This window comes from Lycium ferocissimum, chromosome 1 (assembly GCF_029784015.1).
Source record: "Lycium ferocissimum isolate CSIRO_LF1 chromosome 1, AGI_CSIRO_Lferr_CH_V1, whole genome shotgun sequence".
Classification (NCBI taxonomy): Eukaryota; Viridiplantae; Streptophyta; class Magnoliopsida; order Solanales; family Solanaceae; genus Lycium; species Lycium ferocissimum.
The window spans coordinates 24,660,219-24,732,307 of NC_081342.1; the positions used below are offsets into that span (position 1 = coordinate 24,660,219).

The window sequence follows — 72,089 nt, forward strand, 5'->3', positions numbered from 1 at the left end:
TTGCTGATAGATTGAGGGTGAGCTTTTATCCATGCCAGGTCGCCCGAAGATCTTCTTTTTCTAATGTCTATTTCCATTTTATACATTGATGGTTATTCATTTCAGACAGTATACATTCCTTAGACATGTTTTGGATTAGAGTCCATGTATGGTGACTTTCGGATTTTGGGATTGTAATGGGTAGGACTTCCGTATTTACATTATTATTTTATAGCATAACTATTATGAATTGGTTAAATAAAAATGGACTTGAATGAGTAGACAGTTAGTCGTGTTGGTTCGCCCACTAGGAGTTAGCGTGGGTGTTAGTCGTAGCAGGTTGGGTCGTGACCCCAACAATATACAGCGGTATCCACCCAAATGCTCATTGCAATCACTAAGGTAGGACCCCCATCACGCCCAATACCTCTTGAAAATTTATAGACAAAATATGCACTCCAAACGGAGTCTAAAGAAGTAAACCGTAACCTACCTCGAGAGCCGAGCGGGTGCGCCTTCCGAAGTACCTCCGAACAACCAAAGTCTATCAAATACAAATTCTACATTAACACATGAATCTAAGGATATCCTGTCACACCCCGAACCACGGCCACGTAACACCCGCTCTCTAAGTGCCTTGTCGCATGTGATCGAGCGAACCACTCGGCTTGTCGAGTCAACATGGAACATGAACTAACACAGAATACACTTTAAAACATGGATAGTCAGAATAAAATGAGCCATCATAATACTAATGAAAATACTGTTTAAACGTGATGCGGAAATAGTCTGAAAATATAATAAGTATTGAGCTAATACTGGCTATACGACTCTGAACATCAGACATGACATAACTGACTAGTCTATGAAACCTCTGACATGAGTCTGACTGCTAAACTGTTTACTGCGACAAGTTCCTTGGCATACCTTAGTGCATAACTGACATGAAGTAAATAAAGATAACACCCCGAATGAGATGGGGCTCACTAAGAGCTGATACGAGCAATGTCCTAACGAGCTCATCCGTTGTCCTTAAATCAATACCTGCATCATGAAATGCAGGCTCCCCAGGCCATAAAAGGGGACGTCAGTACATTTGAATTGTACTAGTATGTAAAACAACTCAATGAAATAAACATGACATGTGAAATAATAAGAACTAAAACTGAAACTGTAAGCTGAACATGAACATGAGCACCATCTCGACATATATAATATATATATATATATATATATATATATATATATATATATATATCATAAGTAAAACATTTTAAGTGGGAGAGCCTTAGTATAACCGACATAACTACCGCGATGGAGTTACACTATGCCGAGGTGTTCATCCGAACCCCGCCGCAAAAAAAAAAAACTGTTTTTATAAGGTTAAAATATATATATATATATATATATTAGATGTTGAACCCCCTTAGGCTTCTTCGTATGTTTACAATTTATAATTTAAACCCTCTCGGCGGAAATCCTGGCTCCGCCACTGGTAACCACTATGTGAATACGTGGCGTTTGATCTCTACCCGATCAGCTAAGCCATCTCATACCTTGCCGGGGTACGAGACATGAACATGACATAAATGGATCCAATAACCCGCAATCGTAAACATGAAGGAATCATCCTAACTGGGCGGTGCGATCCTTATCCTATGTTGGCATACATAGTTTTAGGCTGTCTGAGCCTTCTCTATAATCTAAGCGACTCCCAAAACATGAATATGGATAAAAGTGGCTTAGAAGTCCATGGATTACATAGACATGGTTGTAAACATGATTCGTGAGTGTAATATAACATGAATATAGATATATAACATGAATTTAGATAATGTAATCCGAATTTATTTTATGGTTAAAATATAATTCAGATTTATATTTATATTATTGGATAACTATAAATATAAATAACATTTATCTAAAGACTGAAATATTTAATCAAGCAAGTACTCCTAATTAGTTAGGATCTTAATTAATTAGATTTTTTAATCAGCTAGGACTCCACATGAGCTAGGGTTCGTATTATTAGGATGAATGTATCACTATTAATAGTGAGAGACATCAATATTTCAGACTCCAGAAAAAGAAAAAAGAAAAACCTTTAGCATAGTTATTTTTGAAATAACTATGACCTAAATTCTGGTAGCCAGCTTAAGCTCTGCAGCCCGAAATTATACCCCAAACTCGAAGCTAGCACTTCGTGTCTGTTTGTGATCATTCGTATGTGGATACTGGTAGAGGATGGTTGTTCATTTTCGAGCAGCACCTACAGTTCGTTTTTGGCAGAAAGTATATCGAGGAATCACGCATCAAAAGGTCAATTATCTGATCGTTTTGTTGAATTGATTAAAACACAAGGATCTTGTATAGGGATTAAGCAATAAATTTTATATTCCACTGTTATTCTATACTTAAGACTGCACGAATTCCCTTCAAGCCTAACTTGTATGAACACATGGAAGCATGTAGAATTTCATGAAATTAAGCATAATAATTCATATCTTGCATTTAAGAATCCATAAAATGCAAAGCATGGGTGTTCATGGATTACGGACGGATTTCCAATAACCAAAAGTGGAATATCAAGAATACAATAACGAACTAGTAATTCAAACATGGTATGGCATGATACATGTAACTTAGGGTTATCACAAATTGAAATAGAAACCCTATGTTTATGGAACTTTGTGTTTTCATGGATGAACGTGGCGTGGGGAAGAACAATGATGTTCCCACCCATGGATAGAAACCCTACATACCTTAATCACTCCAAAACTCATAATAGAACTTGTATCTTGAAGAAGAATTTCAAAGCCTGAACCTTGAGATGGATTTTCTTGAAAACCCTAGGTTAGAAATAATGAATTTCTATTTAGAAATCATGTGCATATGTTAGAATTCACTTGAGAGGCTTAGAATAGGCTTATCTTGGTGTGTTGGATTGATGGGAGGAGAGAACTTCGTTCTAGGGCTTGAGAGAATGAAAATAACATAAAAAGACTGAACATCGCGTATTTATACTTCTCAGTGCATCGGTACTTATACGGTCGTGTTATACGGCTCGTACATAATTGTACGGTCCGTATAAGTCGACCATACTTCGGTTGTCACATTCCAGAAGCTGAGATTTTTCCCATGTGAGATACTAGTTGAAAGTACGGCCCGTATAAATTTATACCGTCCGTATCTCCTACCATACTTCCTAAACAGGGAGTTCGATTTTATGGGGAAATGTACGGGCATTTCTACTCGTATAACATTATATGATCCGTATAACTAGGTGAAAATTGAGAATTCACTGAACTAGAACTAATTTAATTCTAACACTCCCCGTCTCGTTTTTTAGGTCCTGAATCATGAACATAGAAGAGTTTGAAGGTATGAGGTGTTACATGCCCATATTGATATACTTCCAATCAGAACCCAAAACGAACCCAAAAATAGTCAAACCCGAGCCCCAAGGATAAAATTGAAATTTTATATTTCTAATTAGTTTACCCGTAGTCTAAATCTGGAAAATCATGCAAGACTAACCATGGATTGACTTTCAATTAACAAGAAAACCTCAAATTCAACCTAGGGATAAAACCCCCAATTTTCCCACCTCAAATCATGATTTAACTACAAATTAATGGTAGGAACTAAGAGATAACAACAAGATAAAGGTTAGATTCCTACCCCCAAGCCTAGATGAGCACATCCCACTAGAAATCGCTCTAATTTGAACTATAGAACTGAAATTTGGGAATGGGGAAAAGTTTTCAAAGTTGGGGATTTTATTTCACTACTTAGCCAACTCTTCATAATAGGCTCAGTGTTATCTGTACCCGGCCATAATAGGCTCGGTGTAATCCGTACCCAACTACAGTGGTGTGCACAATAGGTGTCATACCCGGCCAACTATAGCGCGGCTCAGTGTCAGAAAAGAGCTATATATATATATAAAGCATGCATGAGAGCTCAAAGAAACGTTACAACTCTATCGGAGTGACGTAAGGTCGGTATACCTCTGATTACCATTATGGAGCTAACATCGTCAACATATCTCACCTTGAAGGAATCAATGACCATAAGATGAGATCAACAACCATAAACGAGTTCAATAATCATGAGACAAGATCAATAACATCATAAGAAGATCAAGAAGATAAACTTCCAATATTTCTAGGAATGGAGTCATTATGAAGGACATTTGTATATATTCGTATCATTATGATCATGCCAAAAGAAAGAGAGGGATAGCCTTAACAACATATACAACAACCCAAAATAACAACAAGAAGCTTACAAAAGTCCTTAAATACTCCTTTCACTGTCCATACAAAGAATATGCACCAAACAACCCAAAGTATACCAATATAAAATAACAATATACACTTATTTTCCTTCCCAATCAAGGAGCATAATCTCATCAACACATCATCAACATTAGATACTACTCATATAAATGGAAATTGGCTCAACAACACAGCCACAACATGCTCAAAACAGTCCATGAACTCAACAACAACAACACAACACAACACTTTATGACCTTTCCTCTATAACTATTTTCACTTTTAAGACTTGCTAAACCTTCAAATCCACTTTACATAAGTAATAGGGTGAAGAACATACCTTATAGATTGAAGAACTTCAACCCGCACAACTTACTCCAAAACTTAGTCACAACAACTCTAACTAGAAGCAAGAACCAAAACCTTCCATGAACTAGTTGAGGATTTTTAGAGCTTGATCTTCTCTTGAAATGATTTGGGATGTTTATGGATGATGGAGAGAGCTTAGGGAGTCACTAGCCTTATTTTTTCGTGGGAAATCTATTTATAGGCCAAGGAAACTTTTCACCCGACATAAAGTACGCCCAAAATGTATAGGTTGTACTTCAATGTATGTCCCGTACATTCATCCCGTACCTGGAATGTCAATATTCCAACTTTCTGGAAAATTCTGGAAAATGAGGTACGGGACGTAAAATTTTGTACGGGTTGTACTTTATCCCGTACTTCTCAGATATGTGACCTATCAATTGAATTGGAAAGAAGACTCGCTGAATTTGAATTTACATAGTTTATTCATTCCATAACTCCTCATATTCTAGGAGATGTACCTCTCTCAATTTGGACCAAAAATCCTGTCCAAAATTCTGCCAAGTTTTCCCAATGTTTCGACAAACTTAATTCCTTCGATTCGCTTGATCTTGGAACCTATAGATACTTGTTTAGCACTTGTTAAAAGTCTTCCTTAACCTTATAAGGGTTTCATGACCTCTCCGGCTTATGATAGTTTACTTACGACGCGAAAATTTTTGAGGTGTAACTAATTCAAAGATCAATTTTTAGTTCTAGAGATCGAAATTCGATTTTAAGACTGTCGAGAGTTTGAGAATGATTTTTAGGACTGATCTGGAAGGTTTGATCTAATTCTGATAAGTCTTCGTTGAGTTTTTATCACGAAACGTGAAATTAAATTTTTAACAAGCGAAAATGATACTGCATTGAGCAAACGAGCTTGGAATTGTGTTTTGACTTAACAACTAGATTTGTATCGTGATTTTGGATCACAGGAACAAGAAACGTCGAATTCGAAGGTCGTATGAGGGAGTTAGTGTCATTTTAGTCAAACAATAAAGATATTGGTGCAAAAAAAAGCATTTATGGTGCACACTTTTAGCGACTAGATCTGGTACTTTTAGCGACCAAATCTGACACTTTTAGCGATCTGATTTTGATTTATATTGGGCAGTGTTTTACTTTAAGCTCATTTCACAATTTTGGAAGCTATAGAACTAGAATTGAGGCGATTTTCACGATTCAACTAGTGGGTAAGAATCTAACCTCAATTTTATATTTTTCACTTGATTTCCCTTATTTATTAATGATCTAATACATTATTTGGTTGAGAAATTGGAGGGGTTTTACCCTAAACTTAATAGGATGAAAACGAGGATTTGGAGGTCGATTAGTAATTAGAATCGGATAAAATTTTGGATTTGAAACCCTGAGGGTATGGGTAAGCCCGAATTTGACTTTTTATTGAATTTTTTTACCCAATTCTTTATATGTCAAAATGTATCTTGTTGACTTCATTTGATCGTATAGATTCATTTGATCGTATAGAACTCAATTTTAAATAGATTGGAGCATTCAGAGGCTTTGAGGAAGGGTGAAGTTGTATGTTGAGTTTGCGGCACTTTAGATCGAGGTAAGTTAAGACTTGAACTTAATTGAGGGATGTTTTCTTGAATAAATTGTGATGAATGAGTTAGGATAAGGGGTGATATATAGGCAATGTTATGTGAATTCCATGAATAATGTGCTTTTATTTCTTCATATTGATTAATTAACTAGTTTCATGAAAGTACTCACGTGGTGGAGGATATGATAATACTAATATTGTCATGGTGTACTTTAAGTTAAATACATAAAGAACGATATGATATGATTAACATTGTCACGATGGGCTTCATTAAAATTTAATGCATAAAGAATAATATGATATGATTAATATTGTTGTGATGAGTTTCATTTAGAATTAAATACATATCGAACGACATGTTTAGCTGATGCTCATTTTATTTGATAATGATATGTCATACGTGTTTTTATAGTTCTTTGCTATGATTGGTCATTTCCATTATTTTCTTTTTCGGTCTACTTTGATATGCTTTCCCTTGAGCCTAAGGTCTATCGGAAACAACCTCTCTACATCCCAAAGTAGGGGTAAGGTCTGTGTACACTCTACCCTCCCAGATCCTACTTGTGGTATTACACTGGATATGTTGTTGTTGTTGTAATGATATGCCATACATTGACATGTGATGCATATGAATTAAGAAAGATTATGAGATGAGCATGTCAAGACCGTCCATGCAGAGATTGAGTTATTGATTATCAGTTCGAGCACGTTGAGACCGTCCGTTCAGAGATTGAGCTAAGAGTTTGGTAGTATGTTGAGATCGTCCGCACTTGCACTTGGATATCGTCTGTGTGGCGCATGGACAACGCAGTTGTCCCCAATTGTTACTCTTCTGGACACCCTAGTTGGAGTTAGTGTGTGTGCAGAGTTATGAGATGACCATTGCATTGCATTATCATATTATCATGTTGATTTTGATTTGAGCATCACACCGCGTTATTGAGATGAACTTGTGTATAATTTCCCTGATATGATGATTTTGTGATTTTATTGATTTAGTTGAGTACTTATCCTTTCTACTTGATTATTTACTTATAACTGTTGAAGGTGTAGACCACAAGTATTTCAAAGATCAACCCTCGCCACTACCTTATCAACCCTCGTCACTACCTTATTAGGGTCAGTCGATGATACTTGCTGAGTACGCGTTGATTTTGTACTCATGCTACACTTGTTACACTTTTGTGTGCTAGTGATTTGTTGCAGATTCGTGAAAGAGTTTCAAAGATTATACCTACGGTCTACAGTTAAGCTGCCATTTAGTTCTTGGTAGTCGGAGTCTATGATATTAATTTTCTTCTTGGCAAATGTTGCACTTTCATAGCTGAGTTATATATTCCATTCCTAGTAGCTCATGACTTGTGATACCATCTCTTGGTGTTGTAGAGATTAGTTTTGCATTGTATGCATTTTGGGAAATGATTCATTTAAATTAATTGTTGTACTTATTTTTCCACTGTAATGCCTTGAATTTTGTGGTTACTTTTAAATTGATTCGCCTGCCCGATAGATTAGGTGTCATCACGACCATGTGAGATTTTGGATCGTAACACGTTAAATACATATTTATATTGAAAATTGTCTTTAACCATAATTTGAAGTTTCTAATTATGTGGTTTTATTAAGGTTTTTTTTTTTTTTTTTTTGTGTCTTGAAGTCATGTGATGGACTTATTTAAAAAAGTAACGAGGAAAACCCACTTGCGGTAATTATAGGTTCACTTATTTTGTTTTAGTTATTTACACAAAATTTTATTTTAATAATATTAGAATTACTTTATAAAAGCATGTAGTATATGACTCGGCATACACGTGTCAAAAAACTAGTAAAATTAGAAAACTGAAGAAGCCATCATATTCTTTTAGTAGAAAGTTATTAAGAGAACCATTTAATAAAAAGTTATTAAGAGAACCATTAAGTAGCCGGGTCAGGGAGAGTCAAGTTTAGGGTGGGTTGAGTCCTAAATAAATTCAAGTAACCGATTTTAATTTTTTAAAATATTTCTTCCTAAGAACTTACATTTCCATCTCATTAAATCGGTATCGAAAGTTTTATTTAGGCTAAATGACTACGAAGGTTAATTAGAAAAAATTAAATGACTTTTGAAAAACAAAATAAAAATAAACACCTCTAATGACGACTTATTATAAATTGAGTGGCCATTCAAGCTATTGACTCCGTCATTCAAAGAATGGGTGAAAATGATTTTCACCCCCTAACTTTTCTTTAAAAATCAAATCTCCCCCACCCCCCCACCCCCCAACAAACTTTGAACAATAGACATTCTCCCCCCTTTATCCTATACAATGACTGTTTCACCCCTATTTTTTTTCAATCCTCCATTTATGTAATACATTTTTATATTATATATAATAATTATTTTTTTAATCTAGGTATCTATAGATTCTTATTTAAGTTCATTAACACTATAAGTAGAATAATAATTTTATGAATTTGTAACAAAATCTAATGTTATTTCTTACAATTGTTATTTCAATATTATATGTAGTAAATATGTATATATGTATGTATGTACATGCGTGTGCGTATATTTAAGTTTCACTTCTTTCTTATTCTCTATTACTTATATAAATAAACAAGTTTTGGTTGTCACTAATGGAATATTTTCTAAAATTATAATAAAATTCATTTACAATATAAATAAATCATTTTTAAAATTTGCCTCTATTTTTTACTTGTTTTTGCATAACCTGCATAGAAATATATTTATAAAGTTATTATGACCTGTTATTTTTCACTTGTATAAAAAAATATTAAAGTTTTGATTATTTTAATCAAATTAAATTTTTTTTGTTCTGCTAATTTATTTTATTATAGAACATCATTAACTTATATACATAATTAGTATTTCTCATTTTTTTCTTCGCCTAGAATATAATATTTATTTTTTATAACAAATTTGTTACATAAATTAAGAAAATGGAAAATATCATGATTTTAAAGAAATAAAAAAAAAGATAAAAATTGATAATGTAAGAATAAAATAGACACTTAAAAAAATTAATTAAGATAAACACAGAAGTTTGACTTTTAAAGTATAATTGGAGGGCTAAAGATTTTCGCCCTTCATCAACTGCCAAAAAAGCATTCAGTGTCCGAAACGTGCCCTTTAGCCAAAAAAGGGTTACCCAAACATAGATGGCCACACAAACTAGTTAACACACCTCGTCAACAATTATATTATACACAAACTAGTTAACACACCTCGTCAACAATTATATTATAAGGTTAATATGATTAAAGTACGGTGAGATTTAGAATTTGAAGTTCATAGTTTTTTATAACAATTAAATTAACATATACTCCCTCCATCTCAAAAAGATTATTCTCTTTTAACTTGACATAAAGTTTAAGAAATAAAGGAAGACTTTTGAAATGTGCTTAATTAAAATAAGCCTTAATTATTTGTGTGGCTGTAAATCATCTCATAAAGTTAAATTATTTCTAAATATAGAAATGGGACAATCTTTTTAGAACAGAGGGAGTAATAATAACTGAATTTAGAGTTAAACATTTAATAATTTTTTTAATATATTTAAAGAATAAACAAAGACTACTATACTTACGTGAATCCACATTTATACTGTAGGTCTATCCTTTAGTATGATAAAAAGCCATCAACAAGGATTGTGGTGGCATGATTGGGACTCTCCCCCATTAATCGAGCCGATCAGCCTCTCGAGAATGGAAAAAATCAAGGCATGAAAACGTTTCAAGATGGGTCCTGCAATGCCCGAATCGAATTTAATCAAATTCTAATGTGAATATGGGACGACGAATGAAAAAAAAAAATATGATAAAAAGCCAATGGCCCCTATTGTCAGTATGGCTTACGACACGAAGTAGGTATACACGTGTTGGTTTTCGACGATACTCCCATAGTCCCATCCATTATGAATTACTATTTGATTGGCTACAAAGTCCTATCCTATTTTCACTTTCTTCCACTATCTTCTTAGAAATAATTCGACACATTTGTCGTCTTCGGTCGTCCCAAGGCAGCATGTATGGCAGGCCTTCCTTTTAGTGTTATATATTGTTCTTGGTTCGTTTGACATGAAGTTCGTGCATAAATTTCTTTGATGGCTTTACTGATGAAAATAGTAAACTCTTTAGTGATGAAAAATCAAAGAAAATAATAAAAACATATCACCTACGTGTTGGTGGCTTTTTCGTCAATAACATTTTCTTTTCTTTCTATTTTTGGAATAATTGGTAAATGTTGGTTTGTTGTTTCTTCAGATGTAATAATTAATCTACAATTAAGATCCACCAATTTTTTAATTCATCAATTACATTCCATGCATTTCTTGTAAAAAGAGTTCTAAGTAATTTCAGTTTACCGTTTGGCTGATTTTTGAGTTAAAGAACCGTCACTTAAAAATGTATATTTTAAATTAAATTGATGATAAAATTAAGTATACAAAATTGTCTTCTTTTTAATAGTTTAAACTTTTAAATAAAATAATATGCACAAAATTTATTAGTATATATATGACGGTAGACGTAAGTTAATATATATAATACCGTTGTCATATTATTCTGAAACTTCAACAGCATTGTAACTATAACCAAAGAAAGAGAGAAATATACTGAACCAGGATGCAAGAGAGACTCCTACAGATAGACGCTCAAAAGTCGAAAATAAAAAGACTGTCTCGCATAACTAGTATCAGTGTTATGTGTGAGACCCATAATGAGTTATTCTACACACTCACATATATATAAAGGTAAATATCTGTACATATAAGTATGCAAATGTAAAATTCATTTTTCCTTCATTATAGTAACTTAGTAAGTATTAATTAAAGGTTGTGGAACGCCTACCACAATTTTATTAGTATTAGGTAAAGAATTTGCAGTTAATAGTTTTACCCGGCAGAAAAACATATACACCATTTAAGATCCCTGCTTTATCGTTCTCCTATAATACTCATATAAAGTAACATTAATTTACCACTAAGTAATTCAGTAATTATATATCTTGAGGAGCAAAACTAAAATAAAATGTATATCGTTGATTGTAAACTTCTAGAGCAAAGACTCATAAGATTTTTTGTTTGAGATAATATTTTTGGGACGGATTGTTTGAAACAACATTATAGCAGAAATTAGCTTCTTCCGTTTGGTCATAGATTTTGGAAGTTTTTTTTTATTTTATTTTTTATTATTTTTTTATTTATTTTTTTAAAACATTGTTTGTCTATGGAATTTGATCAGTTCTTGAAAAAAAATTGAAGATTTATTTTCAAGTGTCGTGACCGATTTACGGATGGAAATTTTCACCCACTCACAAAACTTTAATCTTTTTTCAAGTAAAATGCATGTCCAAACATAAGTTTCAGTTCCAAAAATTATTTTTAACACAACTTCAAAAACTCTTATTTTCAAATTTCATAAAATCTATAGCCAAACGCTAGCTTAATCTCTGTCAACTTTTCTATTGAGGAAAAGAACATAAAAAGCTGGGAAAAAAAAAAAAAAAAGAACATAAAAAGAAGAAAGGAGCTTACAAGGCTAACAATGGAAGGGCAATAAAAATGGTCCATCATCTGTTAGTGCAGTTCCTTGTACATGTCCAATTTTCCGTTGCCATCATGCGTCTACATGCATGCACTTGCTTGCGTCGACAATATTGGAGATATTATTTCCTCTTTCATAAGGTATTTTAACAAAATGAGGCATCTATATATAAATTGTTTTTTTTTCAGTGGAAACACACATTTTTCTAAAACTGCCTACTTCTCTTAAAAGGAAATACCAGCTGTGAGAGGACCAAAAAAGAGATACAACAACAAAAACGTACCCAAAGATAATCCCACTAGGTAGGGTATGGTAGAGTAGAGTGTATGCAAACGTTATTCCTACCTTTACAAGGTAGGGAGACTGGTTCCGATAGACCCTCGACTTAAGAAGAGATATGAGCCTGAATTAATTAGAATATATTTCGGTAGTTCAATTGAATTTATTATTTTATGCTCGACTTATTTATATATATGATAAAATTTCACTCATCATGGATTCTTCAATTTTTTTACGTCAAACTCATTATGAATTCATTAACTCTAGATCATGAATAATCCTTCTTTGTTGAGATTTTTTTTTTTTTTTGGGGGGGAATTCATCACAACCTGTCTCAATTTCCGTTTCAAGGCCTTGGCGAAACGGAAAATACTCCCTCCATTTTATATTACTTGTCACATTTCTCTTTTACACGCCGTTCAAGAAATTATAAGTAAGACATGCTTTTAACTAATTTACTCTTAACTCTTTTTAATAAATATATAGTGTATTATGTGTCTTATCCATATTGTTTTACTTTCAAGAACAATGTTAAGGGCAGTAAAACTTAGTTAATTCTATTTTGTTTTTGTAAATTAATAAGTATTTTGAAATGAATGTTTTTATTGATGTTGAACGGAAAGAGTACCACTTAGTTTGTCCTGCCCAATGATTTCCCCAAAAAAGAAAAATGCTCAATGATGGCATCAAACTGTCGGCATTCTCTTATCCCATTCCGCCAATTAGTAATATCCGCTCTTAATTTTTAGCACAATATTAAGATCCAAATTTTTAGTACTTCTATCAACTTTAGCCTTGGAGGATTTGATTGATATCCGTTTAGGTCTTAAAAAGAATATCAAAGACGTGTGATTACGGCATTTATACTATTTTAATTGAAGCAAAAGTCTTAATCAAGAGATGCCCACTGTATATTTAACAGCTTAATTATTTCACTGTCAGGGGTTTATTATATTTTTACTTTAATCATTCTAGTCTAACTACGATAGCGGATGAGGAAGGGGACTTCCTAGTTCCTTATTAGTTACGATAGTAATTATTAGTCACATGAGATGTCAAAATCAGTCCATCAGATCGTGAGATGGTTCGAATTTCTTTCATTTTGAGAATTTCGGCAAAAAGTACTTTGCTTTCTTTAATTGGATTATTATTATATCTTGCATAAATTCAAATCAATCAAGCCCTCTAAATTTAGAACATGGAACAGTACAAAAAACATTTTTTTGCGCGGATTGCCCTTCTTTTGGGGTGTGTTAGCCCACATGAAGGCGAGGCCCGCTTTTGCCACCGCCCACTACTTCATTTAATTGATATGTAAATATATATCCTTTGTAATAGACTAAGACACGGTTGGTGAAAACAGATTTAATTTTCATTCTTTCTCATTCTCTCTCTTCTCTCTCACCCTTCACTAGGGCTTCGTTTATCTTTTATTTTCCGCATCTCTCTGCAAATTGATCGAATTAACATGGTATCAGAGCGAGGATTTACAATCTCCTCGTTATTACCTTTCTTCCGATGGTACCCGTGAGCCATATTTTGAAGTGTGTGTTCTGATTGTTCGATTTGGGGATTTGTTCGATTTGTGCGATTTAGGGTTGGAATCACTTGATTTTGAGGCCTTTACTTCTTCAGGTTATAGAAGAAGCCTGGTAATATCGTTTATTTCGATTATGTTCGCTCTCATATTGTGTATTTTCCATACATTGTCCTGTAAGTGTTGGTTTAGCTGGTCTTTCGTGGTTGAATGTTCGTATAACTGGATTTAGTCGTCTTAGTGTTGGTTTAGCTGGATTTTGGTTATAACTGGATTTAGTCGTTTCATTGTTGGTTTAGCTGGTTTTGGTTTGGTTTTGGTATTTGCACAATCATATTTCTGGTTCTAAGTGATTCTCTGTGAATATTACTGCTGATTTGGTACTTGCGCAACAATGACCGGTAACAACCAACAAATCCCCAACACTAGTACAAATACAGCCAATGCGAGTGTTTCTGGTGCTGAAGGATTTTCCCCTTTTTCTATTGATCATTCACATGTTTTCTATATTCACCCATCAGACAACCCTGGAAGCCAACTCGTGGTCACCTTTTTCTGGTACTGGATTTGCTCTTTGGAGAAGCAGTATGCTCACTTCCCTCTCAGCTAAGAACAAATTAGGTCTTCTAGATGGTAGGAATCCTAAGCCCTCTAGTGAATCACCTTATTACACATATTGGGAAAGATGCAATGACATGGTCAAAGCATGGATCACAAACTCTGTGTCTAGGGATATAGCGATTAGTGTTATGTGCCTCAAGACTGCTAAGGAGGTTTGGGAGGACATAAATGATAGATTTGGACAGTCAAATGGTTCAAAATACATCCAAATCCAGAGGGAAATAAGTTCCACTGCTCAGGGTTCATCAAGCATTGCAGCCTATTTCACTAAGCTCAGGAGTCTCTGGGATGAGCTCAACTGTGCTTATGTTGGTCCAGAATGTTCTTGTGGTGCCCTACCAAAATTTATAGAGGACCAACAGCTTTTCCAGTTCCTCAATGGCCTAAATGACTCTTATTCCACCATCAAAAGCAACATCTTAATGCTGAAACCACTTCCCTCAATTAGTAAAGTGTACTCATTGCTACAGCAAGATGAAAGTCAAAAGGAAAGCCAATCATCTGTCCCTAATTTTTCTGGTGATTCCTCAGCTTTCATAGCTTCTACATACAACAATAGAAATTCTTCTCAGGCTCAAACTTTAGGCTCACCTACACCTTTCAATAGGAGTTTTTCTCAGAAAATTGCTTTTGATCCCAAAAGAGGAACAAATCCTTCATCAGGATCATCTTCCCTATTTTGCAAGTACTGTAAAAGGCCAGGACACTTGATGGAAAAGTGCCACAGACTCCATGGATACCCTGCAGATTTCAAATTCACAAAGAATAAGAGCTCTGCTTCATGTGTGCAAACAAATATTCCTCCCATGTCACAACCATTTTCTTCTGCTTCCATATCTGCTGATCCTTCTATTCATGGATTTAGCAAGGAACAATACCAAAGATCTACAGACTTTATTCCAACAGTCTCATCTCTCACCTGGTTACCCTGGATACCCAAATGAGGAATCTGCTTCTGATAACTCAGGTTTTGCACACTTTGCAGGTCTGTTTACTGCATATGCTGTAGATTCTGTTTGCACTCATGCATGTGTTACTTCACAATTAGGTGTAAATCCTTGGATTTTAGACTCAGGAGCTACTAATCACATGACACCACACAAACATTTACTCCACAATGTTTCTCCTCTTCCTAAACCCTTTCTTGTCACTCTTCCAAATGGTTATAAGGTCAAGGTCTTGTCTACTGGTTCACTAATTCTTAGACACGATATAACTTTATCACATGTCTTGCTAGTACCCTCTTTTCAATTCAATTTAATTTCTATACACCAGCTCATTACTCAATTAGACTGTGATGCTCTTCTCACAAAAACTCATTGCCATTTACAGGGCCCTTCTCTGAAGAGGCCATTGGTAATTGGTAAGGCTGCTGGCAGGCTTTATTATCTCCATCCAGATGCTGATCTATTTCCTACTGCATCATGCCATTCTTCTGTCTCAGTTCCAGCTTCTATTAGTTGTATTAGTTGTAATAAGTCAGTTCCTATGGTCATTTCAAATTTTTAAGCAGGTCCTCGATCAACACGTGAATATGTTCGATTTAGCTTTCTTCGTTTTTCCCACATGTAATAAAAAGCGATGATTTTAATAAAGTTGACTTGTTTTGGCACCAACGAATGGGCCACATGCCTTTCAATAGAATGCAGTCCATTCCTTTCTTATCTACCATAGTCTCTTCCAAGCAGTCCTTCATTTGTCCTATTTGCCCCATGGCCAGACAACAAAGACTACCCTTCCATGATAGTAGTATCCATACTTCTTCTCCCTTTCAACTAGTCCATATTGATATTTGGGGACCCTACAATACTCAAACTTATAATGGATTTAAATATTTTTTAACACTTGTAGATGATTTCACCAGAGTCACTTGGACTCATCTCATGTCTAATAAGAGCAATGCTCTTTCCATTCTGAAAGCTTTTATTACAATGGTCAAGGTTCATTTTAAGTCATCTGTTCAAACCTTTAGGTCTGATAATGCCTTTGAGTTAGGCAGTAGCTCTGAAGCCTCTGCCTTCTTTGGTAGTCAAGGCATTCTACATCAAACTACCATCCCTCATACCCCACAACAAAATGGGGTGGTTGAGCGGAAACACAAACATCTATTAGAGGTTTCTAGAGCTCTTCTATTTCAATCTAAACTACCACTCAAGTACTGGGGTGAATGTGTCTTAACTGCCACCTATCTTATCAATAGGATACCCTCAGCTATTTTGCATAATGTATCTCCTTATGAGAAATTGCATGCACACCCTCCTTCCTATGACCATCTCAAATCTTTTGGGTGCTTATGTTTTGCTACTTCACCTCAGCCTGGCAGGGATAAATTTCAGCCTCGAGCTATTACTTGTGTTTTTTTAGGTTATCCTTGTGGAAAAAAGGGATACAAATTACTCTCTCTGTCCAACTTTTCTGTCTTCTGCTCCAGAGATGTGGTATTTCATGAACACATTTTTCCCTATCACTCATCTTTCACCTCAATATATATACTTCATCACCATCTATCCCTTCTCCTACTCCTTTGTCACCTACAGATTCCTCTTCAACACATTCCTCTTCCACACCTAGCCCTACCTCTGCACCTCCTATCCCTCCTATACCCACAAGACAATCATCCAGAATTTCTTCTAGACCTGCCTACTTAGATGATTTCATCTGTACTTCTGTGCAACCCTCCTGCTCTCAGTCTACTGCCACCAAGGTTTCCTCTAGTGACATCCATATACATGAGCCTCAGTCCTACCGTGCCTCCATCTCCGATCATAGCGAGAGCAATACTAAGGAATTTCAAGCTCTTGATGCAAATCACACTTGGGACATTGTTCCACTTCCTCCCCATAAGAAAGCCATCCCTTGCAAATGGGTATACAAAATTAAGCAAAAGGCTGATGGTTCAGTTGAGAGGTATAAGGCAAGATTAGTTATTAGAGGTGACACACAAAGAGAAGGCATTGACTTCACTGAAACCTTTTCCCCAGTTGTCAAACTCACTACCATCAAATGCCTTCTCACCCTTGCTGTCAAAAGAAACTGGACTGTTTACCAGCTGGATGTTAACAATGCATTCCTTCATGGTGATCTCCATGAGGAGGTCTACATGAAAATTCCTCTGGGACTTGAAGTCAGTTCTTCCTCTCATTCTCCTTTGGTTTGCAAGCTCAAAAAGTCCTTATATGGCCTCAGGCAGGCTTCTAGGCAATGGTTTTCCAAGCTGTCTACAGCCCTGCTCTCTCGAGGCTACATATCCAGCAAAAATGACTACTCATTATTCACAAAAACCACATCTGGTTCTCTTGTTGTGTTGGCTGTCTATGTCGATGATATCCTTTTAGCTGGTGATGACATCTCTGAGATGAGTTCTTTAAAGTCCTTCCTTGATTCTCAGTTCAAAATCAAAGATTTAGGTTCAATTCACTATTTCTTGGGCCTGGAGGTTTCTTCTCAGCCTCACGGTTATGTGATCAGCCAACACAAGTATACTACTGACCTCTTAGCTGAGTTCCATTGCAATCATTATACGCCAGTCACCACACCATTGGATCCCAACATCAAGCTTCAGGTGGACATGGGTGCTCCTCCTTCTTCTCCTGGTTTATATAGACGACTCGTTGGCAAACTTAATTTTTTACAACATACCAGGCCAGACATTGCATTTTCTGTCCAACACCTAAGCCAATTTCTCCAGCACCCTCAAGAACCTCATATGTTGTGGCCATCCATGTTCTGAGGTACTTGTTGATCGGCCTGATACTACTTTCTAAGACAGATTTTTCCTTATAGGCGTATTCGACTCGATTGGGGTTGTCCCAATTCTCATAAATCCGTCCTTTGGGTACTACATCATTTGGTACTGTCTCTCTTGGAAAAGTAAGAAACAACCCACTATTTCTTTATCCTCCGCTGAAGCTGAATATCGAGCCTTGCGAAAGGTGGTGGCTGAAATTTCTTGGTTGGTTCGGCTGCTTGGTGACCTTGGTTTGTCTATCATGGATCCTGTTCCTGTTTTTTGTGATAGTCAAGCAGCTCTACACATAGCAAAGAATCCGGTTTTTCACGAGCGCACCAAACATATCGAGGTGGATTGTCATTATGTTCGTGATTGCTTAAATGTTGGCCTAATCTCTCTTCATTTTGTTCCCCGGTCATCGGCGGCTTGCGCATATCAAAAGGCCTTAGGGGGCTTTTCATCAACATTTTCTTCCCAAGCTTGGCGTTTACTCACCCTCAAGCTTGAGGGGGGGTGTTAGCCCACATGAAACTGAGGCCCAGCTGCCACCGACCCGGCCCACTACTTCATTTAATTGATATGTAAATATATATCCTTTGTAATAGACTAAGACACGGTTGGTGAAAACAGATTTAATTTTCATTCTTTCTCATTCTCTCTCTTCTCTCTCACCCTTCACTAGGGCTTCGTTTATCTTTTATTTTCCGCATCTCTCTGCAAATTGATCGAATTAACAGGGTGGTCTTTAAATTTTGCCCCTCATATTTGTGTGTCTTTAAATTATGCCTCTCATATTGCTGGTCTTTAATTTTTGCCCTTCACATTGCAACTCTAAGCGTTCACGCAGAAATCATGAGGTTCTGAGTTCGAATCCCCGCTCAAGCATAAATTAAAAAAAAAATTACAAGGCCAGGTTTGGGTTGCGTGTATGCCGGACCCGGTATATACTTGTTAAGGAATTACCAAATTTATGCGGACCAGAATACTCATGCCTTATAGGCAGACTTGGCATAAGTATGCGGTCCCAGATAACTTTGGTAATTCCTTAACAAGTTTATGCCGGTGGGGGCATACTTTTAATGGGCAAACTTTTATCTGCGGACCGGCATAAACTTTGAAGGAATTACCAAAGTTATGCGTCCCAGATCTTATTAAGTTAAGATGCGGGTCAAAGTAAGTTTAGTAATTCCTTAACAAGTTTATGCCGGGGGGATACTTTTAATAGGCAAACTTTTATGCGGACTAGCATAAACTTGTGAAGGAATTACCAAAGTTATGTCGGACCCAACATACTTATGCCAAGTGCACGTAAGGCAATAAGTATGTCGGGTCATAATTAATTCTTCTGATAATAATTCTTGATGAGACATAGCGAAATTTAAACTACCTAATTTTTTAAAAAATTTGACAAACACAAACCCACGGATTTAATGCGGAAGGCGAAAATTTAAAGATTATAGGGCAAAATTTAAAAACCACCCCAAAAGAATGGCCCTACAAAAAAGCCAATCCATTAAGTGCAGTAGTTATCTTTAATAGTCATCATTTATATTATGACACAGAATAAGATACCATATATGACACTCCCGTACGTCGTGCCAAATGCCGATGCCCTATTTGTTAGTATTAGTATTATATATGAAATGAAATATATATATTAATAATAAGGTGACCAAAAGGGTGTCAAAATCTGACAGCACATTATATATACAAGTCTCCCCCAATACATTACTGCAACCTGATTTAATTAGGACCCTCAAAACCACTTGCTATAATACTGTGTCTCCAAAGAAAGGTGCATGAAAAGCCAAAAATGAAGACTACTGCTTTTCTAGTCTCCCTTCTTCTCCTTCTTCTTTCTCTTCTTTCTCCTAATTTGTTAAATAGCTTTTCTTCATTATTGGTGTTAATTCTAGTGCTTATTGGTCTTGGGGGATTTTATATCTTTAATACTCTGTGGCTAAAGTCAGCTCAGAGACTTCGATTTAAGCTTCAGAAGCAAGGCATCTACGGGCCTAAACCATCTTTTTTATATGGAAATGTCGCTGAAATGCAAAAGATTCAAGCTGCATCAATCAAGTCTCACAGCAACTATGGTGAATTTGTAGCTCATGATTATACTTCCTCACTCTTTCCGTACTTTGAACAATGGCGAAAACTCTACGGTAATTTATCTTTTTCATATATCATTCTTTTAAAAGGGTGCTTTGAAACAAAGTTATCTCCATGTGATTTATATATAGGAGCCGTAAAAATAGCCACTAATGCTTGCATTAGTTCAAGCTGTCTAAATCAAACTCTTCGGGATGTGGTCCTTCCCCGATCCTTGCTACCACGGGTAGGGGTGGGCATGGTATGGTATATCTTAGTTTATCATATCGAAATCGAAATTTTTTATACCGCAATTTTATATTATGGTATTTGACACGGTATTTGGTATGTATTTTTAAAAAATTTGATATTCGATATTTATAAAGAAAATATCGAAATATTACCATGCAGAAGATATAATTACATATACAATTCATATATATTAGTATATATTATAATACTAACAAATATTTAAATTAGTATTAGTACAAAATCAACTATTTAGACGTTTGCACTTTGACTACTCTTTCGTGATTGAAATGTTTTTGTTGTGTAATTGATTTGCGAAGGGGATTGCTTTTAGTTTTTTTTTTTTTTTTTTTGAATTTTTCATATGTGAGGTGTTAGTACGATATAATTAAGTTGTTTCTTGAATAGGCGAAGTAATTCTCTACGATATGATTATATGTTCGACAAAGTCGAACAAACTTTGGTTATCAATTTACCGTACTATAAAATACCGAAATCGAACTTAAAAATACCAAACTAATTTGGTATGATAATGGTATAATATTTTTAAAAATCGAAATTATCATACCAAAATTTTAAATATCGTATCATGCTCATCCCTAAACACGGGATGCATGGCACTGCATTTTTTTTTTTTTAATCATCCTTTTATCCTTTGGATATATCTAGGCAACTTCTTCTTCCTTTGTTTGGGGGGTTTATTTTTTTGTTTTCTTGTTCTACTTGGCTTGATTGATGGAAAGTTTTACGTCATTCCACGTGACTGATGCACCATAAAGAACCAAGAACAATAGAAAGATAACTGACCTTGTTGATTAAAGAAAAAGGATTGCAATAATTAGCTTGATAGAAAGAAAGGGTCAGTTTCTGTACTTCAAAACTTCCAGGCAGTCTCCAAAATCATGACTGTAATGGAAATGAAAAAGGATTCTAAAGTTTGTCCATTTTTTAATTTTTATGTTTATATAAGAGAGTGCTTGATAAAATCAGAAGGGAAAAAAAGAGAAAGGACGTATATGTTTGCTTAACTAAACTTTAATTTGTTCAGCTTCGCTTTTACACTGAAAATTCAAAGCGGCTGAGGGGGCTTTGAGTTTTTTTTTTCCTTTTGAATTTTATTTGTCAAAGATCGTAATTTGTCTGTCTCTATAGTATGTGAGGCAAATAAAGAAGAGCCTGTCAAAATAGTTTAGTAATATTATTATGCTGCTACCGTGTTGCTTACAAATTTGGCTAATGAATCAACTACAATGTTCTGCTCTCGAAGAAACTTTAAGTTGCATGCTAAGTACTTTGAACTGATTAAAAAATCTAAGAGCATGAAAAATTAAGAGAGACATGTGCTAGGTTCTGCGTCGCTAGCTTGAATTATCTCTTACTCTCTTCCTCCCAATTTATGTGGCATAGTTAGAATTTCGAGTCAAACCAATTTTTTTTTTTACCTAAATTTTTTTATATGTGTCTTTTAAATATTATAGTATTTTTTTTACGTAGTTTTCAAATATATAACTTTTATTATGAAAAACTCAAAGCTTTGTGTCGAATTTACGATTAAAGTTTAAGATTTTGAATCTCGAAATAACAATTGTGTCGCCTCAGTTGAAATAGAGGAAGTATTATGTAATCAGACTCTGACTTGCTACTATAAAGTAGTAGTAGTCGATTCAAAAAAGAAAAAAGGAAAGAAAAGAAAAGAAAAGCAGGAAAGAGAATATAAAATCCAAAGCTTTAGAGATTACTGATCTCATCATATGCACCAAGTATTGTCTTCTTGCTATTATTAAATTTTGGCCCTCTTTGCTTTTTTCTAATACACTTACTACTAATTAATACAGCAACAAGACAATATGGTTGTCATCTCATACTTTTTGGCTTGTTTTCATAATTTTCTTCTAGATGGGCATGGCATATTCATCCAAGTAGGCGTTTGGACGAGTAAATTCCGATTCATAAAAAGTCATTCGCGTATGAGAATTGCCAAGTAATATTTTTATTTGTTTTAGGATTAGAATATCAATCAATAATTATTGTTTTTCTCACAATATATTAAATACTCATCATCTTCTCCTTCCCAGTTGGCTAATGGTCGCGTAATATTATCTTTTTAATAATAAATTTATTTAACTCAATTCAATCCAAATCAATTTAACCAACCCATACCCATTCTATAACCGGGTTAGAGAACATCAAACAAAGTTACCTCAAAATTACAAAATTATGACAAAATAACCTCAAACTTTCAAAAAGTAAGGAGCTTTGTATATCTAAGATTTAGGTTGTACAAAATTGATAACAAAAAAAAAAAAAAAAAATCCCAAAAGTTACACATTCACTGCTCAGAGATGAAAAGCTATGATAAATATCTCAAAATACCCCAAAAATCACTAAATTTACTGCTCAAAGAAGAAAAGCTACGATAAATTATCTCAAACTTTCAGAAAATAAAGAGCTTTGTGTATCTAAGATTTGGGTTGTACACAATTGAGTAAAAAAAAAAATCCCAAAATTCACACATTTACTGCTCAAAGAAGAAAAGCTATGATAAAAAACTTAAAATTACCCCAAAAATCACTGAATTCACTGCTTGAAGAAGAATAATTATTATAAATTAGCTCAAACTTTCAGAAAGCAAAGAGTTGTTGACGTTTTCTAACCGGGGTCAAATGAGTATAAGATATGAGTTGGTTGGTTAAAACGGGTTTGAGTTAAATTGAGTAAGAAAAATATTAGAAAATAGAATTTTATGTGACATGACATGCCAAATAGGAAAGAAAAAATATTTTGTATGTTTAGTATATTCTGAGGAAAATAGTGATAGTTGAGAGATATTTCAGTCCTAAAATAAACAAAAGTGATATTATTTGACAATTTTCAATACTTGGGTGACCTTTTAGGGAATTTACTCGCGTTTGGACATGCGATTTCATCTCATGAGATGAAATCAGAGATGAAATTCTAAACCATTCAAAAAGGCATGATTTGGGACTTCAAATCATGATTGCAAAATTTTTAAATGTAAAACTTAACCCATAAGTTGGAAGATACATTTATCAACCATTTATATCAAATATTAATTTGCAAGTTGGTAGGACATCTTTAACAATTGCTCCCAAAAATCTTATTGAACTAAAGTTTGATTAATTGATGTTATATTTTTTAGAAAGGCCTTCTAGTAGCGTATTAATTTTGTTATGAACTATGAGTTGCTCATTTGGTAAGATTATATAAGAATTGGGAAAGTTTTGATGGTTTTCATAACTTGTGGGTTTTTATATCTATAAGAAAAAATACAACTTAAGAAATTCAAATTACGTATCGGCTTGTGATTTGAAATCATCGAAAATGGCTCTTAGCGGATGACAATGTCATTTTCATTTTACCTTACCCCCGAGGAAAATAAGAGGCCATGTGTTAGAAAACTGTACATATTCTTGGCTACAGGGGCGGAGCTACAAATGCCCGAGGGGTGTCAAGTGACACCCTTCGCCGTAAAATACATTGAATAGATAGGTGAAAATTTGATTTTATAGGTATATATACTAGTTTTGACGCCTCTTGACACAAGTTTAAGGTTTAGCTCATTGGTTAAGAGGTTACAAAAAGTCCCGTGTTCGAGGTTGGTTTGTGACATATTTATATTTTTTGACACCCCTTAATATAAATTTTGGCTCCGCCACTGCTTGGCTAGGTTATAGTGATCAAATCAGAAAAACTTTCCAAATGCGGACAGCGTAATTGTTAATACGCAAACGACAATACCGATGGAGATGATATGATTTAATAATGTAAAATTGGGAATTGGAAGGGAGAAAACTGGAAAGGAGAGGGACCATTTTTGTTTGAGATTTAAGTTATATATATTGACAAATTAAAATTATTACTATTAGCAATATTAATTTGTGATGATAGGTTACTTATCTTTCTTCAAATTATCACTTAATGCTCGTAATGCAATTCATTTATAATTGTATCTACTCCATAATATAATCGGACAAATATCTTTGCACTGTACATATATCACTCCATCGAACTTAAATGTGTAACTTGGTAAATCAAATATCTTATCATGTCTTACTTTTTATTAATGTGGATCTAGCTTCTCAAAATTGTGTTTGTGTTCTAAATTTATCAGTATCTGTTATCAAAAAAGAGAACTTCGGGGTCTTCTTTAATTTTAAAATATTTTCGAATTATTTTTATATATTTATTTTCATTTATTTTAAATAGAATTAAAACTTTAACTCTTAATTACATACACTGTTTGAAGTCAATGCATGGATCCCCGTATTTTTTAAACTGAAAGCCTGAAGTTTTGATCAAACATGTACTGTAATATCTTCATTAAATATGAGTCAGATTAGGGTCACGTGATACCCTTAATCGACGGACACATCTAGTCACTCTCTCCTTTCGAATTTGTTTGTGGTATTACTTCCTGTTCTAATTTCTTCCTAAAAAGGTGAGGTTTTTTATCAAATGAAAAACTATACTAAATTAAGAACAACTGAACCAATATATAACCAAAACTAAGTGTCGAATTTGACTTTAATGATGGTCATTTTTGGAGTGATATTTGACAATAATCTCCTAAGATTTAATATACTGTAGTTAAAAGTATGGATTCAAATTACCATCAAATTGTAAAGATCTAGTTTCCAAAGAAACTAGAGATATTCAAGGTGTGGTTTTGGTTATTAGGACAATCTTTTCACAAAAAATAAATAATTTTTTACATATTTTTTTACTATGTAAGCAGAACATATTGACCCAAAACATTCTTTATATATAATTTAAACAAATATTATGTGATGGGGGTGTAGGGGTAGAGATAGAGAGGAAACAATAAACATGGATGGAGAAGAAAAAATCAACGGATGAGCGAAAATTTTCTAAGTTAAGATTAAACTAACACTGCATCCTTATCTCTCTTTCACCTCCCTAGTAGGTGTATTCCTATTCAAGTGTACTAATAATAGAGGGCTGGAGTACTGCAGCAGGACGAGTTGACAAGTTAATAATCCTTGAGACAAAAAATACCGTTCATGCGTAGACATAAGAGTACTTCCTAATTGATTAATGATCTATCGATTATCTATCCCCATTGTACTTACACATGCTTAGAAGATGACAAGAATCTTTTGTTCGAGCAAATTATGCTACTAGTACTCCTAGTAGGTGAAGAGTGCAAAATTGTAAAAGAAATTTAAAAAAAAAAAAAATTTAACATTAAAAGGATAACTATATATTCTGACTACCAAGTACTGCCGTTTTCACATAATAATGTTGATGTGATTTAAATTATATGTCCAACACTACAGTTATACGCTCCCTCTGTTTCAATTTATGTGAATTTTTTATTATTAGGGAATCTATGAGGTGCTTCTTTGACCACTTTTTTTTTTTGCATTTTTCCAAATTATTTAAATTATAAATTATCATGACTTATAGTACTTTTTATGTAGTTTCTAAATTTATAAATTTTATTTTTACAAAATTGAAAAATCTATGTCAAAATTCACAGTCAGAGTTATAAAGTTTGACTCTCGTACTCCAAAAAGGTTCACATAAATTGAAATGGAGGGAGTATAATCTAATTGAATATAGCAGATTGTTACCTTCTTTTTACAGGTTAATATATCAAACTTGATATGAAAGGATACCTTTTGATGTTATTCAACATAATCTTGTAGCATGAAAAAAATTATACCCATCAATGCAAAAAACATAAACTTATTTTTTAGGTCAAATCTCTAAATGGTGAACTGTCTAAATGTAAGGCCAATTTGAGGACAGTAATTGACTAGATGGAGGTGGGTCACAGTTAGGCACATGTAAGAGTTAGAGAACAAGTATCCTCATTTAACAAGCTGCTTGTTGGGGTAGGAGTTGGAGATGCAGGAAACACCTGGTCATTAACCATGTGATACCATGGTGTTGCTATGCTGTTTTTAGATGTACTCCATTAGTTACCTCTTGACTTTTCGGCCTATCAACTTCTCAAATCTCATTACAGCTTTAGGGTGGGTTTGGTAGGAACGAAAATGTTTTTCATTGAAAACGTTTTTTCTATAAAATAAGTAAACTCTTAGTACTTATTTCTAATGTTTAGTAAGTACAAAAAATTATTCAAGCAAAAATTACTAGGGGAAGGGTGTGGGGGTGGTGGAGGAGGGTATGAGATGAAATATGTTGGAGGGTGTGAAGGAGTGAAATATTATTTATGAAACTTGTTTTTTCTCTACAAAAAATCTCTTCATTTTTAAGAAATTTATCTTCTTAGAGAACATACTTTCCAAAAATATTGACACCAAACATGAAAATTTTAAAATTTAATATTTGGAAATGTTTTCCTCCATACCAAACACTAGTGGAATTCCAATATTAACTATTATTATTGGACAAATTTCATGCTATGTCAGTTCAAAAACCTAAATAATTCGTCAGGTGTTAACCAACGCCTATTTCACATTGCATTAATCCGTTATCGAATTAAGAACTCTCTCAGTATCTCTAAGAAAGTTAAAATTTGAGGAAATTCCCATCCTAAAGTACCAGGGTCTAGTTCGCTAATCTTTTTTTTTTTTTTTTTTTTTTAAAGCGATTAAACATTTCCTTATGCTTGTTCCCAGTGGCGAATTCATGAATTTTAAGTCATTTGAATTCAATTGCCTTTAATCCAACTTTTTAACTAGTGCAGTCATTATCATATCCTCAGATTGAGTGCTCTGCCTTTATTTTTATTTATTTTCACTAAGTTTGTAATATAAAAATATATATATTCGGGTTAACGATAATCACCAGTTGAAATAGAGGTTTTTCCCAACAACATTCAGTAGGAAATTTGTGATATAAAACACGATTTTCCCACCCCATTTCTGCCGAGCTAACTCACTGAATAAACGCATGGTGGGAAACAGGCTCCCATTGAAACATTGGAAAACATCATAATTTTTCCGTGTGAAAACACTACTATTTAGATTTTTCCCACCAATATTCAGTGAGAAATAGCCACTGAATATTTTACAATGGAAAATAAGTGGGAAAATAGAGAATTTTTATAATAGTGAATGGAAGGTTCGCAGTTGTTTTATCCTGAAGTATAAAACGGTCTATTTGTTCCTGAATAGCTTGATCTCTTGTTGGTGTGATTGCAGGTCCTGTATATACATATTCAACAGGAAACAAGCAACATTTGTATGTGAACCAGCCGGAGCTAGTAAAGGAAATGAACCAAAGTATTAGCCTGGATTTAGGGAAACCTTCTTATGTCACCAAGAGACTTGCCCCTATGCTTGGAAATGGTATTTTGAGGTCTAATGGTCACATTTGGGCCATGCAGAGGAAAATTGTAGCCCCCGAATTCTTCATGGACAAGGTCAAGGTAATTGATGTAAAAGAAAATAACAAGAAATCTGACACCCATGACCCATATATTATAATTCGTGATCGAAAATTACAGATAAAACTGGAATGAGCTACGACTTCGCTGCTAAATTGATCATAGCTAACAGAATTTTTTTACAGTCTGTAGCTAATCCGTCACTAAGCAACCGACTTTGTTGTTTAGCTACATAATTTATTCGTTGCTAATTCCTTTTTTTTTTTTTCCAGTAGCAACCTCCAAAAAAAATTGAAATTAGCTACGAATTTCGGTGCTAATATGTCATTAAATTGCTCGTAGCTAATAGAATATTTTGATAATCTGTCACTAATTCGTCACCAAATAGGATTAGCGACGGATTTTTGCTGTTTAGCTACGAATTTGTCCATACTAATTCCTGATTTTTAATAGTTATGAATCTTGAACATGAATTTACAGGTCATGGTGAGCCTAATGTTGCAGTCAGCAGAGCTATTGACAAGAAAATGGGATGAAAGGATTGAAGCTGAAGGGGGCAAAATGGCAGAGATCAGTGTTGGAGAGGATCTGAGAAGCCTCTCAGCAGATGTGATATCAAGGGCTTGCTTTGGGAGCTCATATTTTAAAGGCAAAAAGATTTTCTCAAAGCTTCGAACCCTTCAAAAAGTCATATCAAACCAAAGTATACTTTTTGGCTCTCCTGCATTAGGGTACGTTCTCTTACTTGCACATTTTGATAACGAACTTACTTTTTACGAACCTACTTTTTTCTTTCCTCATTATTGACTTAAGGACTACTACGCTATAGGTTTCTTCCAAGTAGGCAACAAAGGGAGATTGAGAACTTAGAGAAGGAGATAGAGTCGCTGATATGGGAAGCAGTGAAAGAACGAGAAAGGGAATGCTTAGAGACACCCTCAAATGAGAAGGACTTGTTGCATTCAATACTTGAGGGTGCTATCAATGATGACAATGTAGGCGAGCATTCGTCCAGGAAATTCATCGTTGACAATTGCAAGAACATATACTTTGCAGGACATGAGTCCACTGCTGTTGCTGCATCTTGGTGCCTCATGCTTCTGGCTCTACATCCAGAATGGCAATCTCGTATCAGCCAGGAAATGACTCAGATTTGCCCCGATGGTGTCCTAGATTCAGAGTCAGTCTCCAAGATGAAAATGGTACTTATCACATTACTTGGCCACTCAACCATATCATTCTAATTTAATCTGTGTTGAATTGTCTGACCATCCCGTCCAAAAGCTAGAAAGTGTTGGAAAAAATGATTTTTCTACTCTGATGTCTCACAAAGAAATGTTCAAATTCATGTTTAGGTTCACTCTCTTAATATCTTGTTGAGGGTCTTTAATATGATAATAATTATTCTTTTACAATCCTAACGTTAGCTTTTAAAACCATATATCACAGACCAATTTTGATAGTCTTTAAACTCAAATTGTGCAATTAGGACTGATCACTGTCTTGATAGTCTTGAATTGCTTGTACATTGTCATAATAATTAGATGGTTTCCAACGATCAAACGTTAGCATCTGTGCAATTCTTTACCTATAAATTCTTTTGTTTTTTCACTTTGAAATAAGTGGAAAAGGGAGACAAAACTCTTCCTCTTTTCTTTTATTGTGCTGGATTTTCTTTTGTTTAATCTTTGTTGCTTCTGCTCCTAGTTTATACTAAAAGAGTTTGTTAAATTCTGGGGGATACACCTTCATAATTCTGGAGGATACACCTTCATCGGTGAAATATTCTTAAGAACAGTGTCTACACGCTTCAAGCTAAAAAAGATTTTCCTATTGTTTCCGTGATTATTCAACAGAAAGAACAGCTTTTTCATTACTTGAGTATACGATGTCACAACAATTTTTATCTAACAATTAAGCTTGATATGAAGGTGACAATGGTCATTCAAGAAGCAATGCGCTTGTATCCACCAGCCGCATTTGTGTCAAGGGAGGCACTGGAAGATACACAGATTGGTCACATTGTTGTGCCAAAAGGCGTATGCTTGTGGACCTTGATCCCAACACTGCATCGCGACCCTGAAATCTGGGGTCGAGATGCCAACGAATTCAAGCCAGAGAGGTTTGAAAACGGAGTTTTGGGTGCTTGCAAATTGCCACAAGTTTATATCCCATTTGGACTAGGTCCTCGGCTCTGCCTTGGCCGGAATTTCGCAATGGTGCAGCTAAAGGTTGTGATTTCACTCATCATTTCCAAGTTTCGTTTCTCTCTATCTCCCAAATACAGACACTCGCCGGCTTATAGGATGATTGTCGAACCAGGCCAAGGAGTACACATTCTTGTTGAGAGATTGAAGCAATGTTAACAAACTGGATACATATAATATGCTTCAAGCAGACTCTTCCTCTTACTTTAATTTTGTTCTTTTCAGCTTGTGTTGAAAGTGTAAATGCCGATACATAAATAAATACTACATAGTTGTGTTTTAATTAGATGTGTAGTACTAGTAGAGATTAATGCATCGAGCCCCGTGGCTTTTTTTTTTTTTTTTTTTTTTTTTTTTTAGAGCCCATCCTTTCTAGTTTAAGTTTTCCGCTTTTTGCTAACATAAAAAATGGTCTCCGGATGGGGTATTGAGCTAGTGAAGTTTTATATTATAAGGTCATATTTACCTATTATATAGCAAACAATCATGAAAAATTGGGTCATTTATGGTCTCATTTAACAAAGTGTCCTAGTTCTTTGACTTGTACGTTGATGCATCTTTTCTTTTCCTTCCTTGCCTGTCGCGCAATTGATAACATAGCATTACTTGGTAGTCCTTTGTGCTGTAAAAGATAGTCCGTCCTGCTTTTCTTTTTCCTTTTTCTTCAAAATCATTTACATTTTTTTCCTCTTCATTATGCATTCTCTAATACTAAATATGGTTGTTCAAACTGAACGAAAAGCAAATTTTATGCTTAAGGATCTTCAAAATTGTCAAAAAAAAACACTTAAAAATCTATGTACTATTTCAGACATTTGAGATATATGTTGTACAGTAAAAATCATTTAAAGTATGTGTAATATTATAATAGGAAAAGGGTCAAAAATACCCCTCTACTTTGAAAAAAGGGTTAAAAATATCCTCCGAACTTATTTTGGGTCAAAAATACCCCTCTCATCCTTAAAGTTTTCAAACATACCCTTGTCTTGACGGAAATTATCCCCCAAAATAACCCAAAATCATTTTCTAAATTCGCTCCATCATTTAAACCCGACCCAATTAAATAATAACCCTCAAACTTCAAACTTATGGATTATTATTTAGTTGGATCGGATTTACATAATGGAGCAAGTTTAAAAAATGATTTCGGGTTACTTTGGAAGAATTTCCATCAAGAGAGGCGTATATTTGAAAACTTTAAGGATGTGAAGGATATTTTTTATCCAAAATAAATTCGGAAAATATTTTTAACCCTTTTTTCACAGTAGAGGGGTATTTTTTATCTTTTCCCTATTATAATTGCAGTACAAGCTTAAAACTGGATGACAAATTCCTTTCGCGTGGACCCTGAGTTCATTTTTCAACACTGTCATATTGCAATCTTTTGACTTTGTTCCGATTCCTGTCCCCCTCTTAAAGACTTGTGAGTTGTGAGCCATAATATGGGGCCAAAATGGTACGTAGGTAACTCTTAATAGAACTTTGCTAATAATATAAAGTAATTTCCTTTGCATAAAAGTAAGGTAGCCTTAACAACAGTTAACATGATGCAAAACAGCTTTACACCTTTTTTTCATCACTTTTATCAAGGAAAGAACCTTCGAGGAGCATAAATTCTATCACCATTTGTATCAATCAAAGCAGAAATCTTTTACCTGAAATGGGAAAAATATGGATTGAAGTGTGCCTGATTTCCGCGAGGGGACTCCGAAGAACATCAGCTTTGTGGAAGCTTCAATGGTATGCTGTTGGATGGATTGATCCAAACAACAAGTATTGTTCCAAGATTGATTCATCAGGCAACGCAAATCCTGTTTGGAAAACCAAATTCTCAATGTTGGTTGACACTTCTGAATTGAATCTCCAGGATTTGGACCTCCATGTTGAAGTTTACAGTAGAGAGCCCATTTTTCTTAGAGAAAAACTCATGGGAACAGCTACTGTGGTTTTGAAAGAATTTCTGGACAAGTACAATAAGAACTCTGAGGTTTCAAAGCCAATTGAAGAAGTTGGGAGCTTTCAATTGCGGAAAAGGAACTCGAATACACCTCATGGAATTGTTGATGTCTCTATCAGAATTTCAGAGGAAAGGGAAGAACCCAGTTCACAACCAGGTACAAACATGTGTTTGATTTATGTATTTTTTCATCTTCTATGAAACAGATAATTAAAGAAAAGACACTAGTTTATATTGATTAAGATAATACTCTGGACCAAGAACCATAACTATATGAATTTTGACTGAGACTTTTCCATTTTGATGACATTTGGTTTAAAACTAGGTGACAAGGAGGGATTTAAGCTTGCGGATAACAGCAGTGGCTTCAACGTGGCTAATGCTGCATCAACATACCCACAATCACAATCTATAACCACATCCCAAATGATGGAGAACCAACCACAACCAAATCGCCAATATGCACATCCAGTACCTTATCCTACAAGTTATTCCCATCCACCTGTGGCGGGACCGAGCTACACACACGCAGCAGGACCAGGCTATCAGCCACCGCATGCTCCACCACCACCACCACCTCCACCTGCTAATGTTGGTTATATTCCGACTTTCCTCCCAAGAACAGACAACACGCCGCCTAGTTATTTCAACATGCCACAAACCGGAACTGCAGCAGCACGAAATGCAAGACCTGGTTTTGGAATGGGAGTAGGTGCAGGGGCCTTAGCAGCCGGTGCTATGATATTTGGAGATGATTTCATGTCTGGTTTTGATTTGCCTCGTGGAGTACAGGATCCCTCTCTTACAATATCCCTTGATCCCCCTTTCTGAAGATGGAATACCATCTATTGTAAAACGATGTATGCAATGAGACAACTTAAAATTAGAATGCTTTGCACACTGCTACTATCACAAAAATCGTCTGCAAAGAAGTTTCAGTTTGTAGCTGTAAAATCTCAGGCTACATGTAAAACAACAGATTTCAGCTACTCTGGAACAAATTTATAGTAAAATTTTACAACTCTCAATATACATAATGTATTATATCACATTACAGAACTTTGTCCTAGTCTCGAGGGTGATCAAAGAAATAGATGTTTACTTAAACTATAAGCTACCACCATATTCATATATAGGATGAAATGATAGGTGTTTATAGGATTGAGTATTGTTTGCAAAGAGCTTAATGCTTTCCTTGAACTAAGGTAGGCAGTTCCTGTCTCAAACTTAATGATCTTCCAATAGATGTCAATCCTGGCCAAGTTGAACTAGATAAAGTATCGATCTCAAGTTGCTGGTTGCAGATGAGGCTCTTTTTGCACCCCAAAAACTCTTTCAAGGAATCTGTCAACAATGGATACGAATTCATCTACCTTTTCTTCATGGGGCAAGTGGCCACAATTCTTGATTATTTCAAGAAAAGATCCAGGAATGGCCCGTGAAAGTCTTTCAGAGTTCCATGGCGGAACAAGCCTATCACTATCACCAGTGACAATCAGAACTGAACCTCAATTGCAAATAAAAGAAAAAACCAGCATTAGAAAGCTTGTGCATTCAAAAACCAGCATTAGAAAGCTTGTGTATTCACTGTGTAACTGGAGTCTATTGCTTTATCATGCAACTTTACGATAATATGTTTCTTAGACCATAGTGTTATAACAAATCCAAGAATGTAGAAAGAACATGATGGCACCAAGGCTCATGTGACAAACACTTCTCCACTACCAGAGGGGAGTAGCCTCCTAGAAAAAAAATGGTGCAATCAAAGGTTATTTGGTAGTTAAGAGATGTTGGTTATGTGGCAAAATTGTTTTTCAGTACTTCATATTCACTTGAAATATTGCTTGCTTAATTATTTTGAAATCTAATGTTTCCTTTTAGTTATCAATTCAATTTGCTGCAACATAGATGATTTTCTAACCAGGACATGAGATTTCGCTCAGTCTCTTCGACAGTGGTGGTTTTGATTCAGATGCAGAATCTGTAAGCATAGCCACAGTATACTCCACCAGAGCCCTATCCCAATCTTTTAATCTGAGAGCCTGCAGATATTGGAGAATCAAGATGACAACAAGGCACAATGAAAAACCAGGTTCCATACCTTGAAAAATAAAATACAAGCCCAAAAGGGGGGAAAAAAAAACACCATCCTCAGAGGTTGGAAACAACTAGCTGTCAGGGAATCACCTTTGTATAGCCTTGCAAGACATGATCATCAACTTGCTTAGGATCATACCAAGCATTCCTAATAGCAGCTAAGCCAAACTTATCAATTATCATTCTTACCTGAAAGAAAATGGTAGTCATTTTAGTACCCATTTTAATCAAGTTTAATAGAGTGGTGATCAAGCATTTTTCTCATTTTGCATATGTTGCAAACGACTAGAATCGACAAGACTTCTTCCATCTGTTTTGATAACATAAATATATCAAAGTTATCCTCAAATGAAATGTCAGAAAGATCAAAGGAGTAATAGAGCTGCTAAGCAAAAGTAGCTGACATGTTGCTCCGTGGACTTGCCCTGCACATATACTTATCACCTTCTTGTTTGACTTCCATCTCCTTCAAGAAAATGGTAGGGAGGATTTCTCATTCAAAAAACAATTTTCAGATTTGGAAATTAATGAAGTATATAGACCTAATTTAAATTTCACAAGGCTTCACGATGTGAATTTTGAGAAAGAAAATTTAGGTTAAATAAATAGATTAGAAGATCCAAAATAGAGTACATACCAACATTATACCAATGGCAGAACGCAAGAACGCAGATAAAGCTTTCTTATATAAAGAATTTATCATGTCTCCCATCCCTGTCACCAAACGGATTATTGCTTGTCCAAGATATTGGGATAACTTTGAGAAAAAGCCGAAAACCGTGGTAAACCAATTCCCTTTAGAGTTCACTTCCAAGTCCTCGCCTTCAGTCTGGTTATTTTTTCCACTTGGATTGTCCTTAGCTCCAGGCCCTAAATTCAGGGGTGCTAGAATTGCTGGGGCGACAAGTATCAGGGCAGCAACTCGCTCAGGAGCTTCAAAATATGCTTCCACTGCTACAAGGCAACCAGCTGAGTGTCTGGTATCTCATTAGTTACCAATTAAGAACTCAACTTTGAGAATGAAGTAGGAAAGCAAAGGAAGATGGATGATAATACAATCAGAGGACAATTTGAAGTACATTTTTCTCTCATTGGGAATTATATATTTTTTTATAAGTAAAGAATATATCATCTACTTAGCTTGACCAACTAAATACACTTTCTACTGCTTGCAGTAAGTAACTAGGAATAGTATCTAAGCAGCCAATTCAAAGAGTAAGGAAGCTAATAGATTAGTTAAATGTGTGTATGTTTTGGGTTTTTTTTGTGGTGTTAGGGGTAGCTAGTGTAGACAATGACTGAAAATAATATCACTAATTTTTTATCACCTAAAAGTCCAACCAGGAGCAGGCCAGTCATTCATTTGGAAAAAACATGATATTCCTCAGATTTTATTGCTATTACTCCCTTCCTTTCATCATCCTCCTATTTTTTGGTGTAGCTGAAGGACTATTGCCTTGCCAGATGAGCAAGAGAAACTAATATATATAGAACAATAAGGATGCTATTTCACTTGATCCAGAGAGAAATCAAAAGTATACGATGAAATAGAACTTACCCCACTAGAATTGTCTTCTCAGCTGCTAAGAAGTCAATGAAGTATAGAGTGGCCAGCACAGAGAATATCATGGAGTATGGATTAAAAGGTCTGGTGTCTTCACTACCCCGAGATGAATGGTTGGCATGATTCAGCCTTGCCGTCAACCCAAAGGCTGGTCTGTCGAAGGCCAGAACTTTTGCTCCGGTGATTTGTGCCAAGGGCTTCATAGCTCGACTCCATGAATAAACAGAGGCACCAAAGCCATGTAGTAAAATCATTGGAAAATTCACTTTTTTATTAGCATAAGGAGGTTGTAAACTAGTTCCTTCTTCTGACAAGTTTGTGGCAACTGATTCCGCATCATATATCTTATGGTGTATCTGTACTCCTTTAAACTCACAAAAGCAACTATCAGGGTCTGCTAGAATAGCTGGGTCTTGTAATTCTTCCTGATCGATTCCTGCTATCTGCCTTTTCCGCTTTGGCTTTGTCCCAGGGAGTAGTTCTGGATTAGCTTAGAAAAGTAAACACATATGAGATGAAAAGAAAAGAAGAATCCCAGCTTTATCAATTTTTCTCAGCTGCTTCTAAACACCAAAAGAATCTGATTGAACTCGCATATGTTCCCTTTGGCGTTAGCAATTATTCAACTTTGCTTAGCCTCTAATAACTAACTGGACTTTTAACTATTACGTCTTTTTTTTGTTGGCTTCTCAGGAGAAATAAATTGGTAAACAAACATCCAGTTACAGCTAAATTCCCCCAAATATCTCAACAAAGATTGACACACAGCTATATTTATGGAAGAAATCCAACAGTCAAGAATAGTTAATTCAAGAATCTAACATGAATGCATGAAGTAATGCATAGTACAAACATAAACGAGTTAATGGTCAAGAACACACCCGAACTATCACTTTTTTGCGAGTTTCACACCCAAACTATCAGTTGTTTCCTTTTCCTATATGACCTATCACCATCTACTATTTAGGTGTGTTTTAATACATAGATGGCGATAGGTCGAGGAAAAAAACCAATAGTTTGGGTGTGCTTTCAAAAAAGTGATAGTTCAAGTGTGTTTTTTTACCATTATCTCAACATAAAAGAATGTTAGGATCGAGAACCCAGGTAGTCTGGAATTTAACCAAACAATGTTATAATGACAATAACAAAGACAATAGAAGTTGATAATAATGGCAAGTAAAGCAAATAAAAAAGGCACAAATTTAACGTGGTTCGGTCAGTGAGACCTAATCCACAGGAGAAGAGGAACAATTTCACTATAACACCAAGAGTACAAAATTAGAGATAAACTCTAATGAACCCAAAATATCCCAAAAGAATAACCTCACACGATCACTCCAAAGAAGAGTTCACAAAAGTGTTTCCCAACACTCACTCTCATACAAATTACTCACAATTTATAAAAGGAAGAGAAAGGAAACAAAATTGAATTCTCAAATCTTGTTGGTGTGTTAACAAATGAGAAATTAACCATCTATTTATAGAAATGGCAAACCTCTTGATGATGTCATTAATGACATCAACTACAGTAAAATTCAAACTTGTCTTGCACCATTCTTCTTCATTATGTTGTCAACAAATCCTTTATTTGACAACAATTGGATTTGGATGGTAGTTGAAAAATGTACGGCATTTTAAACATGGCTAAAAACTAAGGCCACTTACAAATTAATTGGTATCAAAGCCGGATATAACCGAGTTATTTCAGTAGCCCAAGATGATTATAACAAAGACTTACGTTGAGAAATTTGACCGAAGTGCAAACTGCGGGATGTGGTAATTAAAGATGGAAGCTATCCTAATTCAGGGTGGCCTAGATATGGCACTAGAAGGAAAGGATAAGAACTAGAAAATATGACGGATCAAGAGTTTGCCATCATAAACCAAAAAAGCAAAATCAGGTATAATTTTAAATCCCTCAAACGAGGTATTACGTGAAGTATCTACAAAAAGCATGGTGAAAGGCATGTGGGAAAAGCTAAAAACCCTGTATATGAAGAGCACAGGGATTTGTTTACCACATACAAATCTGTTGGAGGTGGAGTTGTCTTGATGGCCTGCAAAGTTATTGGTAAAGGTACAATACGGATCAGAAAGCACAACGGTGTGGTGAGAACTCTTACCAATGTTTGATATATTCCTGACTTAAAAATCCCATCTCATTGGGCACTCTAGAATCTCTTGGGTGCAAATAAACAGGTGAAGATGGACTTCTTAAAGTCTCTCTAGGTGCTCTTGTGGTCATGAAAGCACGCAGATTTGGTACGTTGGACACTTTATTGAGATCCACTGTTACAAGTGCTGCTGCAGTTTCTACATCAAATCAATCTGATTCCAACATCCCCAAATTGTGGCATATGCGTTTGGGGCATATGAGTGAGAAAGGTCTTCCCATCCTCAGCAAAAGAGGTCTTCTATGTGGACAAAGTACTGGGACTATGAATTTTTGCGAACACTGCATGTTCAGGAAGCAGAAAAGAGTCAGCTTCAAATCTCCAGCAATTCATAGGACTAAAGGTACTTTGGATTACATTCATTCAGATCTTTGGTCCTTCTGATACCCCGTCAAAAGGTGGTGCCAGGTATATGCTAACTATCATTGACGATTATTCAAGGAAAGTTATTGTTTATTTCCTGAAAAACAAAAGTGATGTTTTCTTAACTTTCAAACAATTGAAAGTTTTGATTGAGAAGCAAATAGAAAAACGGGTCAAACGGCTTAGAACAAATATGGCTTGGAGTTTTGTAATTATGAGTTCAACGAATTTTGCGAAAATGAAGGAATTACTCGACATCGCACTATGAGGATGACCCCTAAGTAAAATGGTGTTGCAGGAAGGATGAACGGAACTCTTTTAGAAAGAGCTCGTTTCATGATTTCAAATGCTAGGTTGACAAACGCCTTTTGGGCAGAGGCTATCTCTACAGCTTGTTACATTGTCAATCGTGCTCCTTCTGCAACTTTGAACTTTAAGACTCCAGAGAAAATGTGGTCAGGTACTCCTGCTAATTATTCTGATTTAAACATTTTTTATTGTCATGCGTACATGCATGTGAATGACGAAAAATCAGAGCCAAGGACTAAAAATGTATTTTCCTTGGATATGCATCTGGGCTGAAAGGATACAAACTTGGGTATCCTGATTCCAAGTCACCAAAATTTATAATTAGGAGAGGCATAACTTTTAATGAATCCTCTATGTTACATCCCAAAAAAGCATTTTCTAGTTCTTATAACAAGCATAAAGAGCAGGGTACAGATAAGCAGGTGGAGGTTGAGCTTGGCATTCCTTTCAAGCCAAGCTCATCAACTGTGGAACAAAATATAGTTGAAACTCCAGAAGTTGATCAAGATGTTGAAGCCTCAGAAGTTGAGCCAGAAGTTGAACCAAATGAATATACCATAGCCACACACAGACCAAGGAGACAAATTCAGAGACCAAGCATGTATGGAGATTATGTATCATTTGTTTCTTCAGTTGTATGGAAAACTGAAGAAGTACAACTGAAGAAATTGGAGAACCATCAAAATATAGAAGTAGTTTCTGGTGCTAATTCAGCTAAGTGGCTGATTTCAATGGATGAAGAAATTGATTCTCACCATAAGAATAGTACCTGGTCTCTTGTGAAGCCGTCATCAGGAAAGAGAATTGTTGGTTGCAAATAGGTTTTCAAGAAAAAGGATGGAATTCCAGGGGTTGAAAATGCAAGGTATAAGGCACAACTAGTTGCAAAGGGCTATATCAGGTACAAGGAGTTGATTTTAATGATATTTTCTCACCTGTTGTTAAACATAGCTCCATTCATGTCTTGCTTGCCTTAGTTGCCATGTATTTTTTGGAAGTAGGACAACTTGATGTTAAGACGGGTTTCTCACATGGCGAACTAGAGGAACAAATATACATGCATCAACCCGAAGGTTTTGAGATTGAAGGAAAAGAAGATCATGTTTGTTTGCTGAAGAAATCCTTGTACGGATTAAAGCAATCTCCAAAATAATGGTAGAAGAGGTTTGATTCCTTATGTTGGGTCATGGTTATTCGAGGAGCATGTATGATTGTGTTTACTTTCGGAAGTTAAATGATGGTTCATTTGTTTACCCAATGTTATATGTTGATGATGCTCATTGCCACTAAGGATTTGACAGAAATTCACAATTTGAAAAGTCAGCTGAAAAGTGTATTTGAAATGAAAGATTTGGGAGCAGCTAAGAAAATCCTTGGCATGGGAATCAAAAGAGATCGAGCCATCGAGGAGCCAACAGGCTATTTCTGACCCAGAAGAAGTATTTGGAGAAGGTCTTGGAGAGGTTTGACATGAAAGATGCTAAGCCAGTGAGTACTTCTCTTGCTGCTCATTTTAAGTTATCAACTGTTCAATCACCACAGTCAGAGGAAGAACAGAGGTATATGGCACATGTGCCATATTCCAGGGCAGTTGGCAATATTATGTATGCAATGGTATGTACACGTCCAGACATTTCACAAGCAGTAAGTGTGGTAAGTCGGTATATGGCTTGCCCGTGTAAAGCACATTGGCAGGATGTGAAATGGATTCTCAGATACTTGCGAGGTACTTCAAACGCATGTTTGGAGTTTGGGAGAAATACTAACACTTAGTTAGGTTTTGTAGACTCAGATTATGCAGGTGATCTCGACAAAAGAAGATCACTGACAAGCTACATATTTTGCATTGGTGGTTGCGCAATAAGGTGGAAAGCTACATTACAAAATGTAGTAGCTTTATCTGTTACCAACGCAGGAATATATGACAGTGACCGAGGCGATCAAAGAAGCCTTATGGTTGAAGGGTCTATTTGCTGAACTCAGTTTACACCAAGGTGATATTATCATTTTTTGGGATAGTCAAAGTGTCATTCACTTGACTAAAGATCAGATGAATCATGAGAGGATGAAGCATATTGTTATCAAGTATCACTTCATTCGAGAAACTATTGCGGAAGAAAGGTCTCTATTAAGAAGATCAACACCAGAGAGAGCTTGAACTTGGTTGCCATTTATATAGAATGATTTATCCCATCTGGGCTTTTGTAGAGAAGTTGGAATAAGATTATTATATCAGCAAAAAACTAGACCAAGATGAAGCTTTGTAAGTGGCCTTAGCTTTTAGCCATATTCTAAATGAGGATGTTGTTGTACATTTTTCAACCACTGTCCAAATCCAATTAGTTGTCAAACAAAGGATTTGTTGGCAGCAAATGAAGAAGAATGGTACAAGACAAGTTTGAATTTTACTCTTGTTGATGTCATTAATGACATCATCTAGAGGTTTGCCATTTCTATAAATAGATAGCTAATTCCTCATTTGTTAACACACCAACAAGATTTGAGAATTCACTCTTGTATCATTTTCTCTTCCTTTTATAAATAGTGAGTATTTTGTACGAGAGTCAATGTTGGAAAACACTTGTGTGAACTCTTCTTTGAGGTGATCGTGTGAGGTTATTCTTTTGAGATATTTTGGGTTAATTAGAGTATTATCTCTAATTTTGTACTCTCGTGTTATAGTGAAATTGCTCCCCTTGACGGAAACACATTAAATATGTGCCTTCTTTGTTTGCTTCACTTGCCATTATTATCAACGTATATTGTCTTTGTTATTGTCATTCTAACCTTGTTTGGCTAAAGTCAGCACTACCCGGGCTCTCCATCCTAACAAAGGATAAAAAAGAATGTTTCATCTTACTATATGGTAGAGCGAATTCACTGACTAGAAAGCTACATTAACTACAATCAACAGTCAGAACAGAATCAATCAACTGAATTAAAATGGTAAAGATATTATAGCTTAGCTATTTACCTGGAAATTCAGCAGGTGGGAAAGAAGCAGAAGAAGAAGCAGAAGCTACAATTGGGAAAGATTTCAAGATGGGTTTTTGCCAAATAGAAGGAAGGTTGAATTGCTTCTTATTCGTTTGAAATTGCAATTGAGGAGAGGGAAGACTAGCAGGCACCAGATGAAGTACACAAGTATTCATGTCTTGATAATGGGTGAACGATGATGCTGTAATTGAGTAATTAAACCTCCGTGATAAGTAATAAGGGACGATAGACGTGGCTGTTCGGAAGCTGCACTTTTTAGCTTATCATTTGGTATTTGCTTATAAGTTAGAATTATTAATATCTAAAAGACATTCTTAAACTATCCACTTTTTGTAAGTTTACTCGGGGTCGTTAGGTAGCTCACTAGGATTATGCGGTATTAGTTATACGGGTGTTAGTATTTTAGGTATTAGTTATGCAGGATTTAGTTATGCATAAATTATTTCTTTGCATGTTATATTAAAAGTTAATAAATATTATATATTTCTTAAAATTATAATATTTGTTTACAATTAAAATTAAAATATTATTTATTTAAAAAATATTAAAATATTATAGTAAAAATTATATAAAAAATATGGTTTAGAAAAAGAAAGTATTTAAGTGGGAATGATAAGGGAAATATTGTCATTTTAAATTTTTATTCATGTATTAGTTATTCCATCTTCTACCCGCATAAAATAATATATAGATTCCCTCATAACTTATACATGGGTTTCTAAATTGCAAACCAAACGTCGTACTAATTTTATACATGAATAACTTACTCCCTAACTAGCTACCAAACGCGGTATAAGTATGCGGAAATTAATACATGAATAAGGTGTCTCTTTACTAGCTACCAAACATGGTATAAATTAATGCAAAAATTAATACATGAATAACTAGTCTCTTGTCCAGCTACCAAACGACCCCTTATTGTTGGGGTCGAAATAATCATGGCATCATGCGGAAGCTAATAATTGCAAATATCGAACAGCGATAAATCAGACGGCATAATATTCTAATTATATGATTTGATCAATTGATCTACATATGAAAACTAATATAAAAGCATAAAAACTGTTGGGAGAAAATCTCCCCTAAACAAAACTCTCTAACGACTACATTGTGGACGCTATTATGGTGTTGTATGAGATGATTGAATCTTCTATTTATAGAAGTCCAAAACTTCTTCCCCGAGAAAAAGATAGACACGATAAAATCCTTTTCCACAAAGAAATCATTTTCCACCAAGAAAACATTTTTGAAGTAAAACACAATTATGATAAAATTTAAATAAAGTAGGAAATTCATGACAAACCCTAACACAATTATGGTAAAATTCAAATGTGAAAAAAGATGTTTTAAATGAGGAAAAAAGTCAAAAAAGGAGAAAAAAATATAAATAGAAATGATGGCCATAGAGAGGTATGTCTATGCTTAACTTTATAGTATTATATTGTATATAGATTATGAGGTGTGCCACTTTAAGCATATGGACAGTGATTTCGCTCTCTTTATAATATATAGGAGTTAGAAAATAGGTAAAAAAAGCATTCATATGTTAATTTTTAAAATTAATTATTCTTATTTTTATGTTGTCATTTTTCTCTTTCTTATTTTCTTTTTCATTTTTCCCCTTATATCTCTATATCTTTTGCTAATAAGAATAAGCTAGTTGAAATTCATAACCTTAAAATAATCACAAGGAAATAATTTAATTAAAAAAATGATAGACCAATTTCAAATTACAACTAAATTTTATGAATAACAATAGACTCAGTTAAAAAAATATAACTCATATAACGAGCACAATATTTATTTTAAGTATGCTTTAATATTCAATCTTTTCAATTTAGTTTATTATAATTGAGTAAATTCCATTTTACTTTACAACTAGGTTTATTGTTGCTGTCAAGACCCAACCCGATGAGCCGTGACGGGAGCCTGACCTCTAGCGACCAAACACCCCTAAACACTTATCTGAAACATGCTTTGAACATCAATAGCCCATAAATAAGACAAACCAATCTCATAAAGAGGAAAACATCCAAACTCGTACAATTTGTATATATATACACAACATGCGGAAGAACAAAAGCTTGACTAGTACCTAGGGTCTATATATACCGTACACAAAAGAATATAAGCCGACAAGATACATCATGTCGACTACTACATACCACCGTCTGCTGTACCTCACCGGAATGGAAGGCGTAGAAAGGACGGGACAGTGGCCCCGTCGTACCCATCTATATACATCTCAAAAGAATGACCTACTAAAATAGACCGCAACTCCGGATCGAATGGGAGTGCAACGTCGATCTCTATTCTGATAAAGGGTCTCTACTAAGTCGACCACCTCCTGTCTGTCCCGTACCGTGGATTACGAACGGTAGGCCGAGAAACGGGAGTCGGTACGATAATGTACTGAATATGTAAGGAATAAAGACAACATGTATATATGTATAGAAATCATGAATAAGATCCGAACTCATAAGCTGAAATGACTATCTACATGAATTCGTATGAACTAGTATCTGTTCACATCCGACCGAATCCGTATGTCGAGAATATATATATATATATATATATATATATATATATATATATATATATATATATGTCACATCACGCACACCTTCACCCCCCGTCAAGTGTGCCTTTCTATGTATATATCCCGCATCATAGGCCACTCACGGACCACTCACAAAGCCACACCTTCACCCCACGTCACGTGTCTTTCACATATAAAACATAATATCATAGGTCACACCTTCACCCCCCGTCAAGCGCGCCTTTCACTCACACCCAAGAATCGGAAGTGAATGCGTAGTGCAAGTAAAACTGAACAACAGATTCTCAAAACAATATAATGACAATTTGCCTCTCATTGGGCCTTACTTAACGCATACTACTAGGACAGGAAATCACAAGATCTGTATATGAGGAAAATACCATAGCCGGGGTACGGGAACACCAAAACTGTATTTCTCCTAGTGCTTATAAGAATAGAGTAATAGGGAAACTCGTTTACTCGTTTGTTCGTTCATATCATAGGACCATGCCAAAATGAAAGAAAAGGAAAACCTTAACATACCTTGAGATATATTCAATCGTCTAACTCTTATTCCTTGAACTCGTAAGTCTACAATTAAGATAACATAGGCCTTAATTAGGCTATTCACCTTACTCACTAATCATCATAATTACAAAAGAGCTTAACAACTATGGACAACATATCCCTTGAAAACGTAGAAAACCCTCAACTCCTAATTCCATCCAATCTCAACCACAATATCAATGATAACAATAATGGCAACACTTACATAACAAGATATACCCAAACACATCCCTCAATCATCTCTTGACATAACCCCAAAAGCACTATTTAACCTTTCATTGACTTATCACTTTCATAGCTATCTTCTCTTCACTTGAACTACCAAAACTCTTAGTAACTAACTCAAATACAAGGGTAGAAACCATTTACATACCTTGGAGGGATAAAAATATCAAACCCTAACTTCAAATCCAACTCTTCAAGCTTCACAACTTCAATCAAACCCTAGGAACAACCTTCCTTTACTAGCTCCTGGGGTCACGAGGCCCTGATTTACCTAATCTTCACCAATGATGACGGGAAATGTTGGAAAATATAATAGGGTTTCTCCGATCCGGGGAATGAGAAAAATATTAAATAAAGTCGTGGACCACGTATTTATACTTAGAGAATTAACTGCTTCAGTGGTCCGGTTCGATGAGCGGGTCGACGATTCGTCGACGTGTCGACGGTCCGTCGAAGTGCTCGTCGACCTGCGCCTGCAGAATGCAGGGCTGCGGAACCCTGTCGACGCCGCACAATGACGGTCCGTCGACAGGTTCGACGACCCGTCGATCATGACTGGTGTCTGCAGACTTTTCCAATTCGGTTCAAATCGCGTCGATTCGATTCGTTCAACTTCTAACCCTGTAAATTACCAGGAATTCCCGGTACCATCGCACACGGGTAGACACTTTCTATCTCCAAACTCGGGCTCGGGTCTCAATTCCCAAGGCATACCCAACTAGGAAATCATAAGTTCTACCACTACGAAAATGAGGGGTGTAACATTCTTTCCCCCTTAGGAACATTCGTCCTCAAATGTTCGAACAATCCTGGGTTATAAAAATTTCGGCATAGTTTTCCCTGTACTTATATCAATCCGTCCTGTACACAACAACCCAAAATAATGCCTCACAGGGCCACATACTATAACATACAATGCTAGGGCCTTACACGACCAATCACGATAACTGAAATGAAATAATACTCGGAAAATGATGCCTCCGATCGCACTCTTGTACCATCGGGAACAAATGCGGTACTTAATCTTCATCGCTTCTTCACAAGTCATTTCTTCAACATTCTTATTCCTCCACAAGACTTTAACGGAGGCTACATCCTTAGTTCGCAACCGACGGACTTATCTATCTAATATAGCCACTGGAGTCTCTTCGTATGATAACTGTTCGGTCACACGGATATCATCAATCGGTACAACTCTCAAGGATCTTCCGACACACTTACAAAGCATAGATACATGAAATACTGGATGCACCGACTCTAACTCCGAAGGCAATTCCAACTCATATGCCACTGTACCCACTATACGAATGATCTTATATGGTCCAATATATCGAGGGCTCAACTTACCCTTCTTACCAAACCTCATCACTCCCTTCATAGGCGAAACTTTCAAGAACACCCGGCCGCCCATCTTGAACTCCTACCCTTACGTCGCCGATTATCCGTATAGGATTTCTCGTCGCGCTCTAAGTCGTTAGCAATCCTCTCTAATCACTTTCACTTTATCAACCGCTTGTTATATTAATTTCGGGCCTACTAACCGATTCTCCCCAACATCAAACCATCCTATGGGCGATCTACACCTCCGCCCATATAAGGCCTTCATAGCGAGCCATTTGAATACCGAAATGGTAGCCGTTGTTATATGCGAACTCGATAAGAGGCAAATGATCCTCCCAATTGCCCCGAAAGTCACGCACACAAGCTCTAAGCATATCCTCGGGTCCGTATAGGCACGCTCCGCTCGCCCATCCGTGTCCGCGGTGGAACGCGGTGCTAAGACTCACCGAGTCCCAATCCCCTGAAAGACTTCCGTAATCGGGCTGTGAACTGCTCCCCTATCTAAAATAATGCGTAAGGAACACCCATGGAGTCGTACATAAAGATAAAACCTTGCATAATCCCGGTTGCATAAATAGTTGAAAAGTGCAAAAATGAGTCGACTTTGCGAGCCTATCAACTATGACCCATATCGAATCACACTTCCGCTCGAGTACGGGTAACCCCGTAATAAAGTCCATATTAATTACCTCTCACTTCCATGTCGAAATCTCCATAGCTCGCAATGACCTCCGTGCTTCGGTGCTCTATTTTGACTTCGCCGACAATTTGGACACCGAGCGATAAATTTGCTATATCTCTTTTCATACCATCCCACCAATAAACTTCCTCGAGATCATGGTACATCTTTGTTGAGCTCGGATGAATAGAATAGCGGGAGTAATGTACCTTTCCCATAATCCGACCGAGTCCCGCAACACTAGGGACACACAATCTACCTCGATATCCGAGTACCCCATCACCCGTGATCACAAAGGGTGTCTTTCTTTCGAGGGGCCGTATCTCTTGCACGAACTAGAACAGATCCTCATACCGACGCTCCTTTATCTCAACTACCAAGGATGATATCGCTGTGTCTTGAACAGAACTCGCATCACCCGAGTCTCCTAGCAATCGAACTCCGAGGCTAGACAATCGATGAACCCTACGACCATTTCTTTCTCTTCCGCGAATGACGCGAGACAAGCTACCCATAGATTTACGACTGAGGGGATCAGCTACCACATTAGCCTTCTTGGGATGACATAGAATGTCCACATCATAATCTCTTACCCTCTCCAACCATCGCCTCTGACGCAAGTTCAAATCCTTCTGCATAAAGATGTACTGGAGACTTTTATGATCAAGATAGATATCAAATACGAACACCGTATAAGTAGTGTCTCCATATCTTCAAGGCATGAATCACCGCCGCTAACTCAAGATCATGGGTTGATAACTCTTCTCGTGCTTCTTCAACCGTCAGGAAGCATAAGCGACAACCTTACCACGCCGCATCAATACACACCCAATCCAACACCCGAAGCATCAAAATATACCACATAGCCATCGCTCCTTCCGGGAAGAGTCAAAAGCTCGGTGCCGAAGTTAGCTTATCCTTCAACGTCCGAAAGCTACGCTCACAAGCGTCCGTCCATTGGAACTTAGCCGATTTCGAGTCAATTTGGTCAACGGGGCCGAAAGAGAGGAAAATCCTTCTACAAAACCTTCTCTAAGAATCCGCAAGCCCAAGAAACTACGTATCTCCGTCGGGTGTCGTGGAACCCGGCCAATTCTTCACAAACCTCAATCTTCCGGGCATCCACTCTAACGCTTCCTCTCGAAATAACGTGACCCGGTAAAAGCCACGCAGTTCAACTAGAACTCACACTTAGAAAACTTGTCATACCACTCTTTACCTCGAAGAATCCCAAGACCGTCCGGCATGTTCGTACGATCGGCCTCTGACGGCGAATAAACCAGAATATCATCTATGAACACAATCACGAACAAATCTAGAAAGGGCCTGAACACACAATTCATCAAATCCATGAATACGGCTGGGGCATTAGTTAGCCCGAACGATATAACACGGAACTCATAGTGGCCATATCTAGTCCGGAATGCCGTCTTCGGAATGTCCTCTTCCTTGACCCTGACCTGGTGATATCCTGATCTCAAGTCTATCTTCGAGAAATATTTGGCGCCTTGCAACTGATCAAATAAATCATCAATCCTCGGGAGCGGATACTTATTCTTTACAGTCACTTTATTCAATTGCCTATAATCAATACACATTCGCAAAGAGCCATCCTTCTTTCTCACAAATAACACCGGTGCTCCCCATGGTGACGTACTAGGCCTGATAAAGCCCTTCTCGAGCAAATCTTTCAACTGTTCCTTCAACTCCTTCAACTCCGCAGGTGTCATCCTATAAGGAGGGATAGATATCGTCGAGTGTCCGGCAATCAATGGCAAAGTCAATTCCCTCTCGGGGGAATGCCCGGAAGCTCATCCGGAAACACTTCGGAAACTCATTAACCACAGAACAAGGCCAAAGAGTCGGCACTCCGCTTGCACATCTTGAACTCGAACTAGGTGAAAAATATACCCTTTTCGGTCATCTTCTCTCGCCTTAAGGTAGGAAATAAACCTCGCCCTAGGCGAAAGCAAAGATTACCCTTCAACTCTAGGATCGGGTTTCGCCGGAAACCGAAATCGAACTATCTTTGCTCTGCAATCAACATTAGCATAACAGAAGCCAACCAATCCATTCCCATAATAACGTCGAAATCAATCATATCTAGCTCAATCAAATCTGCTACAGTGTGGAGGTCACAAACTATAACAATATAATCCCGATATATTCGCCTAGCTATGATCAGATTGCCAACTGGCGTAGACACCTCAAATGGTTTAATCACCTCCCAAACTTTAATCGACAAAATGGAGTAACATATGATAAAGTAGATCCCAAAACTTACCAAAATACAAAATGGAGTAACATATAATAAAGTAGATCCCGGATCGATCAATGCATACACATCATAGAAGGAAACTGATAATATACCTGTGACAACATCAGGAGACGTCTCGCGATCCTGCCTACCAACTAAAGCATACACGCGGTGCTGAGGACCGCTCTAGCTGGACGTTCCATTTCTCCCTCTACCCTCGTCCCGCCGGTCGAAAAAACTTGCCCCCGAGGGGCGCACTACGTGAAAGAAGAAGAACCAACTATAGACCCTGTACGCTGAACAGTGCCCATGCCAACTCCTAACGGACAATTCCTCATCACATGACCTGGTCAGCCACAAGAATAACAAGCATTCGATCCCACCGCACGCCGATACGTAACCTACCACACCGGGCACACCGTGGTGAAGGTGGCCTCATCTCGTCCCGACTCGGTATGTACCGGAGCCCGATGCTCTAGAACTCGGGGCCGCTCCGAATAAGAAGACCGATCAAACCTCGGCTCGAAAACCGCGAGGTGCACCCCTACCGAATGATATGAATACCGGGAATGCGCGCCGCTCGTCCTCCCCCGGACTCACTTCCAATGTCGAAAGATCTAGCCCTCTTACCATAGCCTCGGTCACGGCGCGCTCACCACGCGCCCCCCTCGTCGCTTGCGATCTTCTAGATTCCGTGCATACGCCGTATACGGGAGATATCCATGTCCGGCCGTAATGCGCAGCAGTCGTACAAGCATCTATCAAATGTGGCCCTAAACCAGCCACAAAGCGGTGAACTCTGTCCTCCATCTCAGCCACCATGGCTGGGGCATATCTAGCCATAGAATCGAAATACACACAGTACTCTTGGACACTCATGCTGCCCTGCTCAATACGTAGAAATTTGTCTCGGAACACGCTCGCTAAATCCTCGGAGGCAAATAATGGCGGATAAGCATCTCGCGAACTCTCGCCACACACCGATGAGCATTCTCTCCCCTAGATAACTCCCAAGTCTCGATACCACTCGTACCGCAATATCACGAAGTCTATATGAAGTTAACTCCACCGACTCAACCTCACTTGTACGCATAACCCTCAAAGTCCCTCGCATACCATCAATGAAATCCTGGGGATCCATATTCTTCTTTATCACTGAAAATTCTGGAGGATCTAACTCAAGGAAGGTCTTAACCCTCGAACTACCAGCTCCCTGCCTCTGAGCCTGAGCAACAACTAATTTGGTCAATAACTGTACATCATCCAGCACATCCCGGCCCGCGCATCCGGCCGAGGAACCGGACGGCGCCGGAGGCGGTGTATGCGATGTCTCGACGGGCTCTCACTCGACCCCATCCCCGAGCCCTACTGGTCGCCGACCGGCTGCTGACCTCTCCTATGGCTTTGTTGCCTTTCCGGCGCCCATAGCTTTCTTGGGAGGCATTGTCGAAATCATAACAATTCATCGAAAGCGAACGCCTAACACATGGCTCTATCGCACAATCTAGGAGAGAAAAAGAATGACATCATCCTAAATGTCAGCGTAGCATCCTGTTTATAAGTGTGGTGCGCAACACGCCCATAAACAAGACTCTACTAGACACGGTCTGTAGACAACCCTAGGACGGAACTGCTCTAATACCACTTCTGTCACGACCCAACCCGATGAGCCTTGACGGGAGCCTGACCTCTAGCGACCAAACACCCCTAAACACTTATCTGAAACATGCTGAACATCAATAGCCCATAAATAGCACAAACTAATCTCATAAAGAGGAAACATCCGAACTCTGTACAATCCGCATATATATACAAAACATGCGGAAAAACGATGCAATCAATAGTGCCGGCTATATATATCTATTATACAAAAGAATATAAGCCGACAAAGATACATCGTCGACTACTACATACCACCGTCTCAGCACCTCTCTCTAGAATAAAGGTAGAAAGGATTCGTACATCTATATACATCTCAAAAGAATGGCCTACCACAAAAATCCGCAACTCCGGATCGAATGGAGTGCATCGATCTCTATTATAAGGGTCTATTGCCAGACCACCTCCTGTCTCATGTGCATTCGCATAACGCGCCCCAGAGAACGAGGAGTCGGTACGGATAATGTGCCGAATATGTAGCTTAATAAAGACAAAATGTATATATGTATAGAAATCATTAATAAGATCTCAACTCATTAAATAAAATGACTATCCGTATAAATCTATATAGTATCTGTCTACATCCCCCGAATCCGTATGTAGAAGTATATATATATATATATATATATATATATATATATAGTAGGTACACACCCCATCATTGTCACACCTTCACCCCGCAAGTGTGCCTTTCTCATGTATATATCCCAGCATCATAGGCCACTCATGGACCACTCATAGGCCACACCTTCACCCCCTGTCAAGCGTGCCTTTCACATATAAAACATAATATCATAGGTCACACCTTCACCCCCTGTCAAGTACGCCTTTCACTCACACCCCTAAGAACTAGAAGTGAATGCGTAGTGCAAGTAAAACTGAACAACATGATTCTCAAAACAATATAATGACAATTTGCCTCTCATTGGGCCTTACTTAACGCATACTACTAGGACAGGAAATCACAAGATCTGTATATGAGGAAAATACCATACTGGGTACGGAACACCAAAACCGTATTTCTCCTAGTGCTTATAAGAATAGAGTAATAGGAAAACTCGTTTGCTCGTTCATACTATAGGATCATGCCAAAATGAAAGAAAGGGAAAACCTTAACATACCTTGAGATATATTCAATCGTCCAACTCTTATTCCTTGAACTCGTAAGTCTAAAATTAAGATAACATAGGCTTAATTAGGCTATTCACCTTACTCACTAATCATCATAATTACAAAAGAGCTTAACAACTATGGACAACATATCCCTTGAAAACGTAGAAAACCCTTAACTCCTAATTTCATCTAATCTCAACCACATATCATATATATATATATATATATATATCTCTTGATATATAAAAGCACTATATATTATCATATATATATATATATAACTTAAATATAAGGGTAGAAACCATTTACATACCTTGGAGGATAAAAATATCAAACCCTCGCTTCAAATCCAACTCTTCAAGCTTCACAACTTCAATCAAACCAGGGAACAACCTTCCCTTTACTAGATCTTCACGGGGCTCGGATCTTACACAATCTTCACCAATGATGATGGGAAATATTGGGAGAAAATATAATAGGGTTTCTCTGATCTGGGAATGAGAAAAATATGAAATAAAGTCGTGGACCACGTATTTATACTTGGAGAATTAACTAGCCACCGATGACGGGTCGTCGACCCGTCGACGTGTCCCGGCCCCGTCCGTCGACCGACTCGCGCTGTACGTGCGGCCGGCAACCCCGTCGACGCGCGCATGGACGATTAAAGTGTTTTGGATATGTTGTAAACGTGTTTGTAGGTAGTTGGTTTGGTGGGTTTTGAGGGGTCGGATTAGTGTAGGTAGGTAATGGAATATAAGGAGTGTGAACTTGCGATTGATTTGGTGGGTTGACGGGTGGTGGATTAGGAGTACCGTAGGTATTGTAGGTAGGTGGTTGATTTTGCGGAGTAGTATAGACGGAGGATGGGTTTGGTGGAGGAAAATTGTTGTTGGCGGGTCGTGAATGCGTGGAGGAAGTGTTCGTGGGCGGAGATTCAAGTGATGGAAAGCGGGGTGGATTTCGTGCGACAAAACAGAGGTGGACTTTGGAGTGTAACATAAATTGGTCGGAGTCCCTAGCCCGATTTAGTTCGCTACGTAGGTCCTCGATTTCTTGAGTCGACGGGCGATATGTTCATCATGTTGCATAGTAACTCTGTGTTCACAAGTCTCGGGAGGATCGCTAGAGATCACAATATTTTCTAGACCAGTTGAAACGGATGCGGCTGGATCAGTCATGATAATTTCCTTTCCTTGCACAATCCAGGTACGTTGAGGTAGTGATGACGTTTTTGACCTTGTGCGGTAAGGATGGTCGGTCAGCTCGAGTGTCAACACGAATCAACCTCTTTGGGAATAATAAAATAGAAAGAAACACAATAGTGCAAGTGATGTCGACTAGGTAAAGTCATGATCACGTAAAATCAAGCGAGGTGGCAAATAATTCATCAAATAAAAAGTCAAACAAGTTGTCAACAAATGTACATGAATATATCGGTAATAACGCGACCTAATATGCATGTGACCTCTTTGCGCCAGAGGTAGGCCTAACGTTTGTTTGAAGGGTAAAATATGCCATAATATGTCATCCCATTGCTTTTGATTAATTAAACAAATTCTATTACCCAAAATAAAGTACAAAAAATATTGTAACATTATTACATACCAAATGAGTATAAAATATTTCCTAGTCTAAAATAAAATAAATACAATTTCGTATGTCTAAATGTACGGCCATTTTGTGATGTCACTGATCTTCGGCAATCACGGATGTTCTCCACTGTGGATCCATACCTGTCACATAAATGTTAGTCAATCCTATCCTCCTAAAGTTTAATTAATTAAAGCAGATAGTCAATATTTAGGCACAGTTACCCTTCAAACATGATAGAGTATGATTTAGTGTCACTTGGGGTCGTGGACCCACTTGGAAAAAGTCATCTAATGGGTTTAATACACCAAGGGTATTAAACCTCCTAATGAAATGTATGCCCCTAATAACGGGTGTTGGTTTAGCATCTTAGGCCACTAAGAGTTGGCTTCCTACGACACAAGGTTCAAGCGGACTACTCGAGTGAGAAGGCTACACGGTCACCGGTATGGACACCCGCGCATGTGCCAACTCTCCTAAAATTTGATTTTTTGAAAGAAATTTGCGGGTGCGCAACACACCTCGCGTGTACGTGTGAATTTCGGGAAGGAGAAAAAGTGATACGGGATGACGGTTTATATCAAAGCGGTAACACATAAAAGCTTTATATCAAAGCGGTAACACATAAACGGTTTATATCAAACAAACAATTAATAGCATATAAAACAAATAGTAGCAAATAGAATAATTAAAACAAGCACACAAAGCCTATTTAAACTAAGTCCGTTATGGTTAGAACCTAAGTAGTTCCCCAGCAGAGTCGCCAAGCTGTCATACCCTATTTTAACCAGGGTCAAAATAGTTTATAACATCCCGGTAATTTCGGGGTTAATTAAAGTTAAGAGTCGCCACCTAATTATTTACGGTGAATTAGGACACCTAAGTTAATTAAAGTTATTATCTAAAGTGGATTTGTTTTTAAAGTCTACGAAACCGAGATTCTAGGTAAGGATTCAACTAACCTAGAGGGAAGGTATTAGGCATCCTCTAAGTTCCATTAACAATGGTTAACCGACCGGACTTAAATTTAATTAGGCTAATAGTGCAAATATAATATTTAAAATATTTGAGAAGATATCCCAAAGTGTTGCTAGATCTTAAATATAATAATCTTATAAAAATAAGATTTATAGAAAATATGGTAATTTGCACAAAGAGGCTTCTAAGTGTTATTTAAAAACAAGACCTATGAAATATCATTAGTTTAATCATGCAAAGGTTTTAACAAATACATGTTTCTAGTGTTTAAAAGAGTTAAAGTGAAAAAGTTATCCATAGGACTAGTGTTTTTATTTCTCAAAATAAGCTATCGTTAGTGAAAATTTTATGATGTTTCAAATTTCTAAAATAGTAAGAGTGAATCTTGATTCTTTTAACTTAAAATGTGTCATCATGCTGTTTTGGAAATTAATCATTCTGATAAAAATAGTTTAGGTGCTATAAATAATTTATCATAAAGGGAATGAAACCTATGGAAATAATCGTTAGTTCCTCTTTCAAATTACTACCCATCATATTAACCTATTAACTCCACTAAGGTTCATTCTAGCTAAGAAAACAAACCAAATACGTACTAGTTGTACAATATAACTTAAATGTACGAAATAAGGAGCAAATAAAGTTAAATGGGTTCAGCCCATTTTATGGAAACTACTGCGACTGTTTGCTGTGGGCTTCGGCCCAATGAATTTAGTAGATTGTGGCGGATTCCATGTGATAGCGGCGTCGTTGAGTCTCAAAAAAATGAAACTCTTCGGCTCCGGTGTTCATGCAAAGGAAAAGAAAGAAGTTTGTCAGAAAAGACATATTGGTTTCTTATCCATAAGCAACAATGTAGAGCAAACTAACTTGTAAATGAAATGTACAAGTACTCCACATGTAGGTACTAACAGTAAGCCCAATAACTGTAAAACATTCCTAAAACATCACAGTCCAATTAAAAGGTGTTGCTAGGAAATTTATCTCCATTACTTTTATATTGTCTTTACCAAAGATAGGTTAAACAAGACTCTTTTTCTTTTTAAGAATGGGTATTTACAATACATGACTCTTAGCATCCATTTTCTAAAAGGGTATCAGGATTCTTACATCATGGCATCTAGTGGAAATTTATGAGCCCCACATAGGGATTTGAACACAAAACGAGAAACGAAAATACACACAGTCGTGTTTTGGGTTTATACAATACTTGAACACAAAAAAAAAAAGCTAAGAGTGGATTCAAAGAACATTCTTCGAATTAAGGAAAATTAGACGCAAGTTAACCATTAACCTACAATAAAACAAAAAATCCGAAAGAACACATTCATATGAATACCTGACCGAATATTCGTCATTCTAGCTTGAGAAATACATTATGGACCAACTGACTTTCGAAAAGTAAACAACATGACACAACAAGAGGAAGAGATGCAAACATGCTAGCAAACTCAACATTTTCTCCCCCCAGCAACCCGGAGAAGGAAACAAATTTAAAAAGGGAGGGATAGTAGTTAGCTCATGTCCTACACATAAGGACTAAGAGGGAAAGATTAACCGAGTAATCCAAACAAAGCTTGATTCACATAAAAGCTGAAAACAGGACATAAATGAACGTTTAAAGAGAGAGAGGGCTTGCAACTCTTTTAACAGAAACTTTGGCCAAAGTACTTATCATTTATCGAAGAAAAATCATCCTTAATTTAATTCATGTAGAAGGGAAGAGAAAACAAACTGGAAAACATCTAACTAAACGGATATTTCTCGACGGATAGGCACGTATTTGGACATTTCAAAATATGGCATGTTTGTAGAGACATTATGTTTCTACAATTAGGCCTTTAGCACAAGAGGTAAACTAAACCAGCTAAAAACAACAACAGCCAGCCAAAACAAAGAAAACATGATCTGGACGAAGATTCTTGCGGCTATCAAATATCCATTACAATATAACGGGCCAAGTTTTGATTCACGCTTTTGTCGAACGGGTAGAGTGTAAAGTTGGGTTTAGTCAAACAACAGCAACACAACAACTATGGTCCACGATATACACCAATATGTTGCTTTAGTATACAGTGTGTATACGCTCGTATACTAATCTAGTGAACGGGATTGCTCAATTCCTATGGCGACATGGGTTCACAACTTGCAAGAAATCATACACTAAACTAAACCAACCAAAAAGATCATATATTGAATATTGATGAAATCAAATGGATTTAAACATAAAGAAAATAACTTAAACATACTCCTCCAAAATTCGACGTATATTATGCAAACATATCACAACACCCAAAACGTGATTTTCCTACAATCTAAATAATGTCGAACACAAAAGAAAAGGAAGAACAAGATCAGTATTACCTATTGTCGAAAGGTGAGAACGATATGTTCATACAAATAAAGACCCAAACAAGAAACTAAATTGACCATGTGAATACAATATAAACTAGGAGACTACTTTTGGCTCATCTCTTTGCATATAAACACACCAACAACATACAACTAAGCTAACCAAACAGAGCATATGGCTACATTCATATCTTACAAACAGTGAATCTAAACTAAACAACAATTATCTTAAATGTTAAACCACACACGAACACAAATTTAACTAAACCCGCAAAAATACCAAAATAAAGAAAGAGGAAAAGGTTTACCGACCTTTTGTAGGTGCAGTGAAGTGAGACGCCGATGTCACGAATTTAGGCTCGAGCTCAAACGAATCCGAACTCGATTAAAGAGAGTAAAGTTTCGGACCCAAAAGTCTAAAAGGAAATAATGTGTTGACAGTTCTTTCCTTATAGTGAGGCTATGGCTGTTTTTTTTTTCAGATATCGTGACTAAAAAAAATTGTGAATATTTCCGAGAAGTTGAAGCGGCTCCCAAAAAACTCCTTTCAAACGATCTTGTGTGGATGTATTTATATGAGAAATATGCTAGGGTTTTCTATGGCTTGAATTGGGCGGGATTTCAAGTCAAATTTATTTCAAAATCAAAACGTTGGGGCTGAATCACGTGATTAGCTTCAACCTTTGCCCAAAACAGACCGATTTTCTTCTGGTCTTGAAGATTGCGTATGTTTTGGAGCGAAAAGGGGGAGAATCTCCTCTGTCAACGACAGGATGCGCTGACAAACGGACAAATTTTGTGAGGAAATGGAAGGGCAAGGTCTGTGATGTTGGAAAGGAATTTGTTTTGTTTGCTAGAAATGGAGAGAGAGATGAAGAAGATGACGAGAGAGGGCAGAGGAGTGAGAGAGGAGAAAGAAGAGAGACGGCGCGTTTGAGAGAGAGAAAAGAAAAAGAAGCCTCTTTTTTAGGGAATTAGGGATTTGGGGTTAAATTTTAGGATTGGGCCGGGTCGGGTGTGATAGTGGGCTGGCCGAAAATTGGGCTGGTCTTGTTAATTAAAGTATGGGCTGATTTATTTAAACGGAGAATGGGCTGATTAGGGCTATTAATTTAATAACTAGTACAAGATATGTTATGCGAAGGTAAATAGTAATTAGTAGAGTAAGATTAATTGTAACGAGTGCAAAATTCGAAAATGAAACAATGATGAGCTATTAAAGATTTTGTGATAAAGTAACGAAAGTAATGTTGATAGAAAAATAGTAAATGAAAGTAATGATATTAATAGCAGTAATAGTAGCGAAAATAAAATATTTTAATCAATTAATTTAAAAGCCCAAGGAAATAAATCGGAATAAAGGAGGGGCAAAATTGGGTGTCAACAAGGATCATATCAACAACTATGTTATATAAGGCAGAGTGTTCAGCAGTTAATAATTCACACGTCTAGAAGATGAAAGTTGTTGAAATAAGGATGTTTAGATGGTTGTGTGAGCATACTATGAGATACGGGAAGAGAGGCTGAGATGATCGGGGCATGTGAAGATGAGGAGCACAAATGCCCAAGTGAGAAGGTGCGAAAGGTTGACAATGATAGGTCTGTAGAGAAGTAGAGGTAGACCAAGGAAGATTTGGGAGAGGTAATTAGATGGGACATGACATATCTTCAGCTCACTGAGGACATGATCCTAAATAAGATAACATGAAGATCGCGCATTATGATAGAAGGTTAGTAGGTAGTCGGACAATTACTCTCTTTTATGTGGGAGAGCATGGTTTTAGTTTAGAACACCTTATGTGCTCCCTCTTCACCTTACCAATATTATTATTATTATTATTGTTACTACTGTTGCTCTATACTTTTGGTATCTTTTCTATTTTTTCTGTCAATGTTTTTCTTTTTTTGGATATTTTCATCATAACTTTTTTAGTCTTGTATTTTCAAACCTATCTTGGAAAATACTTTTCTTGAGTCGGGGTTCTATAAAAAACAACTCCTCTATCCAGCAAAGATAAGTGTAAGGTCTGCAAACCCCACCTTTCCCAGACATTACTTGTGGTATGACACTGATATGTTGTTGTTGTTTACTGTTACTAGATTATTATTTTTTTGGCTGTTATTTAGGATTAGGGATTTTCAACTAGATCTACTATCATCAAAAAGTTAATGGATTTTGCAACAGAAAAAAATAATAAATTTAAATAATGTGAAATTGAATAAGAAAAATAATAAATATATTGTATTTCTGACGTGATATTAACGTGACACTGATGTGCCCACACATGTGGAGCGCCCCACACTTTGAAAGTTGCATTATATTTTAGGGATAAGGTATTGTTACCCCCCCCCCCCCCCCCCCCCCCACACACACACAAAAAACTTGTACCAAATTTGCTTGGACACACCTTTCCTTTCACGGGTCCTATTACCCTCCAAAACTATTTTTCCCGTAATTATTTGCACCTTTTGTGCTAACCTGGACTAGTGTCCCAGTTGTATTACAATCTATGTTATACACGCGCTGTGGGCCCCAAGACAATTCACTTTTCCTTTTAGTTTTATTACATTGTTCATTTGGACCAAAAGACTATACCCAAAATCAGCCGAACCTCTTCGATCCTTGAACAAAATTTTCCCAAATCCTTAATTCCTCTTAATTATCTTGCAATTCATCATTAATAGAGTGAAAAGAAGTAGGGAAAATACATAAATACCCCCCCCCCCCACGTATACTCTGATTAATTATAACACACCCAACCTTTGCGGGCGACCTATTACCCACAGCCTTATTTTCTGTATTTTTGTACCCTTTTTTGGCTGACGTGACAAAAAAATTGTGATGCCCAGTTGCACAGTGGAGAGTGTTGCACACTCTCCGCCACATCGGCGCCACATCAGCGCCACCTAAATTTTATTAAACAATTATTAAAATTTTAAATAATGCCATCTTCTTTATTGTCACAACTTTAGAGCTATCTCCATGGCTTCCATGATTATCAAATAATGCAAAGCTCAATTGTAATTCAACTTTAGCACAAACAAACAACTTCAAACAATTTTCACTAGTGTTTTTAAGCTCCAAATAGTAATACCCAGATGATTAAACAACAGTTAATCACAACATCCATTTTTTTCTGCCATTTTCAATCTCAAGAACCCAACAATATAGATACGAGATTTTCACTTTCAACTTGTTTCAAATCTGCATACAACTTCGAATGTCACCGTCATGGTCAACTCCGCCATGGTCATCGCCGTGGACCTGGGGGTCTCCGGTGACCCTAGGACAATCTGCCTCTTTTTTTTCTTCATAAATCCGCCTCTCAATCACATTATTCTCTTCAAATCCACAACTAATCGCAACGCCATGAAATAAACGACCAATTTCAACTTCTCATATCAAAACAAGCTTTAATTACGCTGATAAAGTAAACCCATTTGGCTCAAACCATAAATCAATCATTTCCCCTTACAAAAGAATTTGGAGAAAAACGAATGGAGCAAGTAACAATGGAGTTCACCGGAGCAAGTAACAATGGAGGTCCAGCCCGACTTTCCATATTTTACTTGCAAACCAATTTTGACTAACAAATCACCAACATACAAAAATTTCGATTCAAAATTGGTAACCCAACAACATTTTCGACTACCCATTTCTAATTTAAGAATTCGACTACTCCATTTCGGATTCACAATTTGGTAACCCAATTGTAACATTTTCCTCAATTTTCTATCATTGGAGGAAAATGTAGGATTGAATCGACAAAAATGGAGTTCCGAAGTGAAGAAAAAAAGATGAGAGTGAAGAAGAGTTATACAAAGAAAAAAAAGTAAAAAATTGTGAAAGAATAAATAAAAGTAACATTAGCAAAAATGAAGAAGAATGGGGGTGGCGGTGGGGTTAGGGGTGGGTGGGGAAAATGAGGGGTGGGGTGGAATGAAGAAGAAGAAGAAGATGGTGGGGAAAATGAGGGGTGGGGTGGAATGAAGAAGAAGAAGATGGGTGGGGAAAATGAGGGGTGGGGTGGAATGAAGAAGAAGAAGAAGAAGAAGAAGAAGAAGAAGAAGAAGGGGGTTTAGTGACGAGGCGCCAATGTGGCAGTGATGTGGCGCTGACGTGGCGCCGATGTGATGGAGAGTGTGCAACACTCTCCACTGTGCAACTGGGCATCAAAATATTTTTTGTCACGTCAGCCAAAAAAGGGTACAAAAATATAGAAAAAATAAGGCCAGGGGGGTAATAGGTCGCCCGCAAAGGTTGAGTGCGTCATAATTAATCCGAGTATACGTTGGGGGATATTTATGTATTTTCCCAAAGAAGTATGTAGAATATTAAGTTCTTCAATCGAACGTTTCTATCTCACTCCAGTTCAAAAAAGTATAGTCTGGGTTTTTTTTTTTTTTTTTTTTTTTTTTTAAATTTCTTTGGTGTTACAACTTATGATTCACGGTTAGTTGGAAGGCTAAGCTTACATTTCGACCAAAGGTTAGTCCTTTACTACATTTAATTGGGTTTGTGTTAGTCTAGGGTTTTAGGGGTTTTTATGTTTGCGATTTTGATGAATCGAATAAAATAGTATTTTTCTTGAATTGCTGCTAAAATGTTAGATTTCCCACTTGATTTGCATGTCTACACTGCTTTTTTCCTTTAGTGATTTTTTTCTCATTTTTGTTGATTACTTAGTTTGTTGAGAATTATGATGAATTTTTGTTGTTATTTGTGTTTGTTTGCATTTAGGTATGAGTGGGTTTACATTTATCATTGTAAGATTGTATCATGGTGGGGACTTAGTGTATGAGGATGATGAGGATGAAGCAAGATATATGGGTGGGGTAATGGGTGAATTTACTAATGTTGATGTTGATACACTTTCTTATTTTGAGCTGAAGGGTTATATTACAGATCTAGGGTACAACTCATGTTGCAACTTTAGTATTAGGCCACCTAACATAGGCATTTTAGAAAAATATTGACAATGACAGGGTTCTTTCAAGAATTGGTAGGACTTTGCAAAGTAGGCAGATTTTGGAAGTATATGTGCACATGGATGAAGGGGAATCTGATTCTTCTCTTTATAAGGGGTAGGGGCCATTTAAGAAAGTGCTAGTCAAAACATTGAAGTTGGTGAGGTATCTTTAAATTCCCCGACTTCAACTATACTACTTTAAAAATGCCTGAATCTTTGCCCCGAATACTACTCGCCTCCATTAGAAGTAGTACCTCCAGGACACTCAAGATCCAATAGATCTAGCTGCTGCTCCATCAGATTCTAAAAACAGTGAACTTTCAGTAAAGGGATCTAATGAATCAACTGATGATAGTCCAGATTCTGAAAATGGTGACTTGACTGGAGAGGATGATTATTTCAGTGATGTACATCAGGAGTACATAGAGCTTAAGAATGAGAGAAGAAAAGCATTGAGCAGGAATAGAAGGGAAAGAATTCCAAAAGACACTGAAGAAGTACAATGGGGTGAAGCTGGACTAGATTTGGGATTTGATGAGATTGCAGAAGTAAGTAAAAAAAATTAGAAGGCAGACTAGGGGGTGATGAACCATATTACCCAAGTTCTGATCCTGGTAGCTATGAAACTGATGATGATGAATATTGGTTTGAAGAGGGGCAACAGAGGAGGGTAAAACTGTCAAAATCTAAAAGAAAAAAATCTGGTACAAAGGGTGTGAGATTTGATCCAACTTGCAAAAAAATTGTGTGGCAGTTGGGAATGACTTTTGTGAGTGAGACGGAGTTTAGAGATGCAGTCACTAGGTATGCAATCCAAGAAGAGTTCAGATTGAGAAGTATTTTAATGAGCCTAATAGAGTAAGGGTGAGGTGTTGCAAGGAAGGTTGCCAGTGGATTCTGTTTGCTAGGACTTACATTCCAGTTCATAAGTGTGAAAAATCCTCCAGAAATACTTGTGCAATGCTAAATTCTTGGCTCATGCCTTAAAAAAGAATAATTGAACAACCAAACATTAGAGTGTTTAAGTTGCAAGAGATGTTAGGAAGAAGTTTAAAGTCCATGTTGGTAAGACTGACTAGAAAGCAAGAGCTAAGGTGCTGAAGGAGATAATGGGAGATCATATTCTTGAGTTTGGGAGAATTCTTGATTATAAGGATGAGTTGTTAAGGAAAAACCCTGGAAGTAGTTGTGTTGTTAAACTTGGTGATGCTAATGATCTTGGTCGGCCGATTTTTGAAGCTTTTTACATACGTTTTGATGCACTCAAGAAGGCATTCATAGGTTTGTTAGGAAATGCATAGGATTAGATGGTTGTTTCCTTAAAGGAATTAGTAGGGGTCAATTACTATGTGTTATGGCTAGGGATGGGAATAACCAAATGCTTCCCTTTTTGAGGCGGTAGTGGAATATGAGAACAAAAATACTTGGACTTGGTTCTTGACTTTCTTTGAAGGAGGACTTTGGATTAGGAGATGACACAGGCTACACTATTATTTCATACATGCAAAAGGTATGTTCTTATCATACCTTCTAGTTATTTTCATACTTTATGTTTCTTTATTCTATATTCTTTCTGTTTTTTCATTCTTGGATGCCAACTGTTGTAGGGACTTGAATCAGCAACTAGAGGCTATTGCCGGCTTTGTGAAGAAAGAAAGTGTGCTAGGCACGTTCTTGCCCCTAGCTTGGTCAAAGGAATAGAGAGGCTTCAAAGGCAAGTATTTTGGAAATGTGCTAAAAGCATGAGGTAGATTTAATGCAAATATGAAGTTCTTGCAGGAAAACTTGGCGATGGAATAGTTGATGATCTACTCTACTATGATAAAGAGTATTGGTGCAAGGTGTTTTAACAACGTGTGAAGTGTGATTCAGTTGATAATAATATGTGTGAGAGTTTCAATGCTTGATTTTGGCGAGTGCACAAAACTATCATTAGCATGCTTGGGGAGATAAGAGTAAAAGGTTATGACTAGAATTGCTAGGTTAAGTCAATTTGCAAATACTTGAATAGGGGACATTTCTCCAATGGGAATGAAGATATTGGAGGATAATATTGACAAGGAAATGGGTAATTCCTTTGGCATTTAATGGACAAACGGGATATGAAGTGTTGGAAGATGAGACAAACAACACTGTTTGTCTAGAAAGAGGGTATGTAGTTGTAGATCATGGATGTTTAGGGGGATACCTGTGCACATGCCATATCTACCATGGTTTAAACAATATGACCCGATTGAATATGTTGATAGGCATAAAAAAGAGAGATATTTGATGACGATTCTCGCCATTCGAGGACTTTATTCAAATAATATGCCTTTTTGGCCTAACAATAGACATCCTACTGTTGCACCACCAGTGGTGAAACCAATGCTAGGCAAGCCCAAAAAGAATGGAAGGAAAGAGCAAAATGAAACAAAGAAGTGTGGGAAATTACCTAAAAGTGGTATGCCTATGACATGTGGTCTTTGCCATGTTAAGGGTCACAACAGAAGAGGGTGTCCTTTGAAAAATGTTGGTTCATCAATTCCATCAAGTTCAACAACAAGAATGGGCAGACCAAAGGTAATGTACTATTTTATTATGTGTCTTCTAATATTGGTTGTGTCTTCTAATATATGTGTCTTTGTATGTTAGAAAACAACAACTGTTGAAGTTGAGCCTGCAGTAAAGAGAGGGAGAGGCAGACCTAAGAAAAATACAGTTGCTGCTGAAGTTCCATCTGCAACTAACACAACACCAAATGTGGCACCTGAAACTTCTTCAAGAGCTGCTGAAAGTACAAAAAGAACCAGAGGTACTAGAGGTGGTAGAGGAAGGGAAGGGATGTGGGAAGAAATGTGGGAGGAGAAAAAGTTAATCACCTACTTGAAAATTGGTTCAATCGCTTTAAGTATATACTGCTACTGGTTCAACATTGCACCTAGTTAACCATACGCAGTTCAACTGCCGCAACTAGAGGAAAAGAAAAGTGTGGGGAAGAAATGTGGAGGGATGTTAATCATCCACTTGAAGTTGGTTGGTTGCTGCGGAAGTACAGCCGCACCTAGTTCAACTACGCAAGTCTAGAGGAAAAGAAAAAGATGTGGCAAGAACAACACCATATAAAAGGCTAAGAGTGATGGGAGTAAGAGGTGTTTCGAGCTAAGAATGGCTTCGCAACTTTTAATATAAGTATTGATACATTACTATATTGTACCATTTTCTTAATAACTTCAACTTATGATTTTTTTTTTTTTAAATAGCAATGCTAAGAAGAAACGACCTACCAAGGCGGGGTAAGGTCTCCGCGTACATCTAACCCTCCCCAGACCTCCCACTGTGGGATTCAACTGGGTATGTTGTTGTTGTAGCCTGGGCTGCCAAGTCAAAGAATAATATCTATTGGACAAAAAAAAAATAGAAAGATCAGCTGATATTTCAAACCAACAAGTGCACTGAAATGGAAAGAGCTAAAGCACTGCAACAAGAAGGCACCAAGAGATTAGAGATCAAGTAAGGGCTAAAAGCAAGCCAAAGTACCAATCCTTTCTTACAAGAGACCACAGGAAGATCTAATGTTAAGTACCAGCGTTGTATTTTGTTTATTTGAAGCTACATTAAGACTTAAGACTTTGAAGCCTCTTGTTTTGTTCGTGTTGTATTCGGATGTACCATTTTGTTTTTTGTTATGTTGGAAACTCGTTTTTATGTATGAAATGGTACGGGTCTCGCTATTTACATCCAATGTTTAGGTTGTGTTTTGTTTATCTATGGTGCGTTTGAGTGACAAAAACTGGTGCATTTTGTCACTCAAAAACTCGTTAGTTTGTTATGGCATATGAGAATGCTTTTGAAGGCAATTAGTGCGTATGAGTGACAAATTCGGTGCATTTTGTGACTCAAAAAATTGTTAGTTGTTATGGCATTTGAGAATGGTTTTGATGCTCAATTTTGCAATATATATATATATATATGAAAAAGGTTGTCATGGCATTTGAGAATGGTTTTGTTTGTTGAAATACGGTGCTTGTCGCATTATGTGATCTTATTTTGTCTAACATTTACTCAAACAATACCAAAAGAAAAGTTGTCAAAATTTAGTGAAACAACACCAATACGTAGAAGTAGATAAACTAAAACAAGTGTGGAGTACAAGACCACCATTAAAATACCGGAAAATGCTTCATTATAATACCAAAATGTACCATCCAACAAAAACACATCTAACTTAGCCTATCCGAGATCATTCAAGTACCGTTACAACAAACAAAATGAGGTACTATTAACGAGATTCTACTAGCTACTATGGCAACTTCATTTGATTTTTCTTCAAGTTGCCCATTTTGAATAAACTAGTAAGATACACAACAAATAAACAAACCATCAAACACCAAAGTAAGTTTCTATTAAACCAACACTGTCGCTTTTGTTTTTTTCCGTCATATCCTTCTCTTTCAAATTACCCTTCTCTTTTGAATCTTCAAGCTCATTCAAATCATCCTTCTCTCTTTGTATCTTCAAACTCATTCAACTCATCCTTCTCCTTTTTTGAATCTTCAAACTCATTCAACTCACCTTTATCTTTTGAATCTTGAAGCTCAATCAACTTACCTTTATCTTTTGAATCTTGAAGCTCAATCAACTTACCTTTATCTTTTGAATCTCGAAGCTCAATCAACTCACTGATATTGAGATTATCATATTGAAGGGTAAGACTTCCAACCTCATCCAACTGAATTTTCTCCTTAGGTTCAAGTGAATTCATGTTGACATTATCATATTTCATCTTAAGACTTTCAAGCTCATCCAAATGCACCCGAGCACGCTTGTAATTTTCTTCTAACTCTTTGATTTTGTTCACCAATCTTGGAATAATAAACCTTGATCTTTGATCAACTCTCTTCGTGTCTCTCCATCTGAAAAAATTGCATGGGTCGATTGAAATTTGAAGAATACGGTCACCAAATTAACACTTAACACTAAAATTAATCAACCAAATTAGAATATGAGCACAAACCTCATAATGAGGACAAGACCAAATCTCCTTTCGGATTGCGATCGTACCAAGTCCCATTTTCGGCAAAATGCCATGTTTGCATCGCACCACAAAATTGAGCATAGGATCTTCTTCTATCCATACACAACTTATTCAACAAGTACATTCGCCATTCTAACCCTAAAATTTCATGCACGTAAATCTGGGAAGAAAATTAAAACCCTAAACTAGAAATTCGACATGAGATGGAGAAGATAACAAATTTACACAATAATTTACTTACTCGTCGAAAAAGATGAGAATTTAAGACCAAAAAAATAATTTGAGTTCTTAAATTATAAGGTGTATAATCGGTTAGAGTATAGGATGAAATGTGAAGTACTTTACACGATGGGGTCTTCACATAAGCTTGGGAATGATACATGGCGGCTTTCCATTTCGTGAAAAATTATGTTTTTTTACCCTCCTACGCGCTCACACACACATTTGATCTCACGCACTAGTCGAGCCAAGACAAAAGCCTGGTAAATAATTACTGAAAAAATAGTTTGGGATAATGTGACTTTGCGAAAGTGAAGAAGAGGAAAGGTGTCTCTAAAGAAATTTGTACAAGTTGGGGGGGGACGAACGCCTTATCCCTATAATTTATAGAGTAGTAAAAATTGATTTTTAGTCTTTTTACATTGGTCTAAAATAAGTGATTAAGAAATGATGAATGTATTAATATTTTTCTAAAATACCCATGTCTAATAAATAAATGAACAAACTTTTATAAGTCTTTAAAAAGAGACAAATGATCTTTTAGTAAAATAACTTATTAATTAACTTTCTTAACGAGAGTCAAATTCTTAAAATTACTTAAAAAAGACTGGGGAAAGTATTATATTCGCTTCCAACATAACCAGAGATATCAATAATCCGGTGCAAATTGTACACTACAAAGTTTTATACTTCCTCCATTTCAATTTATTTGTTTTTACTTTCTTGTTTAGTCCTTAAAAAAAATGCCCCTTTCATTTGTTAACAACTCTTTGATCAACTTTTCACAAAGCATATTTAAAACATAAAATTAAAACTCATATTGATACATACTATATATTTTAATTGAAGAGTTTTTTAAAACTCTGCTTCGGTCAAAACCAGACAAAACAAATTGAAATAGAGGGAGTAGTGCATTTTGTTAATCCCAATAACCAAACAACCGCGTCTGCATTTTCACAAGACACTTCAAAAAATGGAAGCTCTACTTGTAAGAAAATTGGGCGATCCTACTATCCCACCAAATGCTTCAGATAATTCATCACTGGATCTCTCAATCTCTCATCCAATCCCTAATTTAAACTCACCAACTTCCGTTAGAGTTCGAATCAAAGCAACCAGTTTGAATTTCGCAAATTACCTACAAGTTCTTGGGAAATACCAAGAGAAACCTCCGTTACCGTTTATCCCTGGGTCTGATTATTCCGGTATTGTTGACGCCGTTGGACCGAATGTGACCAAGTTTAAAATTGGGGATCCTGTTTGTTCTTTTACTGCGCTTGGATCATTTGCTCAGTTTATTGTTGCTGATGAATCTGACTTGTCTGTTCTCCTTATACTCTTCTTAATATTACAAATTATTTGTCGATTTAGAAGTTCATGTCATAATTAGTTATTTTTTCACCCTTGGTAGAATTTTGTCGGTAGATGACACCTAAATAGATGATACATAAGTAAAGTAAATATTTAACAGAAAGAGTAACTTAAGACATAAATAAAGGTGAAGTAGGTCAAATACTCCTCCTAATTAATATTTTTAAGTGGCGTGTAAAACATAAAAGCAACAGATAATTTGAGACGGCGGGAGTAATTAAGAGGGTGTTTGACTATTTTATCCTTATTTATGTCTTCGGATAGAATCTCTCTCCATTGAATATTTACTCTATTTATGTGCTATAATTGAGATGTTTGTAGTCTTGAAGAACAATTTTTTTTTTTTTTTTTGAAGAACAATTATTACTAAGGGTAAAATGAAAAAAACTAATTAATTGTGTTGAACTTCTAAAATGATAAGTATTTTGAGACAAATATTTTTAGTAAGGACGATGATTATTTTAAAACGGAGCGTGTATTTACTTGTATTGGAATGGATATAGGTGGTTCACATAGCGGATCCCAATTAGTTTTGAAATGAAATGGGCCGGCTATTGGAGAATGGATATATATGATTTATACAGTCCAATCTAACTACAGTAGTTTGAATTGAGGTGTAGTTTATTGATTGATTAAACAATTGAAATTAGTGTAGTTTGTGTTTGGGATCAAAATACACTAAAACTTGCTAAAAAAGTATAACCTATCAGTCTTTGTATATGAGACAAACTAAATGTTCTTTTTTTCTGCTTTGATTCAATGGTTCAAGTGTTCAAACAAAAATCTTAAGTTTGCTTGTAATTGAAGGTTTCGAGTACCTTATGGGTGTGATCTAGTTGCAGCTGGTGCACTTCCTGTTGCATATGGGACATCACATGTGGCTCTGGTGCATAGAGCGCAGCTGCGTCCCAAACAGGTACCACCTTGCATGACTTTTTGGGCAGAAAAGCTAAGGCAGTTTTGCTACATGATTTATTTATACACCTGAAAGCATGCAACATATATTGGTTACACGGTGTAGGTTTTACTGGTACTTGGAGCAGCTGGAGGTGTTGGGCTCTCAGCTGTACAAATTGGGAAGGTTTGTGGAGCAACAGTTATTGCAGTCGCTAGGTACTTGTCGTCTTGTCGATTCTTATGTGTACAATCAAGTTAATTTAAGATTTTTGTACTAAAGTTGTCTTTTGTCTTGTCTGTTGAATCTTAGGGGAAATGAAAAGGTGCAGTTTTTGAAATCTTTAGGTGTTGATCATGCAGTAGACTTGAGCAATGCAAACGTCATTGAAAGTGTCAAGGGCTTCCTGAAGTCAAGAAAGCTCAAAGGGGTTGATGTCTTGTATGATCCAGTTGGTGGGAAGCTTACAAAGGATAGCTTGAAACTATTAAGTTGGGGAGCACAAATTCTGGTTATTGGATTTGCAAGTGGGGAAGTACCTGTCATCCCAGCAAACATTGCTTTGGTGAAGGTATTGCCTTTAAGCACCCGGATCTTTTGTCTGTTTACCCTTTTGGTTCCTTCCTTCTAGTGTGCAGTTGATTGTAGAAGAAATATTAGTGCTCAATAGATATGTGTTACTCTAGTTTGTAAGTACCTTATCAAGATGTATCACTGTTTATGCCTCTCCCTCTGCAAATTGATGTCCTCTCTTAGATCACTTGGGAGTTGAGATGGCTTCTTAAAATTTGTAATGTTAAATTGTTGAATCTGTAAGTCCTCTCTTTGTTGTCTTGGGATTGCATGGATAAAGAATTTCGGTGAAAAATGGTCTTGATGGAAGTGGTGTAAAGATAGTCTTGATGGTTATGTAATATGTACAGCAGTGAAGTAGTTATACTGGAGACACAGATTGAAGAGTTCGATAGTTGTAGTGGGAAAGAAAATGATATTAAATAATTATTGGAGTTTGTCTCTTGGTTTGGTTTGTAGGATAAATGCTATATCATGGATTAAGTTCGAACTTGTGAAACCTGTGAATCGTTGTTATCAGACTCGTCTAGACATGTGATTCAAGTTTATATCTGCTTCAGCTACCATTTTTGGTTATTATTACAGCAATTTGAGGAGTGTTTTCATTCTCCAAGTAAAAATCTGCTAACAATACATGCATGGTACTGGTTATTCTTAGATCCCAATATACACACAAGTTTGTTTCGTTATCTGCAGTCTTAGAAGACACCTACCTGATCACGGTGCCTAGTGTTGCAAGTTTGGAGTATAATTTGTGAGAGAATCAAGCCAGATCCGAGTTGCTTGAGCCGGAATATAAAATTTCTATTAGGATGTGCTTGATTTGGTGTGCCTCAATGGTTAATGAGACAAATTTCACTGCTAGATAATTTTTGAGGAATGGTAGAATCAAGATTTAACAGTTAACTGATGTTGTTACTTTAAACATAGGGCATGTGCATAATTAGAACCAAAATGGTGAATTACTGAAGAACAAATATGTAAAGCAACTATCAGCAGGCCTACTACTGCAATGAATAACAAAATATATAAGACAAAAAGGGCAAGCAATTTTTTGTGAGTACTAAGAGCCTATTTGGATTGCTGATTGTAATAGCTGATAGGCTTTAAGTGCTGAAACCGATTTGATAAATAAGCAATTACGTGTTTGAATAGAAGTGTTGAAGCTGATAATAAGCAGTTGATGTACTTGGTAAAAAAGTGTTGTTAAAACTGTTCTTTTGTTAAAATGAATAAAATGCACTAACAGCCCTCTTAGAAATTTTAAAGTATATTTGTAAGAAAAAGAAGGAATGACAGATATGAAGTGGAGAGGAAATTAGGGTTTTGTTTTCAGGAAGGTGCTTTTGAGGTTTTAAAAAAAAATTAGGATAAAATAGTAAAAATCTTGGTCAAGCCAAAAGTGCTTATAAGCTAAGTAAGCGTTTGGCCATGAAAACCAAATATTTTTCACTTTATTTGGAATTTTAAAGTTGAAGTTGAAGATGGAGTTGTGTTTGGTTATAGTTTTTGGAAAGAATATTGGGTTGTTTGAATGTATTGAAAGTCAAAAAGAAAGTAAGGTTTTAGTTGTTCTTCAAATTCCAAGTTGTATTTGGAATTTTCATGGCCAAACATTGATTTCCAAATAAAGTGAAATAATTTTCCGGAAAAAAGTGAAAATTTTTCATGGCAAAACGGATCCTAAGTTTGACTTGATAGTGACCAACTTATGTCGTTTGGCTGATTTTGGCGTATAAACAGCTTGAGCGTTTACCAAACATGTAGATAAGCCAAAATGTGCTTATAAGCTAGTTTGACCAGCGTATAAGCTTAGTCAAACACCCTCTAGTTACAGCTAGGCTAGAGGTGATGTTGTACTTGGAAAATAGGTCTTTAGGCCCTAGACAACTTCAATTGGGCGAAGAAAAAGACAGATAAGAGAAACAGATTCAGAAGCACTTTTCAAAAGGAGAAACAGATGCAGAAGTTTTTCCGTAGGATTGAGGTTGAATACTTCAGGAGCAATAAGAAAGTACAGCAACAAGAACCAGCAATTATGGCCTTTATTGAGGTTTAGGGGTTGATGGAGGTGGGAGAAAATAGTGAAAGAAAGTTTGGAGAAAGGGCTGCAAGAAGAAAGAACTAGTGGAACAGAATGGGACAGACGAGAAAGGTGTAGCAAGAGGTAGGAGGCTGGAGGAAGAGAAGAATAATTTCTTATAGTAGCCAATTTCCGGGTTTAATTTCTGGGAATTGCTCATGGGGTTGAAGATAGGAGTATCAGTATAATATCTTCCAGATTTTATCCCGTATATTCTTCTTACTTGCACAATGTCCCAATTGAGATAATCAACAACAAATACCCAGTGTGCTCCCTCAAGTGGGGTCTGGGGAGGGTGGGTGTACGCAGATCTTACCCCTACCTTGTGAGAGGTAGAGAGGCCTTCTCCGATAGAGTATAGACCCTTGGCTCAAGAAAAGCGTTTCCAAAAATAGGTTTGACAAATACAAGAGTAAAAGCTATGGA

The 72,089-nt window shown here is 36.5% G+C and overlaps 4 protein-coding genes across 6 annotated transcripts in view; 3 read left to right on the forward strand and 1 right to left on the reverse strand.

Moving 5' to 3' along the window:
- Positions 1-19,586: 19,586 nt before the first annotated feature.
- LOC132052927 (cytochrome P450 714A1-like) lies at positions 19,587-30,060 on the forward strand. The gene is made up of 5 exons (XM_059444666.1): positions 19,587-20,053; positions 27,383-27,609; positions 28,048-28,298; positions 28,397-28,769; positions 29,499-30,060. The coding sequence occupies exons 1-5, from the start codon at positions 19,702-19,704 to the stop codon at positions 29,931-29,933; spliced, it is 1,638 nt and encodes a 545-aa protein (XP_059300649.1). The 5' UTR covers positions 19,587-19,701; the 3' UTR covers positions 29,934-30,060.
- Positions 30,061-31,143: 1,083 nt separating this feature from the next.
- On the forward strand, positions 31,144-32,830 carry LOC132052953 (uncharacterized). The gene is made up of 2 exons (XM_059444706.1): positions 31,144-31,888; positions 32,057-32,830. Exons 1-2 carry the CDS (start codon positions 31,435-31,437, stop codon positions 32,560-32,562), a joined length of 960 nt encoding a protein of 319 aa, XP_059300689.1. The 5' UTR covers positions 31,144-31,434; the 3' UTR covers positions 32,563-32,830.
- LOC132052932 (uncharacterized) lies at positions 32,694-41,504 on the reverse strand. 3 transcript variants are annotated; one of them, XM_059444687.1, is made up of 6 exons: positions 41,213-41,500; positions 35,387-35,873; positions 34,466-34,805; positions 33,919-34,017; positions 33,653-33,773; positions 32,694-33,232 (listed from the first exon to the last, which is right to left on the reverse strand). In XM_059444687.1, exons 1-6 carry the CDS (start codon positions 41,388-41,390, stop codon positions 33,018-33,020), a joined length of 1,440 nt encoding a protein of 479 aa, XP_059300670.1. In that variant the 5' UTR covers positions 41,391-41,500; the 3' UTR covers positions 32,694-33,017. The 3 variants fall into 3 exon arrangements, with proteins under 3 accessions (XP_059300670.1, XP_059300662.1, XP_059300676.1); XM_059444679.1 differs by having other exon boundaries at positions 35,387-35,882; positions 41,213-41,498; XM_059444693.1 differs by lacking the exon at positions 32,694-33,232 and adding an exon at positions 33,294-33,473 and having other exon boundaries at positions 35,387-35,882; positions 41,213-41,504.
- A 26,178-nt stretch (positions 41,505-67,682) lies between these two features.
- LOC132052958 (uncharacterized) overlaps positions 67,683-72,089 on the forward strand; it is a 6,749-nt gene continuing 2,342 nt past the window's right edge. The window contains exons 1-4 of the mRNA XM_059444718.1: positions 67,683-68,061; positions 68,920-69,028; positions 69,134-69,225; positions 69,320-69,578. Of these exons, the coding sequence (XP_059300701.1) occupies positions 67,715-68,061; positions 68,920-69,028; positions 69,134-69,225; positions 69,320-69,578 (807 nt within the window). The 5' untranslated portion in view covers positions 67,683-67,714. The remainder of the gene's footprint in view (positions 68,062-68,919; positions 69,029-69,133; positions 69,226-69,319; positions 69,579-72,089) is intronic.

Coding starts and splice junctions, on each gene's coding strand:
- LOC132052953 (XM_059444706.1), top strand. CDS start 31,435: ATGGGAAAAATATGGATTGAAGTGTGCCTGATTTCCGCGAGGGGACTC. Junction 31,889..32,056: donor AGAACCCAGTTCACAACCAG/GTACAAACATGT, acceptor GTTTAAAACTAG/GTGACAAGGAGGGATTTAAG.
- LOC132052927 (XM_059444666.1), top strand. CDS start 19,702: ATGAAGACTACTGCTTTTCTAGTCTCCCTTCTTCTCCTTCTTCTTTCT. Junction 27,610..28,047: donor TCTTCATGGACAAGGTCAAG/GTAATTGATGTA, acceptor ATGAATTTACAG/GTCATGGTGAGCCTAATGTT. Junction 28,299..28,396: donor TTTGGCTCTCCTGCATTAGG/GTACGTTCTCTT, acceptor ACTACGCTATAG/GTTTCTTCCAAGTAGGCAAC.
- LOC132052932 (XM_059444679.1), bottom strand. CDS start 41,390: ATGAATACTTGTGTACTTCATCTGGTGCCTGCTAGTCTTCCCTCTCCT. Junction 35,883..41,212: donor CCCACCTGCTGAATTTCCAG/GTAAATAGCTAA, acceptor TACTTTTCTAAG/CTAATCCAGAACTACTCCCT. Junction 33,774..33,918: donor TCTTGCAAGGCTATACAAAG/GTGATTCCCTGA, acceptor CAATATCTGCAG/GCTCTCAGATTAAAAGATTG.